Source organism: Lepidochelys kempii, chromosome 2 (genome assembly GCF_965140265.1).
Source record: "Lepidochelys kempii isolate rLepKem1 chromosome 2, rLepKem1.hap2, whole genome shotgun sequence".
Classification (NCBI taxonomy): Eukaryota; Metazoa; Chordata; order Testudines; family Cheloniidae; genus Lepidochelys; species Lepidochelys kempii.
In genome coordinates this window covers 32,476,401-32,537,348 of record NC_133257.1, presented here as the reverse complement: position 1 = coordinate 32,537,348, position 60,948 = coordinate 32,476,401, and the positions used below count along the sequence as shown (strand labels likewise).

Genomic DNA, 60,948 nt, shown 5'->3' with positions numbered 1-60,948 from the left:
CTCCTGTATCAGAACTGTTGCCCTGGGTCTGGTTTTCTTGCCTGTTATGCCACATTCTTTGGAACAGGAAGTTGGGCTTACAGTACCCTTACATCACCATGTGAACACAGCATGATTTTCATTTTAGTACATTCTTACAGCTAAAGATTAAGAAGTTATCGTTCTGCTTGTTTAGAATCTTAGGGTTAAGAAATCACTTTGGTTGCACACCTGTCCAGGAGTTTTGGCCTGCCTTTTAACTAATTGCCTGTGAAATTTCCCATGCTGTTTCTCAGCCCTGAGGTGAAATTTTTGGCTTGATAAAATGCTGCTTTACCTCTCTGCCTGGCTGAGCACAAATCTTACTGGTTCGATTTCAGTAGGTATGCAGGAGTTGGCACAGGTGTAACTAATACTGTGGGCTTTGTAGAGGTGTGTAAGTGACAAACATAAGGCAGTCCAGTTAGGTGGCTGCTGGGGGTGGAGAGGTGTCACAAGCTGGGAGTAGCACAGAAAGCATTTAAGATGGGGTGTGAGTAGACAGGAAAAGCTTTAATGTCTGTCTTCTTACAGCCTCTTGATGCTTAAATTACACCACCTTGACTCCCTTGCATTCACTTACACCACCTATCCTGTAGTCCTTAGACCACACTGAGCACTAATGCATCAGGAATGATGGAGGAGGAGGGTTTGTTTAAGAATAAAGTATTACTAGGAAAACATAAGGTGCAGTCAGGGACTGTCTTATTAATGCAGGGAAGTGCTAGGGTCCAGGTAAACTCTCACCAGTATCTGTAAATGAGCTACCTGCCTGTGGACTGTTTCCTACACGTTGGCCAGTTAGCCCACTGCCCATGGGTATTTAATATTTATCAAGTGATATTCATGAAGTGCTTTGACTGGAAGGGACTATCAGTAGTGACACCTTACAATACACCTCTGAAGTAGGTGGCATGGGGAAGTGCTGTTACACTTACTTTACAAAAGGAAAAACTCGACAACAGTGAGGTTAAATGTCTTAAGGTCTCACTGCAAGAAGGTTCAGAGAGTCAGGCATAGACTGTATCGCATTCCGTTTGTTTTATCCACCAGACACTGCTACCTCTCTAGGATCTGCACATGCAATTCCAGTGGTGCACAGAGGGGGACACAGCATTTGCATTCGGATGTACACATATGGCAGCATGCAAATGTTAGAGCATGTGTTCAAAAGTCAACTAAACTCATTAGGACCCACTGGCTTTTGAAAAAAAGCTAAGGAAACAATGCAAAGACATACAGGAATCCAAAATTAAGGATGAGATTTTTACACTTCTCAGATTGCAGAAATTCAGAATATGGGTTCCCAGAGCAACTGAACGTGGCCAAATTCTAAATATGTTAAAGGATTAAAGTTAACCCAATCCACAATGATACAAAATAGGTGGAAGATTGGAACTGATGGCTTGGGGACTGGTGACTGAATACAGAACACTTCATTTCTAGATCACGAGCTGCTGTGGGAGCCATAACCAAGTTTTTCAGGCCAAATTCTCCTGTTGTAACAATGCCAATCTACAGTACCCTAGTGCAGTGGTTTTCAAACTTTTTTTATGGCGACCCAGTTGAAGAAAACTGTTGATGCCCATGACCCAACTGAGCTGGGGATGAGGGGTTTGATGTGTGGGAGGGGCGCAGGGCTGGAGCAGAGGGTTGAGGTGAGGGCTGCAGGGTGGGGCTGGGAATGAGGGGTTCAGGATGTGGGAGGGGTCTCTGGGCTACGGCAGAGGTGCAGGAGGGGGTCAGAACTCTGGGCTGGGGCCAGGGATGAGGGGTTTGGGGGGGCTCAGGGCTGGGGCAGGAGATTGGGGTGCAGGGTTGGGGTGCGGACTTACCTCGAGTGGCTCCCGGTCAGCTGCACAGCGGGGGTGCTAAGGCAGGCTTCCTGGCACCGTGGACCGCGCTGTGCCCCGGAAGCAACCAGCAGCAGGTCCGGCTCCGCCAGGTCCGGCGGAGGTGCGCAAGCAGTTCCGCGCAGCTCTCACCCGCAGGCACTGCTCCCCCAGCTCCCATTGGCCATGAACTGGCCAATGAGAGTGCGGAGCGGGTGCTTGGGGTGGGGGCAGCACGTGGCACCCTATGCCCCTCCCCCCGCCTAGGAACTGGACCTGCTACTGGCCACTTCTGGGGTGCAGCGCAGTGTCTGAACAGGTATGGACTAGCCTGCCTTAGCTGGGCAGCACCACCGATGGGACTTTTAATGGCCCAGGCAGCAGTGCTAACCAGAGCTGCTGCAAACCAGTGCTTTACATTCCGGGACCCAATACTGGGTCGCGACCCGCAGTTTGAAAACCACTGCCCTGGTGTATTCACTGGGCTCCTACCTCCTCTGTGTGTAAAATTTCAGCCTTAAAGCTGCATTAATTTTTAATAGTTTATTGCAGGTGAGGGTTTTGCTAAAATAAAACACCAATTCATACTTTTAACATGCTTTACTGTAATTTGTGATTATAAATCTGTTGTTTCCAATAAAACACGATTAAATAAGCAAAAAATAAGTTAATTCACAATACACTTAAAGAGAATATTTCATGGTTTGAGTGACTAGCAGGTTACAATAAGAGTTCATTTAAGACTTTAAAATAATATGCATAAAATATATTTACCCCCTATTTATCAAACATAGCAAGATTCAAGATGCCCAACAACCTACACAAATGCATTTTTGGTTACTGTCCCCTTGTACACAAAGACCAGTGGAATGCTAGGGCAAGTATATATTTTACAAGAGCACTAAGCAAGACAGACATACAATACATGCCCGAAGCTGCCTTGGAAGTATGAGCTTTTAGTGTAAGAATCGATACATCAGACTACAAATGAAAAGCGACAGCATGCTTGCTAAAGTACACAGGTAGTACATTTAGTAGGACCAAGCCGCCACGTCACTGAGCCTTCCTTCAGTTTCAAACAACAAACATGGTTTCAGCTAAATATAGTGCAAATCAAATATTCAGGAGCAAAAAGACAGACTCTGCCATTACACACACACGCTTTTTATGGTCTATTGTAATTCTTCCCCCACCAACCAGCACTCACGACTGGGCAGCTGCACGACGCAGCGAGTGTAGTGCCACCAGGCAACAGCCACGAAGCAGTGCACCGATGTTATAGACCGGATCCGTTCCACCTCGCTGAGTGCTGAACGCCCACATTACTGTTGGTACAATGGGGGCTGCTACAGCCAAAAGATCTACAAGGAAACTGCTGCTCCAGTACCTTTTCGTGATGCCTGCCTGAGAGAGAGTAATGACATTTCTGAATGTTTCATCATGGGAGGCTGTAAAGTCAAGTTCCTTCATAACACGGTTTTCATTAATGCTCCAGTCCCCCTTGCCACCTGGAGACTCCATGGGAGACAAAAGGATGGCAGAGTTTGGATCACTGGGATTTAAGTCCAGTAGCAAAGCAGATTCACTGAAACATTGAGCAGGAAATCCATCCAATCCCTTTAAGGTAGCAAATGGGCTCATGGGACTGGTATGCTGTGATCTGAATATGTTCTGAACGAGCTGCTCCACATCTGGGCTGTATGGCACCACATCAGTCTGAATGGCCTGTTCCATCATCATGCTGTTGTCACTCTCCTCCTCTGCCTGTGAGGATGTTAGTTTTTCAGCACAGACCCTTTCAAGTGCATTTTGGTTTAGGGCAGCGGCCCCAGTAGTGGAAGTGAAGAGGGCTGGATCACCAGATTCAGGTGTAGCAGCCAGAATAATTTCTTCAAAAAAGTCAGTCCCATTAGCCATATCATCATTGAGCAGCAGCCTGCTGTCCTCCATGGCTTGGTCCTCCATAACTAGGCTGTCCACCATTTTGGAATATATTGTACTTGGACCTAAAAACTTACCAGGTGACCCACATGTATACTCTATACACTGCTCATCCCTCAGAGAGCCGCTCTGAGCCATCTCCATGCTGTGAAGCAAGGACTCCAATTTCTTGTTTTGGATATTTATGTCTACGAAATACTTCTGAATCCCTTTGTCTTTCTCAGCCAAGCTATTTTTCATGGTTTCAATAACCTGCTTGAGTTGTTTGATCTCCTTTCTTGCTTCTTTCAAGGCTAGCTGTGCTTCCACTCGATGACACTCCTCTTCAATCCAGTCTTCCCTCATGCGAGCCAGCTGCGACTTAAGCTCTTCTATTTCTGTTTCCCTGTCGCAAAAGCAAAATCACTGTAAAACTTCTGTTCTTTGGTCAATTAAAGGATTCAGAGACATTCCATTACGGAGGGATGGTGAGGACGTAGAGATGCTGCAAAAGGTTGGACCAATACCCCTATGCACATAGTACAGTTTCACAGTGGACTGGCAGAGGTATAACATGAGGACAGTGGATGGCAAGGTAAGTTGGTTGACTGCTAAGTGGATTCACTGACCTAACCACACATGTCAGGGCTACACAGGAAGTTCCAGAGGCAGCATGACAGCGGTTATCTATGCCACGCCTTTGTCTGGGGGAAAGGGATGTGTGTAAAATTCCACTTCATTCAAATCTCTCCCCACCCCCTGTACTGTCTCTCTGTGCAAAGGCACCACGATTCAGACCCAAACCATAAACTTGTCAATTAAAGAAATATCTCTTGTTGTGTAATGTAAGCGGTTGTTCTTCTGCAGAACATCACTACATAGTACTATTGTGAGTAAAACAAACAAAAACACAACCAGGCAGGATCTCCTGTCAAAGAGTTTTTGCTGTCAAGAGGGTGTGGGGGAGAGACTTTTTCTATTACGAAGAGGTTTAGAACAAGAGACGATATTGTGCAGTAACTTCTCATATTTGCAGAAATACACTCTTTGGGCATGACTGATGTTGACAACTGATTGAGCCACTTGCAAAGCCAGTCCTTGAAAACATAGTTACAAGTCTGAAGGCATCAACAGTTGCATGTGCAAAAGTTACTGGTGCAATATCAGATTGATTTTAAAAATATCCCTTCAAAATATTTATAATGCAGTCCAGGCTCAAAGGAGATCACTGGTTCCTTTCCAAAAGTTAACTATACTGTATGCATTCATGGAAAGGGTTATGAAACCTGCAATGGCTGTAAACAATTTAATTTAATCAGATACAGCCAAATTCTAAGCTCCTTAGTCAAAACTCACTGCAGTCAAGAAGGGAGGAGGAACTTCAGGATTTTCTCCCTAGTGGAAACTGCTGAATAAATCTCATCTCTTCCCAAATTATTTTTCTGGGAGAAAATGTACCTTTCTTGAAGTTTGCTCTCAGATTCCTTCAGTTTTGTTTTTAGATGTCTCACTGTAACTTCTTTCTGCTGCAGTGGGGTCAAATACTGCTCTGGATGTGGTGCTTTAATGCCATGATTCTCCCCACAAGAAGTATATCTCACCAACCGCCTGAAACAAAAAAAACAACAACAGTGTTATTCCTGTAACTCTTTACCTTTCTAAGAGAGGATGGATTCCACATCAGTCCTGACTGGCACAAAGTTGAGTTTACACTGGACTCAAGTACTTTGGGTATCTCACAGTAAACATTAGTGTGTTTGGGTATCTCACAGTAAACATTAGTGATTTAGTCTGGTAAATCATAGTGCTTGAGGCATTTGCCAGTGGCTTCAATAAGAATTTTGCTATTTACTGTACTTGGATTTAGTGCAATTATACCAGACTAGAGACTTGACTTTCAAATACCCAGATATTCTCTAACTTAAAATAGGGTAAAGGTTTCTACAAGTGTACAGTAAGGTCACTGGCAGAGATGTCTGACACTAATATAGACAAGGCAGCACACTGTGAGGTTGTTAGGAATTCAGCAGGAAGCAGACTGTTAATTGAGTAGATTGTATTAGTTGAAAGGATATTACAATAGCTAGAGCTTGTGGATGAGTTACAAGGAGGAAGCCAGTTCAGACTGTGTGTGTGGCTATGTATACATGCGCGCACTGAAGGCTAGATCACACTGCCTAATGTTTACATGCCCTGCAACCTTGTGGCATCCACAGTCCCAAGTTAGGCTCCTTATAACATGCCTGGGGAGAGTTAGATGCCTAAGATCCACAAAGGCCAGCAGGCTGAGCTGGGAGCCACTTAAGTTAGACAACAAGAAATGCAGAGGGAGAGGGATGGGGCCTAAAAAGGAGTTAGATGCCCAGGTCTTGGCCAAAGAGAGGCACTGGCCTTCCTCAGGTTTCACAGCTGCGAACCCTCTCCTTGAGTTAGGTGTCTAAATGCTTTTTTTTTTTTTATATATAAGAAAGGTGGTGACCTCACAACCTTTAGCCCTGTGGTAAGAGCACTCAACCAGAATGAGAGACCCCTAGGTTCAAATCGCTGCCCCCTGCCTGATGAGGAACGGAGGCTTGAACTTGGGTCTCCCACCTCTCAGGGGAGTGCCCTAATCACTGGGTTATGGAGTCTCTCACTCTCTGGCCCAATGGATTTATTTAAATAACAAGACAGACTGAGAAACCCACCCACCCCAGAATATCCCATAACACAACATTAGGCGTTGTGACTCTAAGTCTATTTTGTGATCTAGCCTTCAGTGTGCACATGTACGCATAGCCACACACACAGTCTGAACTGGACTCATCCACAAGGATATTGTAATCCTTTCAACAAATGCCATTTACCAGATTGCGCTTTGCAGGAGAGATAGGTGGGGGGACACTAAGTTTGAGGATCCCGCTGGGGCAAGGGTGATCTAGATATCCAGGCAGAACTTAGATGGCTGTGCACCTGCCCAGTGGCAGAAGTGAAGACTCCGAGAGGACTTTAATCAGCAGAAATGTAAGTGCTGGGGGAATGCAAGTGCCGACGGGGCTAGGCAGCAGCCGAGCAGGCATGTTTCAAGATCTAAATTTTGAATTTAGCCACCTAAAGTGTCAGTTAGGTACCTAAATCCCTTTGTGGATCTAGCCTTGAGTGGACACTAACTTCTGTATCCACTCCACACTCAACTTCCTCTTTAGTCAATGGGAGTTGTGTGTGTGAAGCAAGAGCAAGAGCACTCAACCACGTACTACTACATGAAAGCATCAGACTTGGATGTGAAATCTGGCTGATAGAGCCCTTAGGCTAGTGGAGACCATATATCTTGTGACACTGAGATGATCAAGGTGGTAGGAAAGTAGGATGGAGTGTGTTCCTGACTGCCCCTTTACCAATACCACAGTCCCTGCCTGTAAATCTACAAAGTGGTACTGAGGTAAAAGCTGTTTTATTCTCCAGTCCAGAGGACTGATCCCACAGTACAGAATGGTGAGGATAAGATAACAGAATTAAAACTTTGAGAAAGGAACAAGCACTTGCCTCATAACTGGGCTGCTATCACTTCCCTTGTATGAACCTGAGTTACTGCTACTGGCTGAAGAAGCTCCATAATTCTGATTGAAGTTAACAGGACTCAACTGATTTCTGCACAGTACTGACAATAGGTCCTTGTCACGAGAAGTAGGTGGACTGGTTCCAGACTTGTTTGATGAAGATCCATTGTTCCGTCCATGAGGGCCACGACTAAAGGCAAACCAAAATGAGTAAGGTTTATTGGGTTATACTGCATCATGCAACTGACAGCATGTCCTGCTATAAGGTCACCCCATGATGCTCTACAAAATAAATCAGAGCAGCTGGGGAGTAGGAAGTTCTTGGGGAAGCTCTACTCTGGAGCTGGAGGGGTAAATTCCAGCTCAAGGAGACATGCCCTCACTAGCATTGATCAAGCTAGCACACTAAAAATAGCAGCGTAGCCATGGGGATGGTTGGTGGTGAGTTGGACTAGCCTCCTAAGTACGTACCTAGGATCTCAGGTAAGATTGTACCTGGGGCAGCTAGCCCATTGTCACACCACAGCTACACTGCTGTTTTTAGCACGTGTACATGTACCTGAGCTGAAAATTACATCTCCACTTGCAGTTTAGACATGTCCTTAGCATCTCCAGGTACCATGTATCTTTCACTGACCATGAAGCAGTTAGTCAGAATCAGATGGTTTAGACAAAATTACAAGATCTATCTTTCTATACTTAGGTTTCTGTTTCCACTGATTTCAGAGTAACAGCCGTGTTAGTCTGTATTCGCAAAAAGAAAAGGCGTACTTGTGGCACCTTAGAGACTAACCAATTTATATGTCTAAATAAATATAAATATAAATAAATTTATATGTATATATAAATATGCTCAAATAAATTGGTTAGTCTCTAAGGTGCCACAAGTACTCCTTTTCTTTTTGTTTCCACTGACTCCACCCTACTCTCCTCATTCCCACTACACCCATCTAAATCAGCAAGCTGCACATTTAAGTTTTCTGATCTACACTCAAGTAATTAGAAGACTGCAGTCTAATTTGGTATTTACCAGGAGACTTCCTCAGGCAGGCTTGTAACGGGACCCCTGACCTTGGGGGCCAATTAAGGCTTGAGGCAAGACTTCTTGATCCTTAGCAGGTGGCCTGAGAAGTCACAGCGGCCAGTAAAAAGAAGTTTTGCTTGAAGCACTGTTCCTTTGCCCTTTCAGGATAGTGTACTTCAAACTGTCACTGCCAACTATTGATGTACTTAGGATATGGTCTGAACCTGACTGAGGGAATGCTGAAATAGCCCCAAAGGCTCAGTACCTGGAGAACTTTTAGACAACACAGCTGCTTCCTCCACTCTCATATCTGTCCCTCCCCAGTCTTAATAAAACATTCTGAACTATTCACTATGTACGCTTGAAAACAACTCCGATCAGTGCTGGCCAATATCCAGGCATCTGGCAAGGACCTGTGGCATTCTGGAAACTGTTTATAAAGTTACATTTTCGTCTGTAAACACTTCTAGCTACTTTCATGAAATGTCACTACCACTCTCCCGCATGGAAAATGCTCCTCTAACCTGTAACAAAAAGTGAAAACATATTTCCAAAGAAATGGAAAAAAAGAAATCCAGCCAGACTATGAGAAGAATACAACATATCAATGAAAATACTGCAGAACTCATGAAGCAAAAATCCTTTCCTCTTAAAGCTGTCTGACCTGGTTTCCTCCCTCTTCTGAAAGTGAACACTTTATATGGAACAGATGGTTGCGCGGCGGTGCTGCAAGCCAGCATGGCAGTGCTGTGGTTTGGGTGACTTCATAAGTAGCTTACAATAAAATGCAGGAGTGTGGTTATGACGTCACTGAAATGCTACAGAATTAAATGTGACACAATTAAGTCCAACTGCTTTTTTTAAAAATTCTTAAACAGAGCATAGGCAAATATTTTAAAACAATTAAAAGTGAAAGGAAAGAACTATTTAAATTTTCTTTGCTCAGGACTATTTCTAACGTATTGATTTTTTTATTTTTATTTCTTTTACAAGCCAGAATCTGCACAGTACCTGACTGTCCCAAGAGCTACATCTGAAGGAATGTTACGCATGACTTCAGGGGCAAATTTGGTGTCTTGCGTGGAATATTTAAAGTTACAACAAGAGGTCATGCTGCTAGTAAGAAAGAAAGTAGGTTTAGGATTTAATCATTTAGTTATTACACTTGGAATTAAACACAAAACCCCACTGTTGCAGCAGCTACCTATTCTCCTTAAATACCGAGCGAAACTGCTGTTTATTTGCATACCGACACCAAGACAGAGATCAGATTCTCTTTCAGTGAGGCATTATGCTACCAATCCTTGCATACTGGATATGTTATGATCATGGATGAGCGCAGGTGACTTGAAAATATGGGAATCATGCTGTCCCTCCACTCTCCCTGCCAGCTTCAGTCTTGTGATTCCACAAAGAGCAGGGATCTTGTCTTGTCAATTTTAACCATCCCTGACTGTTCAAAAAGACCGCAAGCAGCAGGGACTGTGTAGGCACAGCACAATGTGCATATATCTAGAGCCCTGCAAATCTGCAGTTAACCACAGACCATGTTTGCAGACTGCGGATTGGATGCAGATACAAATTTTGTATCTGCACAGTGCTCTACATATGTCCATCCAAAACAACTCAGATCCCACCAGGTGTCTAGGTTTGTATCTGATGTGTGATGTGGAGGCAACTTACAGAAATATTTCATCAAAGGCATTTTTAATACATACCTTTCAAGAACCAGGTATTTTATACCTATTAATACAAAGGAGTGGAACTTGATATTTAGCAACCAGAATTAAAGACACAAGCATCAACATTTTTCCTCCAACAAATGATGTTATGATGATCCTGCAAGGCATGTGGTGAGCTGACAATTTGTCACAGCAGGAAAACAAAGTGATGTGACCAGAAGGTTACGGTCAGTCGGTTGGAATGGTTGCACTTAACTAAGCACACACCCAGCTGTTTCCCCTTCTTTCTATGCTAAATATTTTTTTTATGTAGCTGACAGGATCTCAAAGGTATGTCATGAAGGAACAGAACTGTTGTTGGTCACATGATCCTCCTGTATCACAGTTTATATTCTCCAAAAACATCACATTTGTTCTCTCCTAGATCACAGATTCGAATCAATGTCAGTACTATCAGAGAACCCACTGGAGTCCAAATTGTTTTAAAAGGTATAACAGTGGTGGATAAGCCCGGCCTTCCACTAAGCAACACACATAGTATAAGATAAATTGCTTTGCTTACTTGCGAGAAAAAGAGGCTCTTTTGTTCCCAGCAGCAGACATATGGACTTCAGGGGCTGAAATGCTACCTGTACTGCTTGAAGAGCTAAAATCAGCTTCACTCCCTGGAAAGGAAAAGGGAAGAGTAAAAACATGATGGAAATTCTCACTCCAGGACTGATGTACTGGTTTTAAAAGTGACGATGAATCATAACCATCCTTCCTTTGCCTGTCCCATGTGAACTTTAAAAGTCAGCCTGCGTTTTCAACCACACCCTCTAGGAGCAATTGTGGATATATTCCAGACTTTCAACAGCTCCCTCAAAACAGACACTTCAGCAACAATAGAACACAACAGGACATGGCAACTTCTATTCTGCCTAAGCCACTTTAAACATTTGTAAGGAAACACGGCTACCTGAGTGGGGCTGCTGACCTTTCTTTCAAGTGCACAGTCATACTAAGCAAACAACTGCTGTTGGATTCGTCATACTTTAAACAGGAAATTATTATTTATCTGGGGGGCAGGGGACCCACTTATCAGCTCATCTGTTTCTGATATCTACATACAGGCTTTAATCTGACACAGAGAAATAGTAAGGCACCTCTAAATAGTTTTACAGTAAACCAATAACAATGCCTGGCTCTAGGCTTTGGTATTAAGCCATACTATCTGATTACTAACTTTCTATGATTTACAGCTTTCATTTTCCAGACTCTGTTATTTAAAGGAACACGGCACCCATTTTGCGGAGCCCAGAAATATGACAGTTCATTGGGTAAGAAGCTCTTATCGCCTGAAAAATACTTGGCGATTTTTTCAGGTTTGTCATATCCAAACCCAGTGCTGCAAACCGCCATGAAAAAAAGATGCCAGTGGGGGAGCTCCATGGGAGAGGATGGAAATAAGCTTTCAACTTGCTTTAATAATAGCTTATCAGCCAGAAGAAAAATTACTATGTACATAATATCTTTCATCCCTGGATCCCAAAGCACTCTGCAACCATTAATTAATCCCTGCAAAAACTCATTAATTATGTCCAAGTTACAAATGGATAAATGGAAGCAGGAAGAGTTGACTCATCCAAGGACATGTAGCAAGTCAGTGGAGGAACTGGAAGTTTGCATGTTGAACCTTCCCATGCCAGCTTGGCAGCTACACCGGGGAGGGGAATTCAGCTCTTGAGGGGAGGAGAAAGGATGGATAAAGTAGTGGTGCACTGCCCTCCTCCACAGGAGTTCCTCTACAGGAAGACCGCTTTAAATTGTGGCTTAGGCTCAAAGGAAACCTGATGGTTGAGGCTTCTCTGGGGGATATGCTGAATCAATTATCTCCTCGCCACATCCCCTCTCCAGCCAGCACCATCCACTTCTCTAGCTGTGGTGGCTGGTTGAAAACCTCCCAGCAAGTGAGGGCTGGGGGCACAGCATGGCTAGGCCGTTTCCATTTCCAGAGCCCAGCACTGTAGGTAATGCTAGTGTTTCCTGAGGCTGAATCCTGCCCTTTATTTTTGAATCTTAGAATTCTCAGGCTCATTAAGTTTTTCATAAAGCAGGTGGGCAGCTCAGAACATCTTCTGATGCTCCCAAGTGCTCTACACTGGAAAATTACATTCTGTCAGCACATGTGTTAGCTGACATGATATTAAACATGCCGCTGCACTAGACACGGACAAGGGCTGGTCTGTTTAACATCGTGGCAGCTGGTTGGGGCTGTAGCAGACTTAGGTCATGCACGATCTAACATGATGAAATTTTCTAGTTTACACAAGCCGCTAGTGTCACAAGTGACATCACTCCAGCTCTGTATATTCAGATTTAAATGCCAATGGCAAGTCAGAATACAGTCCAGGCTCAGTCAGGTAAGCACTTCCTACCCCATGACATTTAACACTGCTGGATTCTGCGCATCCCAGCAGCCTTCTTTTTTTTAAAGCTGCAGAGCCACAGGAAATAGACTGCCCAGTTTGTTAGCCCATTACAAACACAAAAACAAGTCTGATACCACAGAAGCAAAACATTTTAAAAACAAAACCAAACTCAAGCCATGCGCAATATTAAATATGATCTCTTGTGAGGACGACAGTTCACAGTGGGATATGGTTTAGGGGAATTTGGGGAGGGATTGTTTTTGGGTTTTAACATTTTGAGACCCTTGACTATGTTTTTCCATCAGCTCTTTGCTAACCGGCAAAGAGCTATAATCTAGAAAAACATGGGTGTTCTTATAATTACCATGTATGTTGTTTTTTCAGTTATCTAGACTCCTAGAACATCCTGGGTGAAATCCTCAACCCTACTATGGCTCCTTTATACCAGGTAAAAGGACAAGAGTGGCATAAAAATTGGAAAGACCTGGTTTCAGCAAGTGGAGAATATCCCTGGCACTGGAATTGTGGATATAGCTCTAAGGCTACTTTCGGAGAACTCCTGGCAAGCTCTGGTGTAGAGGACATGGTGGGCCACGACGGGGACATAGCTGCAGCAGGCAGCAATATAGCAATAGGGCAGCCTGGGGAGACAGCTGTTGCTTGGACTTAGACAAGCCCACTGGGTGCCTCTCTAGCCTCTGGAGCAGCCCAGGAAAGGAAGGCACAATGGTGGCGTAAAGCTACCCTTACACTCCTAGGCTGCAAGTTCTGGGCTCGAATATGCACAGCACAGACCCTCACACCTCTGTCTGATAACTCAATGAACTCATTTGGTTGACCTCAAAACACAAATTTACAGCCCAATTCTTAAAAAGTGATTCTAGAAAAATGGCATGATGAGGCTCCAGTTCTATGCCACTAACTGGTTCCATATCAAATACACTCAGTTTACATGTAAAAAGATGTTTTTCTAACTGCCATCTCTGCAAACACAACCAGTAATTCAGATTCCACAAGCCAAATTAGAGCCTCAGCAACTTACTCAGAATCACACAGAAACAAAATGCAAAGGTGGGGGATTGTGGAGAGGGAAAACACTGCTTTCTTGTACTAAAATGTTTACAGAGTATAACCACCTACATATGCCACTGAGTCCATCCTTGCAAAGTAACTGAAAATGGGATATAATGCCTAAAGCAAGAATAGAGTTTTCCCTATAAACAAAACATTCCTATATTCCATTCCTATATAATATATAGAATTATTTTGTTTTAAATATTCAGGAGATAACATCTATGTATATAAATTACAAATCTAAGTTTAGAAACAAGACTAGAGCAGGTAAACACATACTGAATATTCAATACCTATGCTATGCTCTGGCCCCAAACAGGAAGTCAGTGGCTTTCTAAAGCAAAGCAAAGTATTGGCTTTTATGCAGACAGGCACAGCCTAAAACAAGGGAAGTCTGTGATTAAGCAGACCACATCATAATCAGATCTTGTTATTGAGAGTATTCCAAGGAAGCAAAGCTTAATAATACCCTCCTTCTGAACCGATTCACTTGGAGTAAAGTACTGTGAAGGGCTGCCAAACTAGCCATTGTAGATAAGGCTAAGCAGATACTGAAAATGTAACCAATTCTGGGATCTCCAAAAGAGAATTGTACTAAACTTGGGGCTGGAGCTGTTTCCACTGATCAAGAATTCTATGGCCTCAATTCTGCAGACACTTATGTCCATGCTTAACTTTGAGCATGTGTATTTACAGGATCCTTCACAGCTTCTTTTATATTAAAGGTATCAAACTTGCTGGTGTTTCTACGCATGACAGACTCAACGTTCAGGCTAGAACTCTGTGTAACCCAAGCTCACCTGTACCACTGAGACTTTAAAAAAATATTTTCCCCACTTGTCATGCATCTTTGCCTAAAGCAATAAGGCCACTATGTGTTCAAGCACAGCCATTAACATGCACTTACCCCGGTGACCTAGGTAGGTAAGTATTCCAGCTGACAGACATGATAACAGAACAAAAGATGAAGTGACTTGCCAAAGGCCCAAAGCAACTCAATGGTAGAGCTAGGATTAGTACTCAGGCTCTCCTAAATCCCAAGCCTGTGCCCATTTGCCAGGCTACACTGCTTTGGGAGTGTTTATAAGAGTCTATGATACACTTTTGTTGTTGCAACAATTTTTGAGTCCTATGGCTCACAGATCTGAATAGCAAAATGGCCTCAAAAGCCACACTAAATGTGGAAGCAGTTTCAAGCTCTCAAGTATTATATGTTCTTCTGTCCTCAAGGTACCACAGCATCAGACTTACCCTGACGTTTCTTTGTTAGATGACAAGAGTCACCTTTTTTTTTTACTGTAAAACAAGTCAAATGCTGCATACCTCATGCCTCACACGTTTCTCATTTGAAATTCATTCAAAAACATATTTTTCCCCATGCCCTAGCCACTAGTGAATCTGATCATCTGCTTACATACTGGCTGCCAATAGACTGCACAGCATCCTCTTATACAACACTTGTGCCACATATACCCCACAGGATGCTGGAAAGTCTATTGCTATGGTTTCCAGCTGTCTAGCAAAGGGCTCCCAAGTAGCAGCATGGGGAGCAGTGCACAGGGAATCACAGTGCTTTACAACAGACTGTGGCCTGCAATAGTATGGTATAATTATGGCCAACAAATTACTAAGAAGCTTTCCAAAATTTGTTTTTAATACACCATACAGTGATAGTTTTATGTCTTGACTGACTCTATGAGAAGTAACATCTAGAGGGCTGGAAGTCAAATTTGTGTTCTAATCTGGGCTCTACCACTGACTGGTTGGGTGGCTCTGGACAAGTTACTTAGGCCTGATTTTCCAAAATGCTGTGTCACAATTACAGCACAAATTGGGTCACCAGTTGTACCTCATGGTCAGTGTTGCCTCTAACTGGCAATTGTATGCGTTTACCCAACCTGTGCATCAAACTATGATAATTACACATGCAGTTTTGTCCACAGGCAGTTTAGAAAAGTCACACCTTTAACTTTTCTGCATCTCAGTTTCCCAAGATGTAAAACTAAGATAATGCCACCAACCTAATACAGTTCTTTGAACATATAATGCATATAGCACTTACTGCTCATTACAGCTATATTAGGTTCTCCTTTCGTGTCCACCATCATACTATCTAAGCACTGGAATATATAAAACAAAGAACAGTGTATGTAATATGAATAAATGCGCAGTATGTATAGGTAGAAGTAATGTATATATAACATATATACAGAAATTATACACACACCCACCCACCCACGTGGTATACAGAGTAGAGTAACCTACTCTATTGTGCCTAGGTATTATCCATCATCCATGTACTGTATACTGTCTGTATTCCTGATCTTAGGTATATTAGTGGTCTTACAGATGTAGCTGGAGCTGGAATTTTTAATCTCTTTGCTTTTGTAAATCCAGATTGATGCTTCCCATTTGTTGTTTTATGGTTCATTTTCCTGTTTAAATGATTAATACTAAACACAGAAGGAAGAAGAAACAGTTCAAACAAGATTTGCAATAGGAACTGTGACACCTCATCTATGGGATCAGATTCTTCAGGGCCAGTATCGCAAGCGTGGACCTATTACAGTTTAACCACCTTTCGTATGTTATTCTTATCACTCCTTCAAGCTGAGATGTAGCTGTGAATATGTATAATCCACAGAACTCATTCATGTTGTGGCTCCATAATACTGAATGCATCACAACGGTCAACCTTGATGTTGGGTTTTTCTTACAATCATAAAATGTAACAGTGCTGTAGACAAAACGATACTGACAAAAAAGGCAGGTAGACTTTAAGATGCAAAGCCCTTAATTCTTTGAGCTTACCTGCCTTAATAAAGCATCCAGCTTCTGGTATCAATGAAAGGGCCCCAAAACAAAATGCAGTAAAAAATTAATTAAATGAAATAGTCTCTCTGCAGATAGCTTTATTTAAAGCCTCCAAGGGAGGAGATAGGCCCTGATTGTATAAAAAGGTCCAGTGAAACCATCAGAAGCCGCTACAGTAGGGGAGAGTGTGTAATTACAGTGGATGCTGCTGGAAGGATTTGGATGTAAAGTTTCAGTAGAATTTATCTTGAAACCTTTTATCTCATAGCTAAATCTGTAATTCTGAGAGCTAATTTTTCACAACAAAGAGTATGTTACTGGTAAATACAAACCCTTCACCTCTTCTACCTAATCTAGCACTGGGCTGCTCTGAGTGTCCCTGCAAGCACAGGGTTGTGCAAAAATCCATTCCCTCAAACCAGAAAGGAACACTGTATCATTAAGATGTAGGGGTGATGGAACATGGGCTAGGGAGAGGTGAGGCCCTTCTCCAAAGCCTCAGGTTTCTTTTTAGGTAACCCCCGGAAAAATTATTGGCGTCTAGGCCAGGCAATGAGAGAATGTACTCTCTTGCCAGTGTGATGCAGTATACAGGTATCGCTAATTGCTTAATGTAGTAATTGTCAGACTTTCCCCATATTACTAACATAATTCTACATAATCAGCACAATTGCGCCATCTCCCAGGAAATAAAGAGGAAAGAGGCAGATTTATCAATCATAACCATCATAAAGGTACCAGCCCACCTCCCTTCTGTTCACTCCAAGGTAACAAACCCCACAACCATGCATGAATGTACCACTCACCTTGTTACACCATGGAGCTGGGAGACTGGGAAATAGGATAGGAGAACAGAGAAAAATGCTACAATACAGGCAATTACCAGTAAGTAATTGTACCTTGTTGCAAGTTATCCCTTCCCACATTGCACAAAAAGAAAATTCCACAGATAACAGACATGGAAAATACATATAACTTACAGCACACATTAAACATCTGTTAATACTCTGTGTCCAAATAAAACTTTGGACGAGGCAAAGAAGTTGAATCAATTATTGTAACTAAAGATAGACGGAGTCACCAAATGAATCTCTCACATGCTTATTGCTAAAGACACAGTAGGTCCTCCAACTGAATGATCCTATCTCTATTTTGGAGGAAGGACAACTGTTGAGGGAGAAAAGAGAAGGAGGACTTGTGGCATCTTAGACACTAACAAATTTAATTGAGCATAAGCTTTTGTGAGCTACATCCGATGAAGTGAGCTGTAGCTCACGAAAGCTTATGCTCAAATAAATTTGTTAGTCTATAAGGTGCCACAAGTCCTCCTTTTCTTTTTGCGGATACAGACTAACACGTCTGTTACTCTGAAACCTGTCATTATGTTGAGGGTGACTGGCCAAGTCAATATGTTTCAGCCATCAAGGCACAGGGTCAGGGAATTTGGTTTTCCAGAAGTCCTTTGTGGAAGCAAATTCTGAAAAATTGAAGAAAGAAAAGGAGGACTTGTGGCACCTTAGAAACTAACAAATTTATTTGAGCATAAGCTTTCGTGAGTTACTTCACTTCATTGGATCAAATCCTAGTTCTGACTGTACAGTATACTTCACACACTCAGAAGATACCAGCAATTAGGTTTCTAAGGACTACTGGTTGCAGGAAGGAATATGATTGATTAATATCACATAGGTTTCAGAGTAACAGCTGTAGCTCACGAAAGCTTATGCTCTAATAAATTGGTTAGTCTCTAAGGTGCCACAAGTCCTCCTTTTCTTTTTGCTAATATCACATAGTAGTTTTACAGCACACACAGGTGAAATGAGCTGTAGCTCACGAAAGCTTATGCTCAAATAAATTGGTTAGTCTCTAAGGTGCCACAAGGACTCCTTTTCTTTTTACAGATACAGACTACCACGGCTGTTACTCTGAAACCTGAAAAATTGAAGGTGGCAGTTGTGATGGTGAAACAACAAAGAGTTTTGTCTAGTAACTGCAACTAATAACACGAATACAGACTAACACGGCTGTTACTCTGAAACCTGTAACAGAAGGAGTCTGAAGGTGAGGTAATTAAGACACTTTAAGAAAGAAAAAATTAAGAGCTCTATTTAGTCTTTTAACAGCAATGTAAAAGTGGTGTCTGCCATTAGATTTGTTACTTCTTCTTTTCAGTACCATTTAACTTATGTCCTTAGAAGCAACCTTGACATCAGACTGGAGTACAAGGCAGTGCTGGTGATGGAACAACAGATTTCTGGGGGGGTGTAATTGCCCTGAGTGCATTTCTTCACATCTAGATCCTTCCTTCATTTTACAGACAATCTCAATCCTGACCACAGGTTCTGTGATCGAAACTGTTTTTCTTTTGCTTTGATCTTTGCTCATCCTACTTGTTTCCTTTCCCTATCTTGGAAAACCAGGTATGTTATCTCTGTACTAATGCAACCAGAAAACTCTCTCATTAACCAGTTCTCTGCATTGTCATCCAGCTTTTGCTACTGTGGCCTTGATTATAATCTGAAATACATGAGTACACATTATGGGATATCTGGACAATTAACTACTCTGTTTGCATATCTCAGCTTGAATACAGAGCACTACCTTTCAGAGTAGCAGCCGTGTTAGTCTGTATTCGCAAAAAGAAAAGGAGGACTTGTGGCACCTTAGAGACTAACCAATTTATTAGAGCATAAGCTTTCGTGAGCTACAGCTGTTACTCTGAAACCTATGTGATATTAATCAATCATATTCCTTCCTGCAACCAGTAGTTACTAGAAACCTAATTGCTGGTATCTTCTGAGTGTGTGAAGTATACTGTACAGTCAGAACTAGGATTTGAGCTTCTGTTTTTCTTAACTGTTGTTTTAATTCATTGATTTGCAGAGCATCCACAAGCAGATGTTAAACCGGGCAAACATTATTTCAAATGGATCATTTTTAATTCTATTTAGTATATACTGAAAGGATCCCTCACCTGGAATTCTACATGCCCTAAATATTTTTTCTACTGCTATATACAGTTTGAACTGTGCTGACAATAGTTCAACAAGAGGGCCCTATGAAATTTCCCTCCTTAGCCTGGGATAAAACCTTTGTCCCAAGGGAGCATTTGCTCCTCAGGCAGAAAGAATTTTGGGAATCTGCTTGTTTAAACAAACAAAAATGCTCTCATAGGCACAGAGAACGAGGGATGAAGCCTCAGTTGGCCAATGAACATTTTAAGTGCTCTTCACTAAAAATGTTCGGACTTGGCATCTGAAAAAATATGCTGATTATATTGCTAATAATACAGCATGGGGCTCAACTTGTATTTGGATATTTTAGACGATACCTTACACTTAGTGCAATTTGCTCTGGCAGGGATGATTTCACAGCACACAGACAGGGAGCTCCATCTGAGACGGGGAAGTCATTGCAACCCTCCCTGCAGTTTGGTCACAGAATTTTAACAAGGGGCTTCTGGACGCCCCTCCTGCACATCTTTGAGCCTGTCTCTCATAACTAAAGGGAAGACAGGCTGATGTTGGGTTAATGTCATTTAGGTGTTCAGGAACAAAAGTACATTACACACACAATACCTACAAACACTTACAAACCATCCTATGTTGAAAGCTTTTTAAAAAATCACGTCTAATATGAATCAGATGTTTTTAATTACAACATACATAAAAAAAAACAACTCCGTTTGATGTGTTTTCCTCTAGCAAACAGAAAAACACTGGAATGAGAAATTTATATGGGAAGCAACTAAACTAAATAAATCCACAGTTCCAAGGACAAAGAGCAAGATGTTTTTCATAATCTCATTTAATATTTACCGACTATGAACACACATACTGAAAGCATTAAAAAAAAAGCCCATTTTGTTATCACTTCAAATGTCACTTACTGAAACAATAAAGCTGTGGATAAATTGACAATCTTATTTTCAGTCTAATGAAGTTAAGGCAGTTTCTAGGTAAAAAGCAATACATCATGGGTTACTACTGCTGTCACATCTTAATTTTTTCTCAACAGAGTATCATTAACTAATAATAATTTCAAAGACACCCAGACTGTGCATTTCAGCATAATAATACTTGAGGGTTTACAGTCAGGACCTTTTTTTTTTGGTCAGTTCTACTAAGCACTGTCAGAAAGCTCAATTCCTAGATTTAGAGAGTTAATATCTTACTGACTTAATTCCAAAACTGAGGAACATAAGAACTACATTGAAATGTCCAACACCTAAAAACAAACAGTCTTAGATCTTCATAACAAATTAAACAAATACTTCAAGGTTTGGGTTTGGTTTTTTTAAATAAAATCTAATCAAAATTCTTACAAAACTACAAATAAGATGCACTAAAAAATGCCTAAATGTAGCCTTAACTATTTTGTTATGCTATATCCTAGGAGACACAGATAATAGTTACAAACACACACCTGTGAAAAGTAAGACCCAAGACATGATGGACTCTATTCTCCTGTGTCTGTGTTTGCAAGATTTACAGTAGCATTAGAATAATTTTCCTTATAATTTTTGCTTATATTACTTATTTGCTTGATAAAAATATGAATGTCTTCCAATCTCTCTCTCTTTTTTTTAACTGATTATGTAAAAATTAAAAGTAAATTGTGTGGAGTCTTAATTTAGTAATCTTCAGCTCTCTCTTTAATCTTTTCTCAATAGGCTGAGACTTGCATATGGCTCTCTCCTAAAGTTTTTCCAGTTTTAACTTTTGAACAGGGGCGGTGGTATTGAGGACATTTCTTAACAACTTTAAGTTGAAGATCTCACGCTTTAAAACCCTTCACTAATTCACATAACACTGTGAGGTGGATATTCTACTCATTTTGCAGATGGTAAACTGAGCCCTAGAGAGTAAGGCCTAGATTCACAAAGGTACTTAGGTGCCTAAATCCCACAGTTTTAGGTTCTACTGCAATCTACAAAACTCCCACTTAGCTGCCACCTAACCCAATAGATGCCTAAACTCACTCAATGTCTACATGTGTGCAGGAGAAGTTCCCTAGGCTCCTCAGTTTCTGCCTCTGGGCATGTGCACTGCAGGCCCACTCAAGGTGTCCGGACATCCATCTCCCACCTAAGCTCCAAAGCAATCCATGAACAGGGAAAAGATAGGCATTTGTCCACGTACCTCGTGAGGGGAGGCCCAATCTGGTAGGCATGCTCAGAGGCCACCTACTGGATCGGGTCTCATTCAAAATCTGGCCAGAATAGAAGGACGAAGTGGTTGTATCAGTGCTACCCACTTTATAACTTTTAACCCAGTGGTTAGAGCACTCACCTGGGATGTGGAGACCCAGGTTCAATTCCTCCTTCTGCCTGAGGGGGAGCATGGATTTAAACAGGGGTCTCCCACCTCTCAGGTGAGTTCTTGAACCACTGAGCTATTCAATATCCTGATGTGGGGCTTCCTCAGTCTTCTCTGTTGAAGCTATTCCATTGTGTATAAATACTTAAAGAGTAACCGGGGCAGAGATAGAGAGAGTGTGACTCACTAGACTGGTGATTAAGGCACCCCCATGGGAGGTGAGAGACCCAGGATCAGGTCTCCATGTTTCAATGACTCTAATTATTTATCCAAAGTAGAAAAACTTCAACAGGAGAGACTGCGGAACCCTCACACCAGAATATCCCAGGATATCAGTGGATTGAGCACTCACCGGACAAGTAGGAGTCCCCTGTTCAAATCCTTTTTCCCCCTCAGGCAGACAGGGAAATTGAACCGGTGTCTCCCACATCCCAGGTGAGTGCTCTAACCACTGGGCTACAAGTTATAAAATGAGCACCAGCATCCACTTCCTACTCCATTCTCACAAGGCACCTAACTGACTCCAGGAGAGGGGTTCCCAGTAGGCACCACCCTGAAACCCAGACTTAGATATCTCTTTCTACGAGGGGGCAGGGCTTAAGACATATCCCTCTCATCAGAATCTCCCATTGGCTAGTTAGATGGCTTCCTGCCTAGAGTGCTTGGGCTTTTGTAGATTGCATTCTAAGACACCCATCTCTCCCCATCCATTGTTAGGGTGCCTAGGTGTCTAATTCAGATTCTGTGGTGCACAGTATTGTTCCTGTTTCAGAGTAGCAGCCATGTTAGTCTGTATCCGCAAAAAGAAAAGGAGTACTTGTGGCACCATAGAGATGAACAAATTTATTTGAGCATAAGCTTTCATGAGCTACAGCTCACTTCATCGGATGCATTCAGTGGAAAATACAGTGGGGAGATTTATATACACAGATTTATATACACAGCTCATGAAAGCTTATGCCCAAATAAATTTGTTAGTCTCTAAGGTGCCACAAGTCCTCCTTTTCAGTATTGTTCCTGTGATTTCTAGGTGCCTCAAAATTAGGTGTTGCAATGCTGAGCATCACAACACCTAAGTGTTTTGCCTGTGGTCACACAGGAAATCAATGGGAGAGCTAGGAATGTAATCCAAATATCAGTAGCCAGTGCCTGGGATACACCACACTACCACTCAACCAGTAAGAAAACATTTATCTAATAATCGAGAGTTTTTAGTCTCCCAACCTAAATACACATATTTCAAATACAATAGGATTCATATATATAAGTGGGAAAATACACCCCTAAAAGTTGAACAATCTTCACTAATTTCTCCCTTGTCTGTAAAATAAGAATTATTAAAAACAATTTAGAAAATATAAAGCAATTAAGTATGCACAGGAATACTATGGGGTGGTTAAATGAGTATAAACAGAGGGTATTTAATTATTAACAGTGCAGCATTAAACCAGGATGAGGTATTGAGAGAGAAACCATGAAGGATCTGTACTGGGCCAACACTGTCTAGTCCAGGGATTGGCAACCTTTGGCACTCAGCCTGTCAGGGAAATCCACTGACGGGCCGGGACAGTTTGTTTACCTGCAGCGTCCGCAGGTTAGGCCGATCGCAGTTCCCACTGGCTGCGGTTCACCGTTCCAGGCCAATGGGGGCTGTGGGAAGGGGCAGCCAGCGCATCCCTCAGCCTGCACCGCTTCCCACAGCCCCCATTGGCCTGGAATGGTGAACCGCAGCCAGTGGGAGCTGTGATCGGCCGAACCTGCAGACATTGCAGATAAACAAACTGTCCTGGCCTGCCAGCGGATTTCCCTGACAGGCCGCGTGCCAAAGGTTGCCAATCCCTGGTCTAGTCATTCCAATACATTACTAATTATTAATAAACACATAATTAATAAACAGAAACTGTAAATTGATGAAGTTTGCAGATGCTACCAAATTTGGAGGCAGTTCGTCAACACACCTGGGACCAAAGAAGATGACAAAACAATCTTGGGAATTTAGATATTAGGTCATAATTATCCCGATAGGATTTAATTTGGATTTGAAAGAGTGAGGACGAAATCACATCTGGAAGAACAAAGCTGGACAACACTGACTGGAAAGTAACATGAAGTGGAATTTGGGATGGAAGCAGGGACTACAGAGGCAACACGTTAATCAACTAAGGGTGAAATGCTTGTTCCAAGGGTTTTGATGGCATGAGTTAAGAAAATCAGCGTTCTAATCCTGACCCTGACAACAATTTAACCTTTTTACCTCAAGTTTCCCCAACTACATATACTCAAAATGGTACTCTGAGAATTAGTGTTCAAAATGTTACATATATAGGGCCTACTGCATGTAAGAAAAATAAGGAAGTCATTAGTCAATTCTTGATTAAGCACCACTTGGAATACAATATAAACCCAGGTTTCAGAGTAACAGCCGTGTTAGTCTGTATTCGCAAAAAGAAAAGGAGGACTTGTGGCACCTTAGAGACTAACCAATTTATTTGAGCATGAGCTTTCGTGAGCTACAGCTCATTGTTTCCACGGCATGCATCCGATGAAGTGAGCTGTAGCTCACAAAAGCTCATGCTCAAATAAATTGGTTAGTCTCTAAGGTGCCACAAGTACTCCTTTTCTTTTTGCGAATATAAACCCAGCAACCTTGTTGAAAAGGCATCAATAAACTGGAAGAAAACCAAAAGACAACAATAATAACAACAGGATTAGATAGCATGGTTTATGAAGAGAGATTAAAGGAATTTAATTTGTACATTCTAAGATAAAAAGAAAATGGCAACAGATGACATGATTGCAGAAAAGTAACAAAAAATTAATGAAAAATTGAGATTGTTATGGGTGGTATTGCATGACCAATAACTTAAAATGAAAGCTGAGCTGAGTGGGAAAAAAATGGGAAAATTTTGCTGGACCAGGCCCAGAATTCTTTTAATGGAATTAGGGATTCAGCAAGCTATTTCAAACATTTGCTGAGCTGACAGAGACTATAATTTAAAAGCACAGCACAATTACTAAAATAAATTCTCCTGAAGAAGGATTTATTACGGCCTCTTTCATATGCACCATATTTCTCTTATGAAGGCAAAATAGACTGAAGACAGCAGAAAACAGCCAGGAAAAGTAGACGGCAAAAGCTTCAATTAAGTAAATATACAAACTGCAAAGCACATTCAAGGTCAATCTTTAACATATTTTAAAATAAATGCAGGCTGTGTGCAGTGTGTATGGCACCAGTTTCATTGTTTTTGTTTGACTCAGATATCATATTGGATTGGTGTAGAAAAAAGAGCCCTTGGTGTCCATTAAAATAGTATTTTTGCCCAAGGAAATATAGCTTTTCCCATCCTCCACCTGCCCCCGTTTTTTTCCAAAACTTGAATCACACAATGATTATCTTAAAAATACCAAGAAGCATATATTGTATCTACTGTATGTTGAGCCACAGCTGAAATCCTTTTTTGGAAGAGGAGGGAGCCTAAAACCTATGATTTGGCCATCACTGTCTCAGTGGCAGCTTAATAACATTAAAAGTTCCATTCTGATCCAGGACAGTTTTATTCTTCTTGTTTGCTATTGTGTAACATAGTATTCACTAGCTGGTTAGAACCAGTGAAAACCTTTTATGTAGAATTAAACTTTTACTTATCCAGGCCATATCTAGTAAAATAGGCTTCTGCCAACTTTTCTGCAGAAATACAAAACTTTTAAAGCTTAAAGTGCACTTTGCTGTTACTTCATATTGCATGTTGGAAAAAAATATTTCTTGAACAAAGATGAAGCTAGCTATCCTATAATTGCTGCTGCAAGCTGCCTAGTATTGATGTAGAAAATGTGATCAAAGTATAAGTATATAAAACCAGAAGTAAAAGAACACTTTAATCTTTGACTTCCAATAGGACTTAGTTGCTTAGGTGCTTTGGACATTTTTACTCAAAGCGTTTTCAAAAGTAGCATTTATTTAGTAAACCAAAAAAAATAGCAGTGACCTCTAATTTTGCAAAGAAAACAGTTTTGGGTAAAATTCGTCTGCTGGATGCACAAGGTGGCTCTTAACTCTTATATACTGAAAACCATTCAATATTACTTTAAATAGTCAACTATGGAGAAAGCATGTCAGTCTGGTGGTTAATATTGTGTAACATGAATAGTTAAAGCATTTTTGTAATCTTTTTCTTTTTGATAAATAAACATTTAAAGTAAGAGACTGCAATATAAAAATGGCCGTGTCAGAAAAAACATGTCTAAGTGAAATACAAGCCTAAACGCCATTTACTTTCAATGGGAGTTAGGCTCCTAAATCACTTAGACACTTTTGAATATTTTACCCTAAGATCCCACAGCCCAGATTTGGGAACAGTCAAGAGTACAGCCTCATACCAAAACACTGTATCTTTTTCTTTTGAAGAGCGATGTGTATTTTAATTTTTTTGTGGAATATAGTTTCACACTGGTGTATCCATGGAGACGGAGCCTTTAATAACTCCTTGCGTTAGCAGGTCAAGTAAGCAAATCTACACAGCACCATAGCAACAGACGTGAAAGTAAAATTGAGCTTATGCAGCAGGGCTCTTTTCATGCAGCATATTAACTGAAAGCACTAGCTGGCTTTATGAATGGATATCATCCATTTTGAGAGGGACAAAATGCAAGGAAATGAAACAAGCTATAAAGAGCAATGTCAAAAACATTTGTTTTACAACATATTTACTAGCTAGACAAAGTGGTAGACAGGACCTGACAAACTTTATCATTCTGCATCTGGTTTTGAAGTCCATGTTAGAGCTAGGAAAACTTTTTTAGCCAAAACATTTTTTCACCAAAAAATGCAGTTTGGAAACATTTTGCGAATTGGTAAAATAAGGACAGTTAGACCCCATAGTCCAGTGGTTAGGGCACTCACCTGAGATATGGGAAACCTAGGTTTGAATCTCCACTCTAGAACAGGGACTTATACCTACATCTCCTTCCCCTCAGCAGAATGCCCTACCTACTAAGCAATCAGCTATTCTGAGGTGGGTCTGCCCCAATCTCTCTGTTAAAGCTGTTCCAGTTTTGTATAAACAACTGAATAATCAGTTATTTGCACAGCTCTGTGTCCACACACAAATCAGAGAGAACAACAGGAGAAAGTTCTATGGGAATGAACTTTAGATGACATTATGTTTCTACTTAGGGCTATTTCTGTTGTGTTCACTATTGGGGTGCACATAACCATTTTAAGAAGTCTGGCATATGTTGGAGCTCTCTCTCTTTTTACTGCAAAGCAGACATTCTAAAAAGCAGGTAGGAAGCCCCCAGAAATCATGATCAGTTGACCAGTATACATGCTGTTCTCGTCCAAATATTGAGCACAGTTAGAAATCTTTCAGAGTAACAGCCGTGTTATTCTGTATTCGCAAAAAGAAAAGGAGTACTTGTGGCACCTTAGAGACTAACCAATTTAATTGAGCATGAGCTTTCGTGAGCTACAGCTCACTTCATCGGATGCATACTGTGGAAACTGCAGAAGACATTATATACACAGAGACCATGAAACAATACCTCCTCCCACCCCACTCTCCTGCTGGTAATAGCTTATCTAAAGTGGTCACTCTCCTTACAATGTGTATGATAATCAAGTTGGGCCATTTCCAGCACAAATCCAGGTTTTCTCACCCTACGCCCCCTCCCCCCCACACACACTCACTCTCCTGCTGGTAATAGCCCATCCAAAGTGACCACTCTCTTTACAATGTGTATGATAATCAAGGTGGGCCATTTCCAGCACAGGGAAAGAATAAGAATGAGCTCTCAGAACTGGATACTCTCATAAAAAAACAACCTTCCACACAAACTTCCTCATGGCTGGAATTTACTAAAACTAGACAAGCCATTTACAACGCACACTTTGCTTCTCTACAAAAGAAAAAGGACACTAAACTTTCTAAACTACTACATGCTACAAGGGGCCACAGCAATGGTTCCCTCAACCCACCCAGCAATATTGTTAACCTATCCAACTATACTCTCAGCCCAGCAGAAGAAGCTGTCCTATCTTGGGGCCTCTCCTTCTGCCCCTCCACCCCCACGAACATGATACAGTTCTGTGGTGACCTAGAATCCTATTTTCGACGTCTCCAACTCAAGGAATATTTCCAACATACCTCTGAACAACATACTAATCCACAGAGGCCTCCCTACCAACAGTACAAAAAGAAGGATTTTAGGTGGACTCCTCCTGAAGGACGAAACAGCAGACTGGACTTCTACATAGAATGCTTCCGCCGACGTTCACGGGCTGAAATTGTGGAAAAGCAGCATCACTTGCCCCATAACCTCAGCCGTGCAAACATAATGCCATCCACAGCCTCAGAAACAACTCTGACATCATAATCAAAAAGGCTGACAAAGGAGGTGCTGTTGTCATCATGAATAGGTCGGAATATGAACAAGAGGCTGCTCGGCAGCTCTCCAAGCTCTCTTGGAGAGCAGGAAGTTTCTTGAGCAAATGCTGTAGTTGCTTGTGGTAGCTCTCTTTCTACAAGCCATTACCCTATGATCCCACTGAGAGTTACCACAAGCAACTACAGCATTTGCTCAAGAAACTTCCTGAAAAAGCACAAGATCAAATCCGCACAGACACACCCCTAGAATCCCAACCTGCGATATTCTATCTACTACCCAAGATCCATAAACCTGGAAATCCTGGGCACCCCATCATCTCAGGCATTGACACCCTGACAGCAGGATTGTCTGACTATGTAGACTCCCTCCTCAGGCCCTACGCTACCAGCACTCCCAGCTACCTTCAAGACACCACTGACTTCCTGAGGAAACTACAATCCATCGGTGATCTTCCTGATAACACCATCCTGGCCACTATGGATGTAGAAGCCCTCTACACCAACATTCCACACAAAGATGGACTACAAGCCGTCAAGAACACTATCCCCGATAATGTCACGGCTAACCTGGTGGCTGAACTTTGTGACTTTGTCCTTACCCATAACTATTTTACATTTGGGGACAACGTATACCTTCAGATCAGCGGCACTGCTATGGGTACCCGCATGGCCCCACAGTATGCCAACATTTTTATGGCTGATTTAGAACAACGCTTCCTCAGCTCTCGTCCCCTAACGCCCCTACTCTACTTGCGCTATATTGATGACATCTTCATCATCTGGACCCATGGAAAAGAAGCCCTTGAGGAATTCCACCATGATTTCAACAATTTCCAACCCACCATCAACCTCAGCCTGGTCCAGTCCACACAAGAGATCCACTTCCTGGACACTACAGTGCTAATAAACAATGGTCACATAAACACCACCCTATACCGGAAACCTACTGACCACTATTCCTACCTACATGCCTCCAGCTTTCACCCTGACCACACCACACGATCCATCGTCTACAGCCAAGCTCTGCGATACAACCGCATTTGCTCCAACCCCTCAGACAGAGACCAACACCTACAAGATCTCTATCAAGCATTCTTACAACTACAATACCCACCTGCGGAAGTGAAGAAACAGATTGATAGAGCCAGAAGAGTTCCCAGAAGTCACCTACTACAGGACAGGCCTAACAAAGAAAATAACAGAACGCCACTAGCCGTCACCTTCAGCCCCCAACTAAAACCCCTCCAACGCATTATTAAGGATTTACAACCTATCCTGAAGGATGACCCAACACTCTCACAAATCTTGGGAGACAGGCCAGTCCTTGCCTACAGACAGCCCCCGAACCTGAAGCAAATACTCACCAACAACCACATACCACACAACAGAACCACTAACCCAGGAACCTATCCTTGCAACAAAGCCCGTTGCCAACTGTGCCCACATATCTATTCAGGGGACACCATCACAGGGCCTAATAACATCAGCCACACTATCAGAGGCTTGTTCACCTGCACATCCACCAATGTGATATATGCCATCATGTGCCAGCAATGCCCCTCTGCCATGTACATTGGTCAAACTGGACAGTCTCTACGTAAAAGAATAAATGGACACAAACCAGATGTCAAGAATTATAACATTCATAAACCAGTCGGAGAACACTTCAAGGTCTCTGGTCACGCAATTACAGACATGAAGGTCGCTATCTTAAAACAAAAAAAACTTCAAATCCAGACTCCAGCGAGAAACTGCTGAATTGGAATTCATTTGCAAATTGGATACTATTAATTTAGGCTTAAATAGAGACTGGGAGTGGATAAGTCATTATGCAAGGTAGCCTATTTCCCCTTGTTTTTTCCTACCTCCCCCCCCCCGCCCAGATGTTCTGGTTAAACTTGGATTTATGCTGGAAATGGCCCACCTTGATTATCATGCACATTGTAGGGAGAGTGGTCACTTTGGATGAACTATTACCAGCAGGAGAGTGAGTTGTGTGTGTATGGGGGTGGGAGGTGAGAAAACCTGGATTTGTGCTGGAAATGGCCCACCTTGATTATCATACACATTGTAAAGAGAGTGGTCACTTTGGATGGGCTATTACCAGCAGGAGAGTGAGTTTGTGTGGGGGGGGGTGGGGGCGTAGGGTGAGAAAACCTGGATTTGTGCTGGAAATGGCCCAACTTGATTGTCATACACATTGTAAGGAGAGCGATCACTTTAGATAAGCTATTACCAGCAGGAGAGTGGGGTGGGAGGAGGTATTGTTTCATGGTCTCTGTGTATATAATGTCTTCTGCAGTTTCCACAGTATGCATCCGATGAAGTGAGCTGTAGCTCACGAAAGCTTATGCTCAAATAAATTGGTTATTCTCTAAGGTGCCACAAGTACTCCTTTTCTTTTTAGTAAGAAATCTGGTGCTCAAGATAAACATAACACAGATGGGTTTTACTCAGTGAACCTGGAATTCGCTCATCTCTAATACTCTCAGACTCCCCTAATCCTTACACCACCACTTGTGAATACAACCACATCAGCAAAACTTTTGTACGCTCATCCGCCAGGTGAAGTCAGCAGCAACAAGAGCTGGGTTCAATATCTAAGGATTCCTCTAGGCGATACAAAACAGAACCAGCTCGAGCCCCCACTCGGTAATCTGGGAAAACTAAACACCATTCTTGGGTGCCTCCTAGAGGCAATACTTCCCAACTTACAGGCACTGAGTCTGTGTACACCAGGAGAAAACTTGTATTAAAAGGGAACGATTCATTAAACTGGGAAAACACCACAACCACAATTTGAAAGCATGCAACTATAAGAAACACCCACCGCACAATACATGGCAATGACGCTGGCCTCAGTCTGCCACTTTGTGGTGTCAAAGTCTGACAAACTAATGGCCCTTTATCATGCCACTTCCCTTTTCCCTCTGCTGCACTCCACTCATGGTTGGGTGTCCTTGGTCAGCAAGGACCCAGAGTTCAGCAATGTCTCTGCTACTGTTCCCATTGTGCAGCTGGCTCACTTTCTGCTGCTGATGCTCTTTCTGCTGCCCCCAGTCTCTGTATTCTGCCACTGCTGTTATTTCTGCCACCATTACCACTGCTGCTTGCCACTCACTGCCACATTTTGAGGGTCCACTCCTTAGCCCAACTCTTAGTGATTTCAGCTTAGGGATTTCACTGGATAGTGGGTTGGCTCTTTGAGGTGTTGGCTCTTTGTTCTCTTTCACCACAACACTGTCCCCACACCAAGTCAAGGCTTAGCCCCAGATCATCAGTGATTACACCTCTAGCAACTATTGAACAGAAACTAGTTGATCATGCTTGAATCCCATCATCTCTGTCTTTAAACACTGGAGAGGCGAGGGTCAAATGGTGTTTAGGACTCTTTAAACAGAGTTAACATGATCCGGTAGGAACACCTTTCCTTATCCCCTCCTGCTTACACTGGGATTTGGCACCCCTACCCTCAGTTTAACAAGTGAGGGGTTCAGTTAAGGGTCACCCCTTCATTCAGGACATTCTAGGTACAGTTCTGCTCTCCTTTACTCATATAAAAAGGATAACAACAGTTCATTACTCCTGCTTTCAAATTTAAAATTTTTATTAAAGCTAATGTTAAAAAAAATGATATAGTACACAGGTTAAAAAAAGAGTGTACATCTGGGTATAGTGCTTAAATTATTCACAAATGCAAAGTTTGTTTTTAACATCATAAGATACATATAGTGTATAATCAGCAATAACCCAAATTTAGGTGAATAAATTTAAGAATACAGTTTGGATATTAGCATCCAAGTATTCGGGTACATCACTCATGAGAAGTTGTACAGAGAGTAGGTTGTGGAAAGCAAATATATCAATGAGTGAAGACTGTCCCTCAGTAATTGAGAATTTAGGGTCAGTTGTCCATTTAGAAAATACAATCCACGAGCAAAGTATTTCAGTTACTTTCCTGACTGCGCTTCTCAAAGGCACTTCAGCTCATCCCTCCAAGTATTGCTGATGTCTTCTGATATGTTCTATGTAGATGTCCCTTGACCACCTGATGGCATCCGACACCATGAGTTGCCACATCAACTGAGCGTAGCTCTGACCCATTCCACATTCTCTCAGTACTCGCTCGCTCCTGGGGTCCCATGCGCCCAGGGCAATGACGATCAGTGCATGTATCTGAACCTGGTAACCCTTAGCTCTCAAGGTTTTGGCCAGAGGGGCATATTTCTCCACCTTTCGAGCTCAGGTGCCGTGGAAGGCCGGGGTCCTGTTCTCAAAGGGCACTGTCCACCATCATGATCCACTTCTGGTCCTCGTTGGTGATGACGATGTCTGGTCGCAGTTGACTGTCGATTCCAGGGATGGAATTGTAAACTGGATTGTAACCCAAAACCAGCCAAAACCGATCCCTTTGGCACCTCTGTCTGCTGATCACCTAGGCAGAGTAGGTGTGTCTATGCAAATCACAGTCTGCTCCTGAAGTCTTCCCCCCAAGATCATCATGAGATGTCAGGGGAGAGCTCATTCAAATCCTGGCTTACACACGAATTATTATTAAATTAAAATGCCTGAGACTCAAAGTGTGTGAGTACATATGTAAAACCAATGACCACAGGCAAGAAGTTCCATATACCCCTACTAATCAATCTCTTATGTCTTTCGGTCCATCTCCCATGTTTTTGTTATAAAACCTATAGTTAAGTAAATATTGGGAGTAGACTTAATTTGGATCCGATTGCAATTTCAATTTTCAGATCAGCACTAAGGGTTCTAACAGTCAGACACATTTTACACCAACCAATATTTAACTTCCTTGAATGCTCTCAGGGATTAGGCACCGATCTTCCAAACTTTTGCACACAAGTAAAGTTAAGCTTATGTGCAAGTGTTTGTAGGAAAGGAGCCACAGTGCATGCCCAAATCAAAGCCCAGATTTATGACAAAATACTGTGCTCTTTGATATTCCATTGTTCACAATTATACCTCCTTCAGATGACAGTGCTCTTGAAATGCAGAAACATTAAAAGAGGTTACTAAGTACTGTAAAATAAATGACAACAGAAAGGGATGTATTTTATAATCAGTCTCCCTCCCCTCCCCACCCCATCCCCTATGAATCTGCAAATAAAATCAAGCACACCAATTTATGTTATGGATCCAACTGGGGGGAAACAGCAAGGCTACACCCCAAGTACAGCTTTTTAGATATGTTAATTTCACAATAAAACAGCATGACCCTGCTTTTAGAATATAGTTATACATTTCCTAAAGAGCACTGGCAGGATTTTAAAATGCATTTCAACATGATAGTGAAAGCACAACTCGCTATTATTAAAGAACAATAGAACCATTCCCATTACATAGCATCTATTCAAACTAGGACATTCTGTCTTTGAGTCTGAACAGCAGACACGGTTCTATTATTCTTTCCAATGTTTGCAGAAATGTGCAACAAACTGAGAACAAACAAAAGCAACCTAAATGCAAGATACAAATGCATCAAGCCATTAACAGAACAGCCTCTTCTCCCGCCCCACGAGGAAAACAAACCTATCATTCTACCGCTTTATGACCATGAGAAATGTAAGGTTCTTTATGGCAATCTATGTATCACAACTGTTCCTAATGTAATCCTCTCCTAGGATTTACAGACAATCTGGATACATACAAACTATTCTGTTTTTGGAGCGGGGCACCTACATTCTGGAGTCAGATGTTACTACTTCTGTCTTATCATGTTAAGTAGAGGAAGCTGACAAAGGATTATCTGAATTGTCCTGCCAGGTCTCAACAATATAAACTAAATTAGGGGCCTTTTCGATGATTAACTCTTGAATAGCGATGGACTTATTAGCCACTACCCTGGCTTTGAATGGCCTGGACCAAAGAGTAGAGTCCCAGGCAGCCATTGTCCTGTGTTGCCAATGATGAGGCACCAGATGAAATCAGCAGGACTGTTAAATGTTAATAACCCAGTCTCTTGTCTATCCTCTTCATGACTGTTATAACAAGAACTGGAGAAACCAACACTTTAGGGAAACTGTCCCTTCCTCATCCTCCAGCCCATGGAAATGTTGTTCTGCCCTTTCCGTAACGTTACAGTGCTAGTTGATGGGGCACAGCCTCTGAGTATCCACAGTCAATATAAAGGTGACTTGACTCTAGACTGGTATTCATTCATGTGGCGGTCAAACACAATCCTAAACCCTCCCTCGATAAATCCCCACCAAAATAGGAAACACTTTCCCCCATACAGTTCACAAATTAACCACCATGAACTTTACCAGTTACACTTTGGATAGTTTACTACCACCTCATTAAAATAAATTGTTACTTGACAGTTACTCACCCCAGTAAAAGTAGAACAGATCATAACAGCACTGCACAGTAAGTGTAATGGCAAGTTGAATGACACTTTAAAATACCTATGGATCGTTAAACCTTTCACTCATTCATGTGACCTGGATAGGATTGAACTGGCAGTACATAGGTATCAGAGCAGAAATAGGGCAAGTGCACACTGCAATTACAGATGAATTGATTCTGGTGTGATGCTGTCCACATCTATTTAAAGAAAAAAAAGTTGATGAATGACAAGGCTCAATTCTAAATGATTGCTATGATTGGACTATTGTCACTACAATGTCCAAAACGTCCCTAACATCACCATGATCTGTTGACACAACTATAGTTACAATCTTTCCACCCAATGAAGGGAAGAAACTTCCTTCCCTAGCTGAAGAAATAACTACCGAGAATTGCTGTGGAGGAAGCACAGCTGATCTTTGGGGACAGAAGCGGGGGCCTGTGCCTCATATTGCTCAACAAAGATTATTTTAGCTATTTGTGGTACTAAGTGATTACCTCCAAAGGGAATCTCCCTCCTATGCTGGACTGAAGATGCCCATGACACTTTGAAAGAAAGACAGTAGGTCCTGGATTTTCTGAGCAGAAATGCAGAGCACTCCCACTAGACCTATGTGCCAGTCTACAATTATGAATATTTAAAGACATTTAAAATTGAATGTAGCTTTGTGCAACTTAACAGGTAAATACTGTATGTTGCTCAAAAAGGAATTTTTAATTCAGCTATATTTAATTCAGTAAATCCCTGATTCCTCTTTTTTTATCACGTCTCTACAAATTTATCATGATTCCAAACTTAGGGCCTGACTGCAAATGCCTTATTTACACTAGTAAACAATTTTTCACAGGAATGTTCCCATTGAAATTGGACAAGTGAGAAGACACAGACCTCAAAAGAACAAAAAACCTGCCAATGTTCTTAATAAGATTTTCATGTGACTTGCAGAATTTAGAGATGGGACTTATCAGAGGTCTTGTAGGACATTCTCCTGTCAGAACTGTTCTCTGAAACACATTTTCTACTGTTTTTTATTACTGAGAAAATCAGTGACACTCAAAATAGGATTCATGAATCCTGAGATGAAAAGCGTCATGACGCTTTGCCAGGCAGGCTAATGTGGACTAATGCCATAGTACTTATTGCCAGTATCTCCTCATCCTTCGTGAAAGACTCAGTGCAAATTTTAAATTTTAACACACGCACTCATCTGTGTGTTGTGCAATTTCTTTTGAACGGGGGGTATTGGTTTCCTTTTTCAAACTGGTTTGGAAATTCTTCTATAATAACACTTGTTTGAACCAGATGTAGTGCACAATCAATAAATTATAAATTGATATGAATAAGTAACAGTCCTAAGCATACAAAACTTTCAGTCACAGATTTATCACAATGCAGCAACAATGCACTGGAGGATTAAGAGTGGTTCACTAGGCAGACAACATAAATTATGAATGGATTGTTAAAACTTACATTTTTATTAGACAAGAGTCACAGATGGTTTACTACAATATGCTAGTGTCTTATGCTCCAAGAACTGATCCCATTTGATTTTTCCAAGTGTAGGAAGTAGAGAGAAACTGATAATGTCAGGGCAACAAAAAAATTATTGGACAACAGCATGGGAACAGGCTAGGAAAGTCCCAAGAGCACAATCTAACCACTATCCCACACTAAGATTTCTGGAATTATCTAAATATTTGCTTGAGTGTTACTTCTGGAATAAATGATTCCCTGGGCAAAGAATGACAAAAAAAATGGACAAATGCCCAATAAGGTGGCAGTATGATACACATAGATAATTACATAAGATTAGCTCAGCATGGTATATCTGTAAATTAAGGTGATGTTAGGGGTGGTTTATTTGTAGCTCCCCCTAAGCAACCATTGTTATGCTACTCTTCTGTGTAAATCCTATACAGATATTATCTTCATAAAACCAGTGAGAATTGTTAGGAAAAGAGGAATGATGTTATTTATATATTTAATTAAAATATCCTTTCAAATGGCTGGGAACCATCAAGTTGTACATATAAGTAGCTTATGTAATCACATGGACTTATTCCTGTTACCCTTGTACTTCCTCCCACTTCCCTCTTATTGTTTCTTCATTACACTCACTCACTATATATTTCAGATTAGCAGCCGTGTTAGTCTGTAGCTGTAAAAAGAAAAGGAGGACTTGTGGCACCTTAGAGACTAACCAATTTATTAGAGCATAAGCTTTCGTGAGCTACAGCTCACTTCATCGGATGTATCTGAGGAAGTGAGCTGTAGCTCACGAAAGCTTATGCTCTAATAAATTGGTTAGTCTCTAGGGTGCCACAAGTCCTCCTTTTCTTTTCACTGTATATTGTGTTCAATTACATTATGAGTTTCTTGGGATAGGGGCCATATCTCCCTGAGTGAGAGAATCAGCAGAAACTCTTGCAAAGACAGGCTGTAGGGAGTGGACCTGCCTTACACCAAGAGAGAGACGGGGAAAGCAGAGCTAAACGAGCATTGCCTCAATCCCCACAGGCAGAGGGAAGGGAGTGGAGTACAACTATCTCTCTCCATTTCAAGAATATTTTCTCCTGCTAGTTAGGAAGAGATTTCAATCGCATTCCACCAAGAAAGGTCTGGTGTGGTTGGTGAGAGGAGCTTGAAGGTACTTTCTGTGGCACAGGAAACCGAGAATCAAGTACCACCTCAACTACTGCCTCTCACACAGCGGAGATCTGTCACGTCACAAGAGCTGATGTGCTTGAGCTCTCAGCACAAGGGTTACAACCTTACTAGAGGGACACATATTGTGAACTCACCTATGTACTGACCCTGACAGCCACAAAATAAGCAATCTGCCTGCATGAAGAAGGCAATCATAATGAGGACAAAATAATGTTTCTCTGGAATGAATGGGTGGGGATATCAAAGATATAAATATGGAGAAAACATGTGTTCTTGTTGCTCAAAGGACTATCACAATTAAAAAAGTAGTTTATTTAAATATGCAAAGCAAGCCAGTCTGCAAAGGCTTATCTCAAATGGAGTCAGCTTCCCGTTGTTAGTAAGAGACTATCAACTTTATGTCATACTATAATGCACATGTAATAATTTGAAACAACAAAATGAGTTAATGTGTCAAGTAACTTAATAATCTTACATGTACAGGGGCCTTTATCAAAAAAGATTTCCAAAGTGCTCTACAAATATTACCTTTGGCTATATTCATATCCATATAACTTTCATTCAACAGACTGTATTTTTCTTGCAGCTTTGACGACTCATGTGCTCTACTCACTTTACTCCAAACAACCCCACCCCACTAGGGCACTTGATTTAAACAAAACAAAAAACAACACCTCAACCCAACAATCTAAGATAGGAAGAAAGTGAATTGTCATATCTAGTTGGAACTGTAGGTGGAATTTAAAATAGAAGATACCTTCCCAAACTGGAATCTGGGAGTTCACCTGAGCTAGTCCACCCCAATGCTTTGCAATAAGTACCTAGGGCTTGATTTTAAGTCCACTGTAGTAAATGGGAAAGCTCCCATTAGGGTGACCAGATGTCCCAATTTTATAAGGACGGTCCCGATATTTGGGGCTTTTTCTTATATAGGCTCCTATTACTCCCCCACCCCCGTCCTGATTTTTCACACTTGCTATGTGGTCACCCTAGCTCCCATTGACTTTAATGGTGCAGGGACGGTCGGGTCCCTAGAAATCTTTAATGAACGTAAGTGATCAGAGACTTCATTTTAAACCTCATTTGAGAGATATCACCTTGGGTTGCAGAGTGCCCTCTAAAACCATGTTAGGTAACTGATTCAGAGCTCAAAAGGAACAGACCTTGTCTACTGAATCCTCAACTCCACTTATTAGAGTAAAAAGAATGAGGAGTACTTGTCTCTAAGGTGCCACAAGTACTCCTCGTTCTTTTTGCTGATACAGACTGACACGGCTACCACTCTGAAACTTATTAGAGTGTAATAGTACAGCTAAAACATTTCACCATTCGGTAAAAAACTCATACTAACAATTATGTTTAACTCTCAACTCCACAATGGAAAAAAGGAAGAAAACGAGCCCTTTGAAAAGGTAAACACAAAAAAGCAATTTAAAAAGGAGGTAAACAGTAGTGATGCATAACATTCCCCATACCCCAATTTCCCTTACTTGGGATCTCACATAATCCTCATACCAAGGACCATGTGGTCCAATGATGTTCACACTTATTAAATCTATTATATCACATTTTATTAAGTTAAAGTTAGTGTCTGAAAACAATAGTAGCCAAATTACCCTCTTGGATGCACACATAGAGCTCTCATTAAAATCACACCCACCCAGATGCACACATTTGAGGGTGCACTTATGAGCAAAGGGACAGATATTTAAAGATAGGTGCCTAGCTGAATGTTTGAAAACAATGGGAGTTAGGCACCAAAGCACTTTTGAAAATCCCCCTAGGTTTCAATCTGCATCTTTAGATGCCAAAATACCTTTAAAAATCTGGCCTTAAGAGACTTGATACGTAAAAAAAACATGTGTTGAAAGAAGTTAAGCAAAGCTCCTTCTATCCCGGTCCCAGAATGATTTATAGGGATGTGTCACTAGGAAGAAAAACAAAAATATGTGCAACTTCTTCTACATAGAAAAATTTGCATTTCAGCACATTTCACATCACATCCAGTCTTAAAAAAATTCTATCAAGGTCTCAAATTATTATGTTGTCACTAAAAAGATCCACTATTTACTGCTGTTCAAATCTTGCAATTAATCATATATAAAGGGACCAGTTGTTTTTCTGTTCACCAGCTACATAAACAAAATCCTCTGAGCTGCTTGATGAGAACTTTTAAATACACTGTACGTATTGAAGAGAAATTAACAAAATGAAACAATCTAAAATGTACTTACCTGGTTTTACAAGGTTTGTCTTTGTTTCCTTCTTATATCGTGCAGACTGTGGGTTTCCTTCCCCCACTGTTCCAGCATTACATTTCTTTTTGGTATAGTCTCCATCACTGCCTGTAGAAAAACTAATTGGACTGTTTCCAGTATCAGAAGGAGTCTTAATGGGAGATACTGACTGGCTACTAGGGCAGCCAGTGTCATCTGAAAAGACAAAAAATGAACACAAGATTTGTTAACTAATAAGTCAAATGAAGATGGCAGAAAACTTTTGGACTATACCACATACAAATCAGAAACAGCCTTCTCTAAGACACGCAACCTGTGCACAAAGATAAGGCCCACTTTGTTCCTGCATTCCTGCACCCAAGAGATGAACGCACCATTTTGTAGGTGCAATATGGTTCTTGGATACCTAAGTGTTATAAAATGCCACTGTAAATATTTGTTTCCATAATTCTGTGAAAGTACAAAATCAGAGACAACTTCTGAAAACCCGGAGCCAAGCTTAACCTCCTCTTACTCAGCATGGTAATGGAATATTATAACATGAAGTATACAAATTAAGAAATGTGTTAAAATAAAAATTGATTTGTGTGCATGTGTCATACATAGCCAAGTTCTGACTGTGCACCTCCCGTATGAACGGAACTATGGGCCAAGAGTGAGAATGAGGCAGCTTTTCCCCCACAGATCCTTCGTACCAGAACTACAGAAGGGCCTTCAAGTCCAAGGGCCTAAGCTGTGTGGCTACAGCTGACCAGATTGAGAGTGCACTATCAACACAGACCCGTTTTGGTGACAGTATGTCCTACTGACTATACAATAGTCTAAGGCCTTAACACGCTTTGCTAGAATGCAATTCAATGCCCATACCAAATACTCTGGACGACTCATTTATTTGGGTCTTTGACGCACACTTGTCTACAGCAAAACATCACTGCATATAATATAATGTATACTGTCAATTTTAATTATTTACTATATTGTACAATGCATCTATGGTTGCTTAAGTATTTTGGTTGGGCATTTTTGTCTCTGTGATGGATAATTACAACTGAAATATTTGTTTTGCTTTGGTATTTTTCCTGGTTTTTTTACTGAGCAACTCTAGTATTTTATTATCCTATAAATATCTACAATATGATAAGCCAACTGATCCAGAATATTCATTCATTAGATTGCTTCAATCAATGTACACTCGATATGCATGACATTCAGAAATGTAATGATCATTTTACTGAAAACAGTAAACATGCCTCAGCATAAACTATTTTTCTTTTAAAGCAACTTTTTTCATTTCCAGAAAGTGGCTGTCTGATACCTTGCACTAAAACTGCTGCACCATATGAACAGTACTTCTGTGTAAACCAGCATTAGTGTGCATACGCGTTAGCTTTCATCTCCTGGAGATACTAAAATGGTGGTTTATTCAAAGTTGTACAAACACAATAAAACTACTAGCACTCAAATACAAATCATAGTAAAAAGGTATCCAGTACAGATAGCCAAACATATTTAAGCCCCTTCCTACTGTTATTTGAATGCCTCCTGAATACTCACCTCTTTTGTGATGCCCACAATAGGTGACTTATTTATTTAAAATATATAGTATATTAAAAAGCCCTTAACCATGATGTCACTTTAAGCGCAGAAATATCCCATGTCCCAGAGAACTCAGTCTCTTATTTGTTCTTTCCAAGAGTAAAATAAAGCCAGTATTTTTCACTATTCATTTGCACTGTGCATTCATCTTGTATTGTCTTCATGAATAAAACTCCCCACCACAAGCTACAATATGACACACCCAGATGTACCTTAACTAAGTACACAATCATATTTCTGTAACCACTGTTACACTGCAGTTTGCTCATTGTCACGTCTATAATTCACGTCTGCTTCTGCAATAAGCTCTGCAAGGGGACCAGCTGAAAACCATGTCTACCCAGAGAAGGAGGGTGGAAAGAAAGGGCTAGAATGTGTAATGTTACTGTCTGACTGAGAGTAAGGGGCAGCACAGACCTAGCCTCGGATCAGACCAGAGAATGGTTATTAATCATAATTCCTCTCTTGCTCCCACTTTGTTTTGGGAGGGGAGTAAAGTTATTACATCCTTTTTTCTGAAGCATCTTATTCCCGCTATGTGCCTGGTCAGTTACCCTGGCTGATGAGAGCACTCTCTAACCCTTTCCACCCACTTGCTTGCAAGAGTGAGTCTCAGACAAGCTGTCTTTGCTCTTCCCACTGTGGCTGGAACAACCAGCCCTTTACACTGCCAAACAGGGAAGTAAGAAGGGGCCTACTTCTCCATACTCCCTGCGCAGCTGAATAAGAAATATAACAGTCTAGCCAGAGGTGAAAGTAAGCCGGTACACCCTGGTACGGTGTACTGGCAAGAGCCGGTGCACCGTACCGGGGTGGATCGGCTTCCCCAGGCGCAATTTAAAGGGCCTGCAGCTCCCAGCAGCGGCTGGAGCCTCCGGCCCTTTAAATTGCTGCCAGAGCCCCGCTGCCGGAGCCCTGGGGTAGCGGTGGCGGGGCTGGGGCGGCAATTTAAAGGGCGTGGGGTGGTAGTGGCGGCCGAGCCCTGGGTCCTTTACATCATCCCCGGAGCCCCGCCGCCACTTCCCCAGGGTTCCGGCAGGCTCCGGGGACGATTTAAAGGGCCCGGGGGGGGGGGGTAGTGGCAGCCGGAGCCCCATCTCTGGAGCCCTGCTGCTGGAGCCCTGGGGAAGCGGAGGCGGGGCTCCGGGGACGATTTAAAGGGCCCAGGGCTCCAGCTGCCGCTACCGCCCAGGGCCCTTTAAACTGCTGCCAGAGGCCCCGGCTGCCGCTGTTACCCCGGGGAGGGGGAAGGAGGCACTTGCCAGTACAGGGTGGGCCAGGGCTGGCTCTAACCTCCCTCAGCCCTGCCCCCTCTGCCCAAGGCCCCACCCCTTCCGGGGGCCAGAGCCGGTCCCAGCCCAGCTCCGTACCGGTAAGTCCCAAGACTTACTTTCACGCCTGAGTCTAGCCCAAAAGTAACAGCAGCCAGTTCGAGTTAGTTCTGGGGGGCTTTGCCTGCTTCTAGCAATGTTGCTGAGTCAGGAGGACAACCATATCTACTTTGTGAATTACCTGCAAGGCCTACAGGTGAAAAGTGTTTGCTAGCAGTCTATTCCAAGTTAACTAAGAGACTGAGTAGGTGTCTACCTGACCATGCTGCAAACTTCATTAGCTAACACCTGTGACTGCAGCAGATAAATTAAGTTCCACACTGAATTTGTTTGTCTTCTTTTGGCAATTCTTGTCTTCTTTTGGCAATTGTGCCCTGCTAACACAAGGTTCTTCCTTACATTATCTTGTTCTTTATTTTACTAATTCATATAAATCTCATGATCAAATTCAAAATGCAGAGGATAGAAGGTAATTTTCTCAAGATCAATACTAATTTTATTCTGTGAATTAGTCAGCAGGACTCACCAATTTTTACCTCATAAACACAGAAAGGTATACACAATTTATCTACTGGACATGGATTGGTTCTGCTGAGTGAATTCTTGAATTCTGCTTAAAAGCAACAAATTTTGCTATTTCTAGAAACACCCTCTCTTCCAAAGCATACAAAATTTACAAAACCTTAACGCTATATTTAGAATATAGTTTAGGCACAAAGTATTTTAAACACCAGTATTTTAAACTCTACTTTAAAGTATCTCAGGAGCTGATGAAATCCTGTGAAGGTGCGTCAGTTTAAAACAAACAAAAGACCCCTACCCACAACTCTGAATTAAACCACTAAAAACAAAAGCAACAAATGTGGAAAACCAACAACAAATGTAGGAGATAAGAAAGCAGATTAGCAAAAGAAAATACACGTTTTGATCAGCAGACAGTTAATACAGCCTCTGATAATGTACTGCTTTCACATCCCCATTATAATTAATTTGATTAAGCTCCACAGCTTGCATTGTGATATGACACTTATCAAGGAACAAAGTGAACTTGGCACTAACAACAATAAGTCTTCTCTAGTCATATCATTTCTGACCTTTAGACACTTCAACAACCAAGTCAGAGTTTTAACTTCAGCTGCAGAAAATGAATGGTTTTATTGTACTCCTCTTTCCTGTTACTGTTTGTTATTTTTAACAAGCTATACACCTAAGGCTTCTGTGTGAACTTGTAATTTAATCATTAGTATGGAAAAAGTGAACCTCTAAACATTTTCTGGATCTAGTTCATGCTGCCAAAGAGACATTTTTTCCTTAGATGTATCAGATGTACCTTTCAATGCAGTGTCTTCTACAGGATCAAAATGTTCAGTATTGCCAAAAGTAGCAGCTGCACATGCAACAGTACTGTCTATCACAAGGGGCAAGATAACCTCAGCTGTGAGTTGAGAATGTACCTCTGCTAATCAGTTTGCAGCTGACCATCCCATTAAAAAAATGGAAGGGGAAGGAAAAACACTGGAAGGGGTGTACATTTGCCATCACCTTCAGCCCCCAACTAAAACCTCTCCAAACATCTCCATCAAAGATCTACAACCTATCCTGAAGGACGACCCATCACTCTCACAGATCTTGGGAAACAGGCCAGTCCTTGCTTACAGACAGCCCCCAACTTTAAGCAAATACTCACCAGCAACCACACACCACACAACAAAAACACTAACCCAGGAACCTATCCTTGCAACAAAGCCCGTTGCCAACTGTATCCACATATCTATTCAGGGGTTCACCATCATAGGGCCTAATCACATCAGCCACACTATCAGAGGCTTGTTCACCTGCACATCTACCAATGTGATATATGCCATCATGTGCCAGCAATGCCCCTCTGCCATGTACATTGGCCAAACTGGACAGTCTCTACGTAAAAGAATAAATGGACACAAATCAGACGTCAAGAATTACAACATTCAAAAACCAGTCGTAGAACCCTTCAATCTCTTTGGTCACTCGATTACAGACCTAAAAGTGACAATTCTTCAACAAAAAAACTTCAAAAACAGACTCCAACGAGAGACTGCTGAATTGGAATTAATTTGCAAACTGGATACAATTAACTTATGCTTGAATAAAGACTGGGAGTGGATGTGTCATTACACAAAGTAAAACTATTTCCCCATTAGCTCAGTGGTTTGAGCATTGGCCTGCTAAACCCAGGGTCGTGAGTTCAATCCTTGAGGGGGCCATTTAGGGATCTGGGGAAAAAATTTGGGATTGGTCCTGCTTTGAGCAGGGGGTTGGACTAGATGATCTTCTGAGGTCCCTTCCAACCCTGATATTCTATGATAGGCAGGTGATTGAACTGTCTATGTTTATTCCCCCCCCCTTACTGTTCCTTACAGGTTCTTGTCAACTGCTGGAAATGGCCCACCTTGATTATCACTACAAAAGGTTTCCCCCTCCCCCCATTCTCCTGCTGGTAACAGCTCACCTTACCTGATCACTCTCCTTACAGTGTGTATGGTAACACCCATTGTTTCATGTTCTCTGTGTATATAAATCTCCCCACTGTATTTTCCACTGAATGCACCCAATGAAGTGAGCTGTAGCTCACGAAAGCTTATGCTCAAATAAATTTGTTCGTCTCTAAGGTGCCACAAGTCCTCCTTTTCTTTCTACCAGCAATACAGTTTATATTGACATTAAAATACATCATTATATCTGGTAAAATGGTCTAAACAGTGCAGCACTACAAATTACAGTAAAAATGATTAGCAAAAGTACATCTAAAGAAAATGTGCAGGATCTGTAATATATTACCCCTACATCTGAATTCCTTATAAAATGATAGCTACAACTTAACTCTATGGATGCAGCAGCAGTTGATGTACTTTGACAGCATAAAAAAAGATCCTCCTTCATCCTATCTGAATGTTTCTCCTATGACATAATTCCCAGAGGCCTCGACATCGTATCACAAAAGCATTTAGACAGGAAGGTCCACAAACTATTTTTAGTCAGACACTTCATCGATCTCCAGAGAAAATGAAGATTTTTCCTATTATCAAAGCTGCTTTTGCTAATTTCTCCCCTCTGTCTACAGTCCAAAGTGGAAGTCATCGCAGTCCCTTGCAGCTGATAAAGATTCTCTATCTTACAAGGTATAAGCAGTTTAGGAATAGAAATAGTGACGTTCCCTGTAATATATGTATTAAACCATAATATACATGGAAAAAAGAAACTGTAAACAATAGTTGGTTCAGTTACAGAAGTTTAAACATTTGGAAATAAAATCCATGAATAATCCTTGTAGGAGTAAGTGTCTGATCCTTCAATAGCACAGAATGTTACACTCCACCCATTTTATTAGGCCTGCTTTTACAACATAATCTCCAGTAGAAGGCTGCTATAACTTTGGTGACAACTAGAATGGATTATATTACAGTGATTATTGTAAGAGCAACACCCTTTAAAAAGCATCCAGAGTCTGGATTCTAATAATAAATGAGAGTGCTGGATATGCCACCCCATAGTCTTTTGTAGTCATATTTTATATACTGGCTTTAGGGCCACCCAAATCCCGGTTTGTGGCTATGAATCACTGCATAACCCTACCCAGTGTTTTGTGGGGGACAGTTGTGATGGTGGAGGATGAAGGCACACTTATGCTCCAAGATTTGTATGACATCTCTCAATCCTAATATTCTACTGTCTCTATATATGTGGAACGCCTATTGATGTCAATGGAAGAGTAATTTATCAGGATCAAGATATGACATGCAGATTTTGTTTTTAAAATACCACAGAATCTCCTACGATGGAACGTGTTCTCTTTATTCAACAGTATTTTGGGCTTCTGATTAAGGACAAGGTTCTTTCATTCTGTTTAAACCTTGCAATACTTGTTGACACACATGACACCATTTAACTCAATACAAATTTGTATTAAAACCATTTTAAAACAAAATATCTTTGATTAAGTATTTTTAATGAAAGATTCAAACACAGCGCTTCTTAACAATGAATTAAGTCATTTTTGTTATCAGCATACACAGAGGGGACAAACTTGGGCTCCAGAAAGGGGAAGATGCCAGGTGCTTGTTTCCAAAACCCACTGAAGTCAATAGGAACCTTTCCACTGACTTCACTAGGCTCTAGCTCAGGCCTTTAGAGCTCACAGTGCTGACTGATATGTAGAGCAGATGACAGGGACATTCAGAAGGTCAAATGTCTTGGCTTCCCAAGCAGTTGTACGGTGCAGTAGTACAAGGGCAGTCATTTTGTACAAGGCAACAGTGGAGGAAGAGAGAGAAGCAGGCAGGAGTCTGCACTTCCGTACATATAAACTTTTTTAACCTCCACATTTAAAACCTCTCTCTAGAAATATATAAACACTAACCAGTAAACTAACTAAATTCCCAAATCATTCCTATGCCCTAGCAGGAGACCCTCCAAGTAAAGAGCACTGAAAAATGGACACAAAGGACCAAATGCTGCTCTTGAATAAGAGCCACAAGTGTGTATATGAAAGCAGAATTTGGCCCAATGTATTTAGAAAATGAAGATCAAGGTGCCACACAGCTATGCCAGACAGAGCATCTACAGCAATGGGTTTCACAAACAAACTTGCACAGCTTGAGAAGGACTCTCAGATGATATCATATTTCAGATGATACAGTTCAATCAAATGGAATAAAGAAGGACTGTGAAAATGCTTTTGATATCAAACGTGGGGGCAATTTTAAACACACTTATCTGACGCAATAAATGTCAATAAAAGAAAATATAAACTCGGAGTCAGGGGAATACGCTAACAAAACATTCCTTCTGATGAAAACAGATATAAAGATAGGGGGATTTTAACATATAAGGAAACTAATGATAATAACCTTACATTTGGTCTCTGCATTGTTGACCCATTAAAATGATCCAATTTTCTCTTTTTTTCTCCTCAAAAATATACAATTAAGCATGTAGTTTATCAATGCTCCACTCTGGGTAGCTTTCCTAATACACAATCTACCTCACTGTCCTAGTGAGAAATTATTTCAGCTATGACTGAAGGTACAGCATGTTAACTGCATACAGTGAATGAAGATGTCTCTTCTGTGAACCTGTACAGATCCTCAGACTCAGTTATTTGCAGCTAGTATTAAATGTAGCTTATTCAAACTGATTTAAATAAGTATATATGCATGGCTAAATCCTGTTTTCTTTACTCACACAAGCACTCTTCCTGAACTCACTTTGAGCATCAACCAATAACTGGACCAATCGGCAAAATAGTCTAAATTTGACTACGCATGTGAGTAGTGTGAACAGGATATAATAATAGAGAACTTTCTGCTGCAGGCACAGTGAATTTACAGTGTAAACACAGTGAACGTAGAGGCCAAGATTTTCACAAACAAAGGCCTAAACTTAGGCTCTGAACTCTGTTTTTGAAAATCTTGGCCAGAATTTTCTAAATGAGTAAGGTGCACCTATTGTAACCACTAGTTGTCACCTAACTCCTAGATGATCAGTAGTACTATGTATACTTATTAACAAGGAGATATTGCAGGTGAGAATAAAAGCCCAGAAGAGTACTTTGCATTTGAAATAAAACAGCTCCTCTAGCTCAAACAGCCCTTTACTTCAACTGATTATTAAAACACAGGTACTTAAGGCTAAAGCATCTCAGCTAACCAACTATTTCTGCATTCTTTTCTTAAGTCAATAAGTTAAGTCTTAAACAAAGATGAATACAAAGACTGAGAAGACAAAACATCAGCACTAAAATGATGATTAAAAAGATGAGCTATTCAGAAAATGAAAAATGAAAAAGGATGTGTCCCCCAAAACTGACTAGCTATTAAAAACTGTTTGCAGTGTAGTTGTACCCCTGTTTATCCCAGGATATTAGAGGGCCATGGTGGATGAGGTAATATCTTTTATCAGACCAACTTCTATTGCTGAGAGAGAGAAGGAAAATGAGGCTCTCATAAAGCCTTCTTTGGGAATTCCAGCTAATGAATCTGCCTTCTACGTTATAAGACACAAAGAGGGGAGTTAAAGCTTGTCTCTTTCACCAGCAGAGGTTGGTCCAGTAAAAGGTATTACCTCACCTACCTTGTCTCACTATTAAAAAGGCAGACTAAACAGACTGTGGAATTTAGTTACTCTAGGCCAAACATTGCCTTCAATCCATAAGTAACTCCCCTTGTATGCAAGGTCTTGAAACAAATTTTGAAAGAGAAAGTAGTTAAGGACATTGAGGTAAGCGGTAATTGCGACAAATCACAACATGGTTTTACAAAAGGTAGCTCATGCCAGACAAACTCGCTCTCTTTCTCTGAGAAGATAACTAGTTTTTTAGACAAAGGAAATGCTGCAAATCTAATTTACCTGGATTTCAGTAAGGTATCTGATACAATTCCACATGGGAAATTATTAGTTAAATTGGAGAATTTGGGGATTAATATGAGAATTTAAGGTGAATATGGTTAAAAGGGAGACTACAATGGGTCATACTGAAAGATGAACTGTCAGGCTGGAGGAAAGCTACGAGTGGAGTTCCTCAAGGATCAGTCTTGGGACCAGTCTTATTTAACATTTTTATCAATGACCTTGGCACAAAAAAATGGGACTGTGCTAATAAAATCTGTTGATGACACAAAGTTGTGAGGCATTGCCAATATGGAGGAGAACCAGAATATCATACAAGAAGAGCTGGATGATCTTGAAAACCAGCGTAATAGAAATTAGATGAAATTTAATAGTGCGAAGTGCCAGGTCATGCACTCAAGAACTAACATCATGAATTTCTGCTATAAGTTGGGGGTGTATCAGTTGGAAGAGACAGAGGAGAAGAAAGCAGTGGAGTGATATATCTTGACTTTAGCAAAGCTTTTGATATGGTCTCCCACAGTATTCTTGCCAGCAAGTTAAAAAAGTATGTATTGGATTAATGAACTATAAGGTGGATAGAAAGCTGGCTAGATTGTCGGGTTCAGTGGGTCGTGATCAACTGCTCAATGTCTAGTTGGCAGCTGGTATCAAGCAGAGTGCCCCAAGGGTTGGTCCTGGGGCCGGTTTTGTTCAACATCTTTATTAACTATCTAGATGATGGGATGGATTCCACCCTCAGCAAGTTCACGGATGACACTAAGCTGGAGAGAGAAGTAGATATGCTGGAGGGTAGGGATAGGGTCCAGAGTAACCTAGACAAATTGGAGGATTGGGCCAAAAGAAATATGATGAGGTTCAACAAGGACAAGTGCAGAGTCCTGCACTTAGGATGGAAGAATGCCATGCACCGCTACAGGCTGGACCAACTGACTAAGCAGCACTTCTGCAGAAAGGACCTGGAGATTACAGTGGATGAGAAGCTGGATATGAGTCAGTGTACCCTTGTTACCAGGAAGACTGATATTGGGCTGCATTAGTAGGAGCATTGCCAGCAGATCGAGGGAAGTGATTATTCCCCTCTATTCGGCTCTGGTAAGGCCACATCTGGAGTACTGTGTCCAATTTTGGGCCCCCAACTACAGAAAGGATGTGGACAAATTGGAGAGAGTCCAGCAGAGGGAAACGAAAATGATAGGGGGCTGGGGCACATGACTTACGAGGAGAGGCTGAGAGAACTGGGCTTGTTTAGTTTGCAGAAGAGAAGAGTGAGGGGGGATTTGATAGCAGCCTTCAATTACCTGAAGGGGGGTTCCAAAGAGGACGGAGCTCAGCTGTTCTCAGTGGTGGCAGATGACAGAACAAGGAGCAATGGTCTCAAGTTGCAATGTGGGAGGTCTAGGTTGGATATTAGGAAACACTATTTCGCTAGGATGGTAGTCAAGCACTGGAATGGGTTACTTAGGGAGGTGGTGGAATCTCCATCCTTAGAGGTTTTTAAGGCGCGGCTGGACAAAGCCTAGGCTGGGATGATTTAGTTGCTGTTGGTCCTGCTTTGAGCAGGGGGTTGGACTAGATTACCTCCTGAGGTCTCTTTCAACCGTAATCTTCTATGATTCTAAGACCTGGGTGTATTGGTTGATCACAGGATGACTATGAGAGGCCAATGTGATGTGGCCATGAAAGAAAACTAATCATAGGATGCATCAGGCAAGATAGTTCCAGTAGAGATAGGGAAGTGTTATTACCATTATATAAGGCACTGGTGAGAACTCTTCTCGAATACTGTGTTTAATTCTGGTCTCCCACATTTAAGAAAGATTAATTCAAACTGGAGCAGGTGCAGAGAAGGGCTACTAGAATGATCAGAGGAATGGAAAACCTACCCTATGAGTGGAGACTCAATGAGCGTGGCTTGTTTAGCCCAACCAAAAGAAGGCTGAGGGGAGACATGATTGCTCTTTATAAATACGTCAGAGTGATAAATACCAGGGAGGGAGAGGAGTTATTGAAGTTTAAGTGCTAATGTTTACATTTATTTAAGTTATTTAAGTTTATTTAAGCGCTAATGTTGACACAAGAACAAATGGATATAAACTAGCCAACAAGAAGTTTAGGCTTGAAATTAGACAAAAGTTTCAAACCGTCAGTGGAGTGAAGTTCTGGAACAGCCTTCCAAGAGGTGCTATAGGGGCAAAAAAACCCAAAATAACTTCAAGACTGCCCTTGATAAGTTTGTGATGGGGACTGTATGATGAGATTGCCTACACTGGCATGTGGCCCATCTGTGACTGCTAGTAGCAAATATTCTCAATGGCTGGAGATAGGACACTAGATGAGGAGGGCTCTGAGTTACTACAGAGAATTCTTCCCCAAGTGTCTGGCTGGTGGGTCTTGCTGACATGCTCAGGGTCCAACTGATTGTCATATTTGGGGTCGGGAAGCAATTTTGCCCCAGGTCAGATTGGCAGAGACTTCAGGGGTTTTTGCCTTCCTCTGCAGCATGGGGCATAGGTCATTTGCATGTTTAAACTGGAGTAAATGGTGAATTCTAACTTGAAGTCTTTAAACCATGATTTGAGGACTTCGGAAACCCAGCCAGAGGTTCTTGGTCTATTACAGCCCCAGGAGGGGGTGCGTGAGGTTCTGTGGCCTGTGACGTGCAGGTGGTCAGACTGGATGATCATGATGGTCCTTTCTGGTCTTAAAATCTATGAGTCTAAATGGAGTTGTACACACAAATTAAGAGTAACACTCCACCCTCAGTGTCTTATTACTTAGAAGGTAGATTCATTCGCTGGCATTCCCAAAGACGTCTTTAGGAAACCTTAATTTTCCTTTGGAGCAGCTGTAGTTAATGGGCCATAAACTGGATTATCTGTCTATCAGTTTAAAGTGTGCACCTTTCTCCTGATTGACAAGGTTAGTCTGGTGTGTAGTTCAAAGCCAAAAGTGTAATTTATGAGGAAAACATGCAAAACATGGGGAAATACTCAGAAGTAATATAACCAGCTTATGTTGCTGGGAGAATGTTTTTCACAGCTTGACATTTGAATCCTATGGCTGACATCCAAATCAAAGGAAAGTAGAGGCTGGGGGAAGAGAAGTGCTTCGCTGTCAGCTGACAAGCAGCACCTATTGAAGCCATGCAAACTTGTTTAGTAAATATTACATACTGCTATACAAATGTAATTTGCCTGACCTGTTTCCAGAAAGAGTATCTAAAATACATTGGACAGAAGCAGTCTATGCCTCAAAATCTATTTTTATCAAGAATTTAATAGATAGGCATGTTAATACCCATACACCATATCTTTGTGTGAATTTGGAAAGGGCTCCTACCACAAATTGAATGAGTACATTATACTAATACTGTTAAATATGCAATAAGTTGCATAAACGTATATTAAGGTCCCCGAGAAGGAGTCTTCTAGAAGAGAAAGGGGGAAATGATTCCCCAACCTTAAATCTGAGCTCAGCAAATATTAATACCCCTCCCCCAATGCAGAGTTTACAGAGCAAAATTAAGTGTCTTTTTTGCACTGTTGAGTGGTATTTCCTTCCCTGATGCCTGCCTGCCTCCATGATTGCAGCACTATTACTGTTCCCAGAGGTCCTGAACCCTTTTATTTTCTGCCCACTGCCTGCCTGAAACAACATTAGCAGGCCCCAGAAGATTCTGCTCCTGTCAGTTACAGAGGGAGAAGAACTTGAAGCCTTCTGGTATGCAGGAGGGCCAGTGCAAGCAGACAAGGAAAATTAACAGGCTCAGAAGCTCTGGGGATACAAACAGCAGAGCCATATGCACAGTGCGCTAGGGAGGAGAGCTGATTTTATATTTTTTTTAAAAGGGCTTTCCATAGTAGAAGAGCACAGTGTCAATGATAAGGGAAGAAGGATGGGTAGAAACTTTTCAAGTGAAGGGGTGAAGGGAAAGGAATTATTCCAGGTGTTGATTCACTTGCAGTTGCTATTTACCAGTTAGGTAATTTTTTCATTTTGGATTCTCATATCTGTAATGGTGGTTATGGGAGGGGAGGGTTTTAGCTCTTTCAGTGTAATGCTCACAGGCTTTTTTCATCACCATAACGTTGACCTCCTGATGATCTTTCCACCTCTCCCAAAGTTATTACTTGTTAAGCTTAACCACCATTGCTGTGTATATCACTTTTAAACCAGAAAGATGACAGGTCCCTGTTTGGAGGTTCTTACAATCCATACTGGACACAACATGGCAAGGGATGACCATAAACAAAAGTTGGGAAGGAGGTACCAGAGGTCGAGGGAGACAGGAGTGACCAATCTCAAGGTGCATTTATTGTTATGTTATGCATCCATCTTGTAAGTTCCTCTTTTTAAAGAATACACTCTTTAAAATTGGAGGACAGTTAGGCAAGGCCAGGTTGGTGATCAGTGATAAGTTTTAAAGTGAAAGCAGCAAGTATTGAGGAGGCCTCTGTCAGGTCAAATTGTGTAGTGCACAATGTTGGAGAGGATGTTCCAGGCAAACCAAAGGGGTGACATGAGGAAAGACACACAGCTACTAGTAGGAAAAAACAACGAGCATCAAGATGAACTAGCATAGGGCATGTGGAGTGAATAAGAGATGATTAGAGACAGGATGCAGACATTAAAAACTGTGCAAGGCCTTGTAGAGAAAGAGCTTGAATATTGTACTTCTGAATATTACTGTAACTGGTGCCTTAGAAATGTCAAAACAGCAGATTATATATATACACACATTGAAGGAGGTAAGAAGCTATTATGGGAATTCAAAGAGAGGATTTATATGGTTGGAGCAGCAGCAAATAATTTTGGTTGTAGTACGTTGGATGGACTTCAAAAATCAGAGATGAAAATAAGGCAGACCAGAAAAGAGGACGTTGCAATAGTCACAGTGAGAGACTGTTGGGGCATGGGCAAAGATTCGGGCACTAGTGAAGAAGGGACACATTTTGGAGATATTATTTTAAAAATATAATTCTAAAAGGCACCATTTTAAAAACAATTTCAGTGGAAGTTTCCTTTAGGCAACTCCTATATCCTGTGTACAGTAATATGTGAGGAAATATATAAACTCATAAATTAAAAAGCATAAGATGGATATTGAAAATATTATTCCTATCTAAGTTAACTATTTTTGCATGTATTTTAGCTATTCTATCACTATTTAGGGAAAACAATACAAAATAATTTGGATCCAATTTTGGAGGGAAAATCAGAATTCCCATTAGAAATTATTCTATTCTACAGTCACTTGGAAAAAATAATTGTATCTTGTGGTTTGGCAATTTTGTGAATGGACAAAAAAGGAAATTCAGGAAGTTATTCTGACAATTTAAGAATAACAAAATACCTGTTATAACTACGATGTTGTGATTAGCTGGAAATATTAAGGAAAAATTCTGTATGAAAGACTAAAAACTAAAATCAACTCTCTCCCCCTCAAAAAAAGTCTTCAAAATGAGTTCCTGCATAGCATGTACCAAGGAATTAAAAGAAATAGTCCCTGATTCTGCAAAAATATTTGAACATACATTACTTTACACACTGAGTACTCCCACAGAATCAATAGGGCTATTCACAATGCATAAAATTAAGTATGTGCATAAGTTTTGCAGAATAGGATCTGAAAGTATGCTAGATTCTATAGAAGCAATTGCGTAATATTAGATGTTTGGTTTAAAATATTATGTCATAAAGGGTAATTAGATATGTATTTTAAAAAAGTCTCACAAATGGCAGTCTTAGCAAAAGACCTCCCATGTACTGTAGTTCAAGAATTATAGTTTATTTTTGCCATCTGATACATCACTGAGCCATTGTACTTTCCACAGGACCTGTGTTCTGTATGCTGTATGGGTAGCTACATATGGTCCAGTTATCAATGGAGCATCTTTACATTTCTTTGGAAGAAGGTTGAACTTTCAAACAATGTTAATTTCATTTTAACACTAAAGATTTCAGCCACCATTTTGCTGCCTGGCCACATTGGTTTATATTCTGCTACCGATCCACATATAGAACACTACATGAAATCAGTGTGGAGTTCTGTATAAAAAAAACAACCACAGTATATGACCTAGGTCTGTAATCCACTACGGCAACTAGCCCTCCTGTTCCACATATCTAGCTCCTTTGGCCTCAGATTTGTCCACATTCTCTAGACAAACACCATAGTATTTAAGACTCTTTCTTCATCTAAATGTACCTCTAATAAACTGTTCTGTTGCAATAAAGATGCCAACTTTTTAGCAAAGGATAGGAAAGAAAAGCCTTTAGAATTTGAAATGGAAACATCTGGTGTCACTTACAGACATATATGAAAAAAACAGATACTGGATTTCAGTGGAAATCAATTTTTATTTTTGTCTGCAAAGCACTATGCATGCCTAAGGTACCATTTATAATTCAATAAATAATAATAAACAAATAGGGCATTAAATGTTCTCACTATCCCCATCAGTGACTATACTAAACATATAAAGAAAAGCAATTGCATGCCAACATATTATTACTCTCCAAACACGTTACACACACAGGACCTGATTCTCCAATCATTAACACAAACGTCACATATGTCAATGGAGTGATTCTTAATTTACCCTGGGGTTAAATGAGAGGAAAATCAGGCCAGACATCTCTGTTTTTGCACAACCACTGTGTATCTGGTGATGGTACCTGAACAGAAGCTGTTGCTGCTGATGGTCCTTGCTGAGCCTCCAGAAGAGCTGCAGGGGTTGAACTCTCTACTCTCCTCCTCTGAGAAGGGTGACTCAGAGGCTGGGGACACTTTCTGTTGTTGTTGCTGCTGCTGGGATACATAAGGCCGAAGTAGCAGGCGGGGGATGCGGCTGCGGGAGATCTCCTTCTCCTGCTGCAGTTTCTGCTCCTACTCAAAAACAAACAAGGAGAACATAACAAAATATGATCTACATAAGTATCATTCCCTGTTGTGTAACTCCCAATCATAAACACCCTCCCAAATACCCCAGGAGTAAACTCCCACCCACAACCTCCCCCCAAATACCGCAGGACGAACCTCTTCCACACAACTCCCCCACAAATTCCCCAGTGTAACCTCTTCTACATAAGCACCCATCATCCCAAGTACCGCAGGAATAACCTATCCCAACTCATATTTGAGCTCCCCTCCTTACACATACATTGCTGGAGACTCCTTTATGGGGAAGGCTCGGGGGAGATGACAGATGCATCTGTCTCTTCAGAGACAACAGAGGGGGACATGGTAACAATTTTCAAATGCATAAAAGGTTGTTACAAAGAGGGGGGTGAAAAAATTGTTCTCCTTAACCTCTGTGGATAGGACAAGAAGCAACAGGCTAAAATTGCAGCAAAGGAGATTTAGGTTGGACATTAGGAAAAACTGCCTAACTATCAGGGTAGTAATCATTGGAATAAATTGCCTAGGGAGGTTGTGGAATCTCCGACATTGGTGGTTTTTAAGAACACGTGAGACAAACATCTGTCGGGAACGACCTAACTATTACTTAGTCCTCCCTTGAGTGCAGAGGACTGGACTAGATGACTGACTGAGGTCCCTTCCAGTGCTACACTTCTGTGATTCTATGACTCAGCCCCTTTCACCCAGGGATGGTGGCAGTAATTTCTCCTCCTGCTACTGCTGCTCTCTGCACGGCAGGTGTGGTGGAAGGTGGCCCCCAATGAATACCGCCTGCCTGGCCTTTGCTTATTGAATCAAGGGCCTGGATACCATCTCTCCAGGGCTACTCCCGACTCAGGGCCCCCTAGCCGTTCCCTGCCAGCCCCGATCCCCTCTCCTCAGAGCCCCCTGCCAGCCCTGACCCCTCGCCAGCCTCGAGCCCAGCTCCAAGCCCCGTCAGCCCTGATCGCCCTTCCTCGCAGCCTCCTGCCAGCCCCAATCTCCCCTCCTCAGACGCTCCGTCAGCCCCGATCCCCCCCTCCTCAGACCCCCGCCGCCCTCCTCAGACCCTAGATCCCCCCTCCTCAGACCCCACCAGCCCCAATCCCCCTCTCTTCAGACCCCCCAATCTCCCCTCCCCAGACCCCCCCGCCAGCCCCGATCTCCCCCCTCCTGTCAGACCCGATCTCCCCTCCTCAGACACCCCCCCGATCCAATCCCCGTCCCCGCCAGCCCCTTCCCGCCGCCTGCGCGTCTCCCCCCGCACCTGCACTCCTGTCACCCGGGGTCTGTCTCCCGGGACTCGCCACCTGCGGCCAAAGGGCTCCGGGGCCGCCTCGCCGGCCCTGCTCACCTTGCTGCCCTCCCGGAGCGGTCCCATCCCGATCCTGCCTCAGTCGGGCGCGGCCCGGGGGCACCTGGCTGGGAGAGATCGGACGGGAGACGCGCTGAGCAAGGGCTGCCGCAGGGACCCGCCGCTCTCCGCTCCGCCAGGCGTGCCGAGCCCAGCCCAGCCCAGCCCGCTGTTCCCCGCCCCGACACGTGGTGCCGCCGCCGCCTCCGCGGCCGCCTGTCGGGCTGGCCCGCTCCCTGCTGCGCGGGGCGCTCCCGTGCAGCCTGTGGGCCGGGCTGGGTTCCTGCCCCGGCAGTTCCCCCCGTCACCGAGCCCAGGGAGCGACACCCGGGGGCCCGGCTCTGCCACTGCCGGCCAGGTGCCGCCTCCTGCCGCCCCGGCGCCTGGAAGCTCTGCTGCCCCCGAGCCCGCCTCTGCGGAGCCAGGCCGGCGCGGCCTCCGGGCTGGGAGAGGTCAGTGCCGACACCGGCAGCCTCCGGTGGATGGGTGGCAGCAGGCGCCTCTCCCGGCATGAACGGCAGGAAAGCAAGGCCGGAGTTCGTTACAATTGCCCGTCCCCGCGTTTGCCGCTAGGAAGGCAGCCAAGGCACAAGAAGGGGGGGGGGGGGGGTTGCCACTTCATTTTTAAGCAACACATTGCAAGGTACCTAAAATTGCTGTATTCTGTCTCTCCTCCATGCTTCATGTCCGCTGCCCCAGGCCCCAGCTTTACTCAGCTGAGTGGGACTACTCGATCGAGTAACAGTTTTTGTAGCTCACGAAAGCTCATGCTCAAATAAATTGGTTAGTCTCTAAGGTGCCACAAGTCCTCCTGTTCTTTTTGCGAATACAGACTAACAGGGCTGTTACTCTGAAACCAGTTTTTCTAGGGTCGGAGTTTCAGCCCTATGCTGGTCTACGCGGGGGAGGAGGCTCTGGAGTCTCTGCCTAGGGAGCTGTCTGTGGGGGCCGGTCTGCTTACAGGATCAGTGCCGCTTACATTGTAAAATTCTTTGTGGGGGGGGATTGTGTTTTCATAGATTGTGCCCAATACAATGGGACACCAATTCTGATTGGTATTTCTGGGTGCTGCTGTAATATAAATATTAAACAACAGTGAGTGTTTAAAAATAACTGTTCAGAAATCAGTCCTTTTGTGGTGCAATGGGAACCATATAGGCATCCCAGTGAAAGGAGATGTGCTTCTCAAAACCTGCAGGAGCAAACGTTGAACTTTCTACTTTGCACAGATAGAAGTTGTCAGGCTGGTTGTTTAATACACAAACAATTAGATTACTAATTTATTAACCTGATAGTGGGATTAGATCCACGTCTTCTCCTTTGCTCCAAGCTGTGCTGTGCCAATTAAAATCAAGCCAGCCAGTACCTGACATTGCCAGTATTCTCTTTCAGCTCAGCTCTGTAAATCACAGAGGTGAGGGGGTCATTATATTTATAAAGTACTTTGAAATCCTTGGGTGAAAGGTACTGTATAGTTGGAAAATATTACACAGGTGTATTTATTTGAATATATATTCATAGGCAGCCAGGCAGAAACACATCAGGAAATGTCCCAGACATCCACCTCTTGTAGTGACACCAGAGTCCCCATTGAAAATGAAAGACTGCAACCTTACACCTAAACCACAGCAATAGAACTTCAGTCCTCCATCCCACTATAAAATGGGTTCCTCTTGTGTGTTTCTCTAGTGAGCTGTACATGGCATGTGTGCATAGATCCCGCATATGCGCCAGCAAAGCTGTTGCAGCAATAGAAACAGCAGATTAAGCTGTGCAGCATTGCCATCACCATAGCAACTCAGCTAAGGAAAAGATGATTTAATATTCAGTCAGAGCCCTCTCCATAGCTTTCCATTTGGAGCTCAAATCAGTTGCCTTCCTGATGTCTGAGAAACAAGTTATATACAAAATGAAGTCTTCATGCTACCTTAAGATTCCTAAGTGTATATCCCCTTTTATCTCTTTGGGATATTTTTGCATAAACATTTCCAGGGTAACATTAAAGTGATGAAACAGTCATTAATGTTCAAGAAAATATGTTATTCCCAACATTCGATATATATGGGAATAATTCCAAGGATTTAAAGTCATATCTTTGTTCAAATAATATTTACTGTCCACTAGATAATCATCATCATGGAATACAGGAGAGATTCCAGAGGACTGGAAAAGGGCAAATATAGTGCCAATCTATAAAAAAGGGAAATAAGGACAATTTGGAGAATTACAGACCAGTCAGTTTAACTTCAGTACCCAGAAAAGATAATGGAGCAAATAATTAAGCAATCAATTTGCAAACACTTAGAAGATAATAAGGTAATAAGTAACCATCAGCATGGATTTGTCAAGAACAAATTATATCTAACCAACCTAATAGCTTTCTTTGACAGGGTAACAAGTCTTGTGGATAGGGGAAAAGTGGTAGATTGGTATATCTTGACTTTAGTAAGACTTTTGATACGGTCTCACATGGCCTTCTCATAAACAAATTAGGGAAATACAACCTGATGGAGCTACTGTAAGGAGGGTTTGTAACTGGTTGAAAAAACGTTGCCAGAGAGTAGTCAAGCTGGAAGGGCATATCAAGTGTCCTGCAGGGATCAGTTCTGGATCCTGTTCTGTTCAATATCTTCATCAGCGATTTAGATGATGGCATAGAGCAGTGGTTCTCAACCTTTCCAGACTACTGTACCCCTTTCAGGAGTCTGATTTATCTTGCGTACCCCAAGTTTCATCTCACTTAAAAACTACTTGCTTACAAAATCAGACATAAAAATACAACAGTGTCACTGCACACTATTTCTGAAAAATTGCTTACTTTCTCATTTGTCTAAATTACATTTTAGTTTGTAGTGACTTCGCTAGTGCTTTTTATGTAGCCTGTTCTAAAACTAGGTATATATCTAGATAAGCTGATGTATTCTCTGGAAGACTTCTGCATACCCCCTGTGGTACGGGTTCCCCTGGTTGAGAACCACTGGCATAGAGGGTACACGTATAAAGTTTGCAGACAATACCAAACTGGGAAGGGTTGAAAGTGCTTTGGAGGATAGGATTAAAATTCAAATTGATCTGGACAAACTGGAGAAATGAAATTCAATAAGGACAAATGCGAAGTACTCCACTTAGGAAGGAACATTCAGTTGCACACATACAAAATGGAAAATGACAGTCTAGGAAGGAGTACTGCGGAAAGGGATCTGGGGGTCATAGTGGATCACAAGCTAAATATGAATCAACAGTGTAACACTGCTGTAAAAAAAGCAAACATCATTCTGGGATGTATTACCAGGAGTGTTGTAAGCAAGACATGAGAAATAATTCTTCTGTTCTGCTCTGCACTGATTAGGCCTCAACTGGAGTACTGTGTCCAGTTCTAGGTGCCACATTTCAGGAAAGATGTGGACTAACTGGAGAAAGTCCAGAGAAGAGCAACAAAAATGATTAAAGGTCTAGAAACCATGATCTATAAGGGAATATTGAAAAAAATGTGTGTGTTTAGTCTGGAAAAGAGAAGACTGAGAAGGGACATGATAACAGCTTTCAAGTACATAAAAGGTTGTTACAAGGAGGAGGGGAAAAAATTGTTCTCCTTAACCTCTGAGGATTAGACAAGAAGCAATAGGCTTAAATTGCAGCAAGGGTGGTTTAGGTTGGACATTAGAAAAAACTTCCTAACTGTTCGGGTAGTTAAGCACTGGAATAAATTGCCTCAGGAGGTTGTGGAATCTCCATCACTGGACATTTTAAAGAGCAGGTTACACAAACGCCTGTCAGGGATGGTCTAGATAATACTTAGTCCTGCCATGAGTGCAGGAGACTAGACAAGATGACCTCTTGAGAAGTTCCAGGCCTACGATTCTATGATTATTTCCAGATCTTCTGTTGAATTATTTTGTTTTTCTCCCTCATTTGATAATTTTAACAAATTTAATTTGTTTTCCTGACCAAAGAAACATTTTAAAACAAATCACTTAAAAATATTGACATACTATTGCTACAAATACCATTTTTGATAACTGTAACTGAGATGAGACAAAAAAACCTTTTTTTCTGCTTGTATGCTTTGTGCATTTGAATGCACTTTATA

General features: G+C 41.8%; 1 protein-coding gene across 4 annotated transcripts; it reads right to left on the bottom strand.

Annotated features, from left to right (window-relative positions):
- Positions 1 to 2,470: 2,470 nt before the first annotated feature.
- Positions 2,471 to 57,738, bottom strand: SYBU (syntabulin). 4 transcript variants are annotated; one of them, XM_073330298.1, is made up of 8 exons: positions 57,506 to 57,738; positions 56,772 to 56,926; positions 55,282 to 55,492; positions 39,287 to 39,484; positions 10,578 to 10,680; positions 7,296 to 7,499; positions 5,229 to 5,378; positions 2,471 to 4,176 (listed from the first exon to the last, which is right to left on the bottom strand). In XM_073330298.1, exons 2-8 carry the CDS (start codon positions 56,883 to 56,885, stop codon positions 3,054 to 3,056), a joined length of 2,103 nt encoding a protein of 700 aa, XP_073186399.1. In that variant the 5' UTR covers positions 56,886 to 56,926; positions 57,506 to 57,738; the 3' UTR covers positions 2,471 to 3,053. The 4 variants fall into 4 exon arrangements, with proteins under 4 accessions (XP_073186399.1, XP_073186401.1, XP_073186398.1 ...); XM_073330300.1 differs by having other exon boundaries at positions 56,859 to 56,926; positions 57,506 to 57,737; XM_073330297.1 differs by lacking the exon at positions 57,506 to 57,738 and having other exon boundaries at positions 56,772 to 57,395.
- Between the last annotated feature and the right edge of the window lie 3,210 nt (positions 57,739 to 60,948).

What these genes read in the sequence shown, in the direction of transcription:
- SYBU (XM_073330298.1), bottom strand. Translation starts at nt 56,885, where the DNA reads ATGGGACCGCTCCGGGAGGGCAGCAAGGTGAGCAGGGCCGGCGAGGCG. An exon ending in AGAGCCTCTTTTTCTCGCAA is followed by an intron (nt 7,500 to 10,577) that starts GTAAGCAAAGCA and finishes GTTTGCCTTTAG; the next exon opens with TCGTGGCCCTCATGGACGGA. An exon ending in GATAGCAGCCCAGTTATGAG is followed by an intron (nt 5,379 to 7,295) that starts GCAAGTGCTTGT and finishes TTTTTGTTTCAG; the next exon opens with GCGGTTGGTGAGATATACTT.